Source organism: Mustelus asterias, chromosome 3, assembly GCF_964213995.1.
Source record: "Mustelus asterias chromosome 3, sMusAst1.hap1.1, whole genome shotgun sequence".
Classification (NCBI taxonomy): Eukaryota; Metazoa; Chordata; class Chondrichthyes; order Carcharhiniformes; family Triakidae; genus Mustelus; species Mustelus asterias.
Window position 1 is genome coordinate 116,765,542 of NC_135803.1, and position 72,089 is coordinate 116,837,630.

A 72,089-nucleotide genomic window follows, 5' to 3' on the forward strand; every position below is an offset into this window, starting at 1 on the left:
CTGGCACTGTGGCACTGCCCCAGGGGCAAACTGGCAATGCCCACCGGGCACCTTGGCACTGCCCACCATGCACCAGTGCCAAGGCGGTGGGGCCTACTGGAAGCGGGACATATTGGGGGGGGGTGATCAGTTGGGGGAGACCCACTGCCACTCTGCAATCGGGATTGGTGGGGAAGGGAGAGAAGAGGGCATTCAGGGCTGGCCATCCGTGTTGGGGGAGGTCGGGGCTGCCGTGGGGGAAGATCGGGGCTGGCCGTGGGGGTGGGGGGGCGGGGGGGTAACTGGCCGGGGAAGGTCCGGAAGCCCAGCGATCAAGCTGGCCAGTGAACTGAAGGCCAGTAATGGGGGGCCACTGCACTATGCTGCCCGCCTCTCAGGTGGGAATAGGCCCCGCCCACAGATTTTCAGACTGAATCACCCTGAGGCACTCTGCAGTGCACAGAGTGACAGAGATTCATTCTGGAAATCACGCTAAAAAAAAACCGACGGGATTTATCCCCATTTTCCCGCATGTTGAGAACTTAGAATATTTTTGGAAGAATCCCGACCATCCTCTGGCTGGAGGGTCTTGAACACGGGGTCACAGTCTCAGGATACAGGGTACACCATTTAGGACTGAGATGAAGAGAGGCCTCTTCACTCAGAGGGCGGTGGGCCTGTGGAATTCTCTACCATAGAAAGCTGTGGTGGTCAAGTAACTGAATAGTTAAAGGAGGAAATAGATAGATTTCTAGACTCTAAAGGTGTCAAAGGAAATGGGGAGAGCATGCAAGAATGGCATTGAGATAGAGGATCAACCATAATCATATTGAATGCTGGAGTAAGCTCAAAGGGCTGAATGACCTACTCGTGCTCCTATTTTCTATGTTTCTATGATAAGTTACAGCAATAACTGGGTATAGGATGCTGGTGATAAAGTATAGCTGGGTGTCATCAATGTATATTACAGAATCACAGAATACTACAGTGCAGAAGAGGCCCTTTGGCCCATCGAGTCTGCACCGACGCATGAAAGACCCTGACCTGCCCACCTAATCCCACTTGCCCGCACTTGGCCCATAGCCTTGAATGTTATGGTGTGCCAAGTACTCATCCAGGTATTTTTTAAAGGATGAAAGGCATTCTGCCTCCACCACCCTCTCAGGCAGTGCATTCCAGATCGTCACCATCCTCTGGATAAAACAGTTTTTCCCCCAAAACCTCCCACCCCTCACTTTTAACTTGTGTCCCCTCGTAACTGACCCTTCAGTTAAGGAGAACAGCTGCTCCCTATCTATCCTGTCCATGCCCCTCATAATCTTGAACACCTCAATCAGGTCGCCCCTCAGTCTTCTCTGCTCCAGAGAAAACAACCCAAGCCTATCCAATCTCTCTTTATAACTTAAATGTTCTATCCCAGGCAACATCCTGGTGAATCTCCTCTGCGCCCCCTCCAGTGCGTTCACATCCTTCCTATAATGTGGCGACCAGAACTGCACACAGTACTCCAGCTGTGGCCTCAGCAAAGTTCTAGACAACTCCATCATGACCATGTATATATGCAATCTGATGTCATAATTTTAGATATCATCACTAACGACCAATTGTTTTACATTGCAACTCCACCAGCTACAGTTTTTGACTTACAACTTCATTGTTAACTGTTGGATCAGCAGTAGGGCCATCCATATTAAGAATACAGATGATCCTTCCAGCACAGGACAACTGACACTACAGCTTATGTTTCAGTTGATCCCAGTATGTAAGGTCAGAAACGTTGTACTATGCCAGAAAAACATGAACAAATACCTGTAAAGCCAATAAAAATGAGTACCAAGAAAAGCTGCACGATGGAGTTACAACTGACACTGGAAATAACAGATAGCCACTTATCATTTGATCTTCATGCACAAACCAGCCCATCGTAAATGACTTACGTCATCCGTCAGATGAAATGTCAAACTGTGCTTCTCTCAGGTGGAAGTAAATAAAGTCCTCAGCACTATTTCAAAGAAGATCATTGGAGTTGACCCTGATGTCATGGTTAATATTTAATTCCAAACAAGATCACTAATTATAGATAATTTATCTCATTGCTATTTGTCAGACTTTGCTGTGTGCAATTCAGTTGCCACCTTCCTTACATTATAACAGTAACTAGAGTTCAAAACATTCTTATGACTGGAAAGTGCTTTGGTATGTCTTGAGGTTTTTAGTGGTGCTATGAGTGCAAGTCTTTATTTTCATTTAAACCAGGTAAAAATGGTAATTGACAATTTAATTATATGTGTTGTATGCTTTATCATAATTTGTTATACTTGCTGAATGCTTCTGTATGTATTTTAAATACATTTTTCGTAGTTTCCCTTTCCCTCACTTCCACAATCAAAGGCTGATTATTCAGTTACCCTTATCTCTGGAATTATCTTCCCGAACCATTACTTTTCTACTTCTCTTGCAGTAAACTTGTCAAATACTGACATTGCGGGTAACTTAGAGACTAGGACAGTGTCGGGATCTGCAAAGGCAAGTCAACGGGCATGAGTGGTCCGCAGACAGGCAAGGAGGTACCAGTCCACCAAAAAGTAAGGCATTGGAGGAGTTCCATTGCAGGGGACACAGTTGAGGACTTTAATGGGGTGGCATACAGGAGCACCCTCTTGAACATACACACTAAAATATTTGATTCATTGGCAGTTTTTATCATTTTAAAGTTTTTATTGATGGCTTTTATTGCAGGATTTTGGCCAAAAGGATGCTGTGATGGAATGCTGCAGATAGATTGAAAGTGGAGCAATTGTGAATTGAACAATTGTGGTGAAGAGATGACATCCAAAAGGGAAGGTTGTCAGAGCAGGCACTTACAGCAGCCCATCTAGGGTAAAGGCACCAACACTCCCTGCCAAATCCAGAAACTCATTGCAATTCATCCAAAAGCTCTCCACAGTAGTTCCATCTAAATCACATTGCCTGCAAGCTTTAAAAATAATCATGAATGGGATTTGGGCATTGCTGGCATTTAGGCCCAGGTGTTCCCATGTGTTTGCTGCCTTTGTCTTTCTAGATGGTAGCGGTCATGCAGTTGGAAAATGATGTCAAAGGAGACTTGGTGAATTCCTGCAGTGCATCTTGTAGATGGTACACACAGCTGCTACTGTTCAGCGGTGGTGGAGGGAATTAATGTTTCTGGAAAGGGTAGTAATCAACTGGGCTGCATTGTCTTGGACAGTGCCAAATGTCTTGAGTGTTGTTGGAGTTGCACCCATCAGGCAAGTGAAGAGTACTTCACCACACTCCTAACTTGTGCCTTGTAGATTGTGGATAGGATTTGGGGATGGGGACGGGGGAGGTCAGGAGGTAGTTAGTCGCTGCAGGATTCCTAGCCTCTGAAATATTCTTATAGTCAAATATTTATATGGCGAGCCCAATTCAGTTTCTACTCAATGGTAGCCTGCAGGTATTGATAGTGGGGGATTCAGCCATGGTAATGCCATTGAATGTCAATGTTGGCTGGTTGGTCAACCAAATAGCCCTGGTGTAGCTCTCTCTTGCAACCGAACATGAATGATAGACTGAATGGCCTTCCTTTGAGCTGGATGTTTCTCTAAAGATCTAATGCATTGTAGAAATATATGTTTTTTATAGTTCATACTGCATTCTTAAAGTTACAAAGCTAATGCCCAGAATGGAATGGGGCAGACCAAAATCCATTCCTTGCTTGCTCCAAAAAACAAATTTCAATTGAATCCAATTTGTGGTCCTTACAAGTGAGACAAACAAGATCCAAGTTGATAAGATTAGGCATTGCACCCTATCTTGGGCTTGATCTGATGGTTGGTCTTAGCCAAAAGAGGGGGGTAGGGGGGCGTTGGGAGGGGGTGGGGGGGGGGGGTGGTGGGGGTGGGGGGGGTGCACCATGCAAATGTCCATTGACCTCCGGCAGGGTTCTCCAGTTTTGGGGTGAGCGTGGCCGGAGAATCCCACCCTTGGTTTCATTCCAAAGCAGACAGAATGAGAGGCGACATAAAAAAAAGGCCAAAATTTCCTGGCCGTTCCTGCCGATGGGATCTTCCAGTTCCCCCGACGACATTCCCTGTCATGGGCTCCCTGGCAGCAGAGGGCGAAAACAATGGGAAAACCATAGCAGTTGGAACAGAAGATCCCCGTTGCCAGCCAATGGCGGGCAGGCTGCCTCACACAATGCAGGGGTCAGGGTGGAAAATCTCACTATCATGCACAGGTAAATCAAGTCTTCTGGGTTTCTATTCCTTAGTACTATCCTGGGCAAAGTTTTTAACATATAAGCCGTTGGGAAGGATCTCTAAGGTGACTTTGTGTAAATTAAATTACCACTCTGATATGGTTGTGTCCTACCATGGAGATCTTCAGAGGTGAAACTCTCTGATTTGACAGGAGCACAAACAGGGAAGACCTAACTCGACTGTGCTTGTATTGGTTTCTGTAATGGACCCTATCCCCATTTTTTACAGTGATGACATGGAAATTATTCTCAAAGGAAATCATGCTACCAACATTGTGGCTGTTGCCTAGCTACGTTCATAAAATCATATACTGAAGAAAATGTAAACCATGTCATAACCCATCACTGACCTTTTGCTAAAAATAGATCTCCAGTGCATTTCTTCAAATATAAATCTTAGCGCCACCCCCCCACTGTGACTAATAAAGTAGTGACAACAGCCCATGTTTCACTAAGGCCTCCAGAGGCAAACACGAATATCAAGTTATTTCAGCTACTCCCTGGATATCAGTCACCAACTGCATTAAGTTACTCATGTTTACTGGCTGTGAAGGATATGTGGGATTGTCATTGCCTAACTTAATCTGGACACTGGATGCATACACCATTACTCACATCGAGAAGATATTGCAGAGGAGCACTCAAGCACTTGTTGCATAACTGAGACATTAGTTCGTTTATAATATTAAACCCAAGTAAACCAAAACTGAGCTCACAATTTTTCTCATCAATTTTCTTAAATTTCTATTGGATAATACATTGCGTTGAGTGCGTTGCAAGGTAATAACATGTCAAGGACATTCCTATGATAACTTCAGTCATGAAATTGAAGCTCCAGTGTTTCATTTCTGAAACCTGAGATGGGTTACAGCTTCATCAAGTCTATGTAATTCTGTACAATTTTTATCATACAGCTTTACATCAGTACTCAGTGAAAGAGAGAGCTGTTCTTCTGTTGGGATAGGCTGCACTTAAACAGCAAATCAAATAACTGGGGTAGTGGACAAGAGCTTTAATCTAATAAGGGGATGGATGGGAGATTACAAGCTCAAAGACATCAAGGGAAAACATAGAAACTAGAGGCAGGAGTAGGCCATTCAGCCCTTTGAGCCTGCTCTGCCATTCATTATGATCATGGCTGATCATCAAATTCAATAACCTGATACCCCCTTCCCCGCATATCCATTTAGCTCCAAGAGCTATATCTAATTTCTTCTTGAAATCAGACGACTACTTTCTGTGGTAGTGAATTCCACAGATTCACCACTTCCTGGGTGAAGAGATTTCTCCTCACTCAGTTCTGAAAGGTTTACTCCTTATCCTCAAACTATGACCCTAGTTTTGGACACCCCCACCAATGGGAAGACTCTTTCTGAATCTACCCTGTCTAACCCTGTTAGAATATTATAAGTTTCTATGAGATCCCCTCTCACTCTTCTAAACTCCAGTGAATAATCCTAACCGACATAGTCCCTCCTCAATTGACAGAACTGCCATCCCAGGAATCAGCCTGGTAAACCTTCTCTGTCCTTCCTTTGTAGCTGATGCACATCAATTTAGACACGAGGCTCGAAGCTCAGTAAATGAAGGCTTTTATTTACTATTAATGAAGCTACCAGAACTTATGTACACTATCCCAGACTGAAGGGGTCCCGGCCAGAGCAGGGACTCTTATACCTCTCCCAGGAGGCGGAGCCCGACTGGGATGTGCCACAACACTATCATACAAAGGTGTAACAACCCCACCCTAACCCAACAGCAACAATAGCACAATCCAACAGTAACATATGTACATCCTTGTAGTCCTGGCCAGCCCCTAGCTCAGCACTATCCAGTGGGAACCAACGATGGTTCACCACATTCACCCCTCCTTTGAAAACAATGGCCGGCGGGGTACAAAAACCAGAATAAAATGTCAGCAATCTATAAGTTCAGACGGTCAGGGGGACCGCACCGTCGTTGTGACCTCCTCAATACCGGCGGTGACACCGGAGTAGGCACCTGCGGTGGCGTTCTCCCCAAAGCGGCGTCCAGCTGTTCTTCCACGGACTCACAGGCCGGTTGACCCTGAGGTGACGGTAGTCCAGGGGATCCTGACACGCCCTGCGGTGGCGACCATCTTCTGGGCTCAGGCAAGCTGTACATGGGAGTAAAATGGTTAAGCAATGGTCCCGATGCTGCCAGCGCCGTGTCCGGGGAAGAAATGAGAGATAATGGGTTTGTTACTGGGGGTATGGGAGCGACAGGGGTTGCTACGTCCCCTGCTGGCACCAGGTCTCGGATCGAGACCGTGTCCTCTCGCCCGTCAGGGTATGCCACATAGGCATACTGAGGGTTGGCGTGGAGGAGATGGACCTGTTCAACCAAGGGGTCGGAGTTGCGGGCCCTTACATGTCGCCGCAGGAGGACGGGTCCTGAGTACGTCAACCAAGACGGTAATGAGGTCCCCGAGGAAGACTTCCGAGGGAATGAGAACATCCTCTCGTGGGGAGTAGCATTGGTTGCCGTACACAGGAGGGAGCGAATAGAGTGGAGCGCATCAGGGAAGACCTCCTGCCAACGGGAGACTGGAAGACCTTTGGACTTCAACGCCAGTAAGACAGCCTTCCAGACTGTAGCATTCTCGCGTTCCACCTGTCCATTACCCCTAGGGTTGTAACTCATGGTCCTACTAGAGGCAATCCCGTATGAGAGCAGGAATTGCCTCAAGTCATCGCTCATGAACGACGAGCCCCTGTCGCTATGGATATAGCTGGGGTACCCGAACAGGGTAAAAAAATCACGGAATGCCTCGATCACCGTGGCAGCGGATGTATCCGAGCAGGGAACAACAAACGGGAACCGGGAGTACTCATCGATGATGTTTAGAAAGTACACGTTCCGATCTGTTGAGGGAAGGGGGCCCTTAAAATCAACACTCAGTCTCTCGAAGGGACGAGTGGCCTTGACCAAATGTGCCTGGTCAGGTCGGTAAAAGTGCGGTTTGCATTCCGCGCAAATCCGACAGCTCCTTGTTACCGACCTGACGTCCTCCACCGAGTAAGGCAGGTTGCGGGCTTTTACAAAGTGGTAGAGCCGAGTGACCCCAGGATGGCACAGATCATTATGGAGGGCGTTCAAATGATCCTCCTGAATACTAGCGCATGTTCCACGCGAGAGGGCATCCGAGGGCTCATTGAGTTTCCCTGGACGATACAGGATATCGTAGTTATAGGTGGAGAGTTCAATTCTCCACCGCAAGATCTTGTCATTCTTGATCTTGCCCCTCTGCGTGTTGTTAAACATGAGCGCCACGGACCGCTGGTCCGTGATCAGGGTGAACCGTTTTCCCGCCAAGTAATGGCGCCAGTGTCTGACGGCCTCCACAATGGCCTGGGCCTCCTTTTCCACCGCTGAATGCCGAATTTCAGGGCCTTGGAGGGTGCGGGAAAAAAATGCGACGGGCCTGCCCGCCTGGTTAAGTGTGGCGGCCAGGGCGAAATCAGATGCATCGCTCTCCAGCTGAAAGGGGATGGACTCATCTACCGCGTGCATCGTAGCTTTCGCGATGTCGTCTTTCAATTTCTCGAAGGCCAATTGGGCCTCTGGCGTTAGGGGAAAAGTCGTGGACTTAATAAGCGGACGGGCTTTGTCCGCGTAATTGGGAATCCACTGCGCATAATAAGAGAAGAAGCCTAGGCATCTTCTCAGTGCTTTTGCACTAGCAGGCAAGGGAAGCTCAGCAAGGGGGCGCATACGGTCTGGATCAGGGCCAATGACCCCGTTTTCCACCACGTATCCTAGGATGGCTAAACGGCGCGTATGAAACACACACTTCTCCCTGTTGTAGGTCAAGTTCAGGCGAGATGCAGTGCGTAAGAAGTTCAGGAGGTTTGTGTCGTGGTCCTGCTGGTCATGGCCGCAGATGGTGACATTATCCAGGTACGGGAAGGTAGCCCGCAGCCCGTTCTGGTCCACCATTCGGTCCATAGCACGCTGGAAGACCGAGACCCCATTGGTGACACCAAAGGGAACCCTGAGAAAATGATACAAGCGACCATCCACCTCAAAAGCCGTGTATTGTCGGTCCTCTGGGCGAATGGGGAGTTGGTGGTAGGCAGACTTGAGGTCTATGGTGGAGAACATCCGGTACTGCGCAATCTGATTGACCATATCAGATATGAGCGGGAGAGGATACGCATCCAGCTGCGTATATCGGTTAATGGTTTGACTGTAGTCAATGACAATCCGGGGTTTGTTCCCGCTCTTGACCACCACAACCTGTGCTCTCCACGGACTAACACTGGGTTGTATGATCCCTTCTTTGAGGAGCCGCTGAACCTCAGATCTAATGAAGATCCGATCCTCAGTGCTGTAACGCCTACTTTTAGTCGCGATGGGCTTGCAGCCTGGTACCAGATTCTGAAACAAAGAGGGAGTGGTGATCTTTAGCGTCGAGAGGTTGCAGGCGGGGTGCGTTGGGCAATTTGGAGGCTGCTGCTGTTTTCCCACTGCCAGTGAAGGGAGTGGCCCACCGTACTGTAGGATTACGCTCCTCAAGTGGACCATGAAGTTTAGTCCGAGAAGTATTGGCGCGCAAAGATACGGCAACACAAGGAGCTTGAAGCGCTCGTAAACTGTGCCTTGTACTTTCAAGGTTACCACGCAACTCCTTAGCACGGCAACAGACCGGGACCTTGATGCCATAGAGATTGTCTGTTTGGCAGGTTGAATCTGGAGTCCACACCTCTTCACAGTGTCTGGGTGGATAAAGCTCTCAGTGCTCCCGCTGTCAAACAGACAATAAAGCACATGATTGTTTACCTGGATATTCATCATTGAACGATCGAGTCTATGAGGCTTGGCCTGGTCCAGGATGATCGACGCCACCGTTGGTTCATGATCGCCACTGCAGGCAGCTGAAATCGATGCTGAGGACCCCTGCTGGTCGTTCATGGTCAGTGTCGACCAACATGGCTGCCCCCATGAATCGCACGTGGGTAAGGGCGCCAAACTCCGCGACCCCTGGTGGTCATACTCCTCCGACTCCGTCGACCGTAATGGCGTCGTCCTGGCCTCGCACGTGGATGAACCCCGCGACGACTTCGACGATGATGATGATCCAAGCTCCGAAGAATCGCAGGCCGCACTGCCGTTCCTGGGTTTCAATCGGCACACCTTTGCATAATGCCCTTTTTTACCGCATGCAGTGCACAATACAGCTTTAGCGGGACACTTTTGCCGGGTATGTTTTGCTCCTCCACAGAAGTAGCACCGCGGGCCGCACGGGGCTGCAGCTGTCATCTGGCCCGAATGGGAGCACGCCATTACACAGCATTTCGAATCCGAGGGGCGAGGAGGGATTTGCGACTGCTCCTGCCACGTTGTCTCCACGTGGTCCTCTGGATATAAGACTAAGCTCTTTGAAGCCGACTTGAGTATCTCTGCTAACTCGATGGCCTGGGTAAGATTAAGGTTACCCTTCTCCAACAGTTTAAGTCGAACGTACGACGATCCGACCCCAGCCACAAACACATCTCGGGCGAGGTCATACATGCTCTGCTCAGCCGACACAGCTTTGCAGTCACAGCCCCTGGCTAGCTGTAAGAGCTCATTGGCATAGTCCTCCATCGTTTTGCCCGACTGCCGTCGTCGAGTGGCTAGGAGGTAACGAGCGTGTATCTCGTTAGGTGGTTTTGTATAGCGCTTCTTTAGAAGCTCGAGGGCCTTAGGGTGATTAGTGGCCGCACGGATCGCGAGGTAGACTGTGTCGCTTACCCTCGCATGGAGGACCCGGAGTCTGTCATCATCTGTGGTGACCGCTGTGGAGGCTGCTAGGTAAATCTTCTAAACACTTCAGCCAGTGGTCGAAGGTGTTAGAAGCGCCCACCGCACGTGGATCTAGCGTCAGACGTTCTGGCTTGAGAATTTGCTCCACACTCTCTCTCTTCTTTTTTTCTCCGTCGAGAGTTTAATAATAGTAAATAAAATTGATGCACATCAATTTAGACACGAGGCTCGAAGCTCAGTAAATGAAGGCTTTTATTTACTATTAATGAAGCTATCAGAACTTATGTACACTATCCAAGACTGAAGGGGTCCCGGCCAGAGCAGGGACTCTTATACCTCTCCCAGGAGGCGGAGCCCGACTGGGATGTGCCACAACACTATCATACAAAGGTGTAACAACCCCACCCTAACCCAACAGCAACAATAGCACAATCCAACAGTAACATATGTACATCCTTGTAGTCCTGGCCAGCCCCTGGCTCAGCACTATCCAGTGGGAACCAACGATGGTTCACCACAGTAGCAAGGACGTCCTTCCTCAGACAATGACACTAAAACTGCACACAATACTCCAGGTGTGGCCTCACCAACACCCTATACAATTGCAGTAAAACATCCCCATCCCTCTCACTTGAAGGCCAACATACCATTTGCCTTCTTGACTGCCTACTGTACCTAGACGCTTAGTTTCAGTGACTGATGCCCGAGGGCACCAAGGTCAAGCTGTTTATCCATCTCTTCCAATTTACACCCATTCGAGTAATAATCTGTCTTCCTATTATTGCTACCAAAGTGGATAGCCTCACATTTATCCACATTATACTGCATCTGCCATGCATATGTCCACATACTCAGCCTGTAAAAATCATGTTGGAGCATCTCGGCCTCCTCCTCACAGCTTCCCTCCGACCCAACTTTGTATCATCTGCAAATTCCATAATAATACATTTAGTTCCCTCTTCCAAATCATTAATATATAATGTGAACAGTTGGGGTCCTAACACAGATACCTGTGGTACCCCACTAGTCACTACCCGCCAATCAGAAAAAGACCATTTATGCCAACTCTTTGCTTCCTAGCCACTAACCAGCTTTCTATCCATCTCACGACATCACCGGCAATGTCACAGCTCTAAAGCAAAGGTCAGGAATGAACAGTGAGACTTAGGTATTGGGTATTATGGTGACCTTTCAGGTCAGAATTTTACTCATCCCGAGCAGGCACACTTCTGATCTGGAAGTGCATAAAATATTCTGTGAAATAACTTGTGATAACATTAGGCGCGCATCCCGATGTCACCTCGCTCTCACACAATATCTTTGTCAGTGGGTGCAGGCTAGTGAGACATTACAACAAACTGTAAACATTTCCATAGGTATGTAAATAGGAAGAGATTGGTGAAAGTAAATGGGGGTGCATCAAAGACAGACAAATAGGATTATAATAGGGAATAAGGTAATGGCAGAGACATAAAACAAATATTTTGTAACTATCTTTAATTCTGGAAATAATGGAGAACTAAGGATCTAACAAGAATGAGGAACTTGAAGAAATCAGTACAAGTAGAGAAGTAACACTTGAGGATTTAATGGAACTAATAGATGACAAATTCCCTGGATAATGGTGACTCCAGAGATAGTCGCTACATTGATTTTGACCTTCCAGAATTCCTTAGATTCTAGAACAGTTCCCAAGAGTTGAAATGTAGGAAACATAACTCTGTATTTAGGATAGCAGGAAGAGAGAAAAGAAAGAACTGTAATCCAGTTAACTTATCAATAGTAGGCAAAATGATAGAATCTATTATTATGGATATGGTAACAGGCCATTTGGAAAATCTAAATATAATCAAGCAAAGTAAGTACTGATTTATGAGAGGGAAGTCACATTTCATGAATCTGTTAAGAGTTTTTTTTAGGATGTAATTCATAATATGGATAAGGGTCAACCAGTGCATTTAATGCACATATATTTGGATTTTCAAAAGGCAGTTGATAAGATGATATATAAAAAGTTATTTTACGAAATTAGGGCATGTAGTGTTGTGGGTAGTACATTAACATGGACATGTACATTAGTTAATGGACATAAGTCAGGGAGTAGGTATAAATGGGATATTTTCAGTGTGACAGGCATTAACTAGTGCAGGGCCACAAGGATCTGTAGTTAAACTGCTGCAGGGACATTAAGATGAAACACAGCTTAAAGTAAGGCCTGGTTCTAAGTTTAAAGTGATTTGTCTAATTAGTTAGAGCCAATAGAAGTTCACCCTTACACTTCTTGACAATATTATAGACCAATTAGTAATTTCCAACAATATTGACTAAGGTGGGCCTAAAACATCTTTAGAGTAAAAGAGGTTGCGGGAAACATCTTTATGCATGTCTAGGGTGAAAGAGATCTTTGGGGGTAGTTGAGCATCTTCCTATCAATACAAAAGATTGTTTCCAACTACTTCAGGGGCAGTCAAACTTCCTCTTGTCAGTGTGGAGTTTGAGTGTTAAGTGCTGGGATTTGTTCAGTGATGGTTTCCCTACCAGTAGAAATCCCAGAAAGGTGTAGTGCTTCTTGGAGTCACTGACAGTTTCTCTGTTGGATTGATCACCTAAGAGAAAGCTTGGAATTGGTAGAATTTCATTGATAAATATACTTTTCCTATATTCTTCCTCTATTTGTTAATTGGTAAGTTTTAGTTTATTGAATAAGTTAATATTTATTCTTGAATGTTTGATCAGGACAATCAAACTGTTGTTTAAAATGTACTTACTTATAGTCAATAAGCATTGACATTATTTGCTAATTCAGAGTCTGAGGGCCCTATTTTACCATTTTGATTCTAAGTGCTAAGCGGACTTGAAACTGGGAGTGTTTCAGATCCAACTTTTAGACCCATTCTCAGGTGCCCCCATACGCACTCTGCCTGAAAAAATATCAGCAATTCCGAATCGCGCTGCAGAAGCCTGTGGGCGGGGCTTAATGCGCCCAAAGTCCTGCAGCTCCGATCGGCGCCTCCAACTGCGCATGCGCAGAAAAAAAAGGATAGAATGCAGCTCCCCTGTCACATCGCTCCCGGGCCGGATAATGCCTCCTACTGGCCTCCACAGACATTACCCCACCCCCACAACATTACTGACACCCTTATCCCCCCACCCCCTCCACCACCAATCATGGGCCCCTCCCCCCTTCCCCCTTACTGATCACAAGCAGAGTGGCAGCAGATCCCCCCTTCCCCCTCTCTGATCACAGGCAGAGTGGCAGCGGATCTCCCCTTCCCGCTCACTGACCACAGGCAGAGTGGCAGCGGATCTCCCCTTCCCCCTCTCTGATCACAGGCAGAATGGTAGCGGATCCCTCCTTCCCCCTCACTGATCACAGGCAGAATGGCAGCGGATCCCTCTTCCCCCTCACTGATCACAGGCAGAATGGCAGCAGAGCCCCCCCTTTCCCTTTCACTGATCATAGGCAGAGTGGCAGCAGAGCCCCCCCTTCCCCCTTACTGATCACAGGCAGAGTGGCAGAAGACCCCCCTTTCCTCCTCATTGATCACAGGCAGAGTGGCAACAGACCCCCCCTTCCCCCTCACTGATCACAGGCAAAGTGGCAGCGAACCCCACCCCCTCCTGCCCCCCACCAATCTCAAGCAGAGAGACGTTGGACCCACCTCCCCCCAACCCCCACCGATCTCAAGCAGAGAGCCGTCGGATGCTCGGCACTTACCTCCTCACTGGCTGGAGCGCCCAAATTGGACTTTTGTAGAGCATGTCTGTTTTGCGCTGATTCTGGATGGGCGAAAGCGGTGGTAAAAGGGGAAGTGCCGGTAAGGTTGGGTGTGCAGCCCATTAAATCAATTTAAATGCATGCAAATACATTTAAATGGCCGTCGCGCCCGTTTCAGGCACAGTCCTGATCACAGCCATTTTCAGGCCTTGGTAATGTGGGAACTGGCGCGGAGGCGGACGCGGATCGCGCTATTCACCTCACGCCTGACTTTACCAAGTTTTCATGCCCGAAAACGGGCACAACTTGATGGTAAAATCGGACATTGAATCTTTGCCTGATGGTTATTTCTCTGTTAAATTGGACAGGGATTGGGTATTGGAAGGGGCCTTGTTAGGTCAGGGTTTAATGTGGTCGGGGAGTGGTTGGGGTTTGCAGGGGTATTTGTGGGTGAGCGGGGGTTTGAGTTATGCTGTTAATCATGGAGTTACAACAGAAAGTAAACAGCCTGACAGTTCCAGTGTTAGTATCCAGGTAAGTAATTTATGTGTAGCCAAAGTCTCCAACATTGAAATCAGTGTCAGAGACTTTTGCGTAGTGCCCCAGATGGGAACTAACCCCTCAGAAGTTTAAACTTCGCGGGCAATTGCAGCACCTACGCACCCATCAGGACTTTGCAGGCTCCTGATGCATATCACTAATTTAAGACCAGATTTCACTGCTCTGGATCTTGGAAGATTTGGACTATTGAGTAGACTAGCCCTATTCCCTTGGGGTTTAATAGGAGAAGAGGTGGTCTCATTTAAACTTTTAAAATTCTTAAAGGGTTTGATAGAGTGAATGATGTTTCCCCTGGTTAGGGACAATAGTACCAGGATCACAGTTTTAGAATAAAGGGTCAATCATTTAACTATTTCATCAGTGCCAGTTGTGCCCTCAGCTGCCAACGCATTAAGCTTTGGAATTCCCTCATTGAACTGCCTCCCTAACTTTCCTTCCTCCACTAAGACAGTCCCTAGAACTTTTCACTTCTAAACTATTGGCCATCTGCCCAAATATTGCCTTATGTGACTCAATCCATATTAGGCAATCATACAGGGCTCCTGTTCCTGTTCATTGTGTGTGAATACTGTTGAGAACAGGACCAGGTTTAGCTCTAAACTCCTCCACAGTTTGACTTCCTGCCATCAATCACTATGAAAACTAATATATGGGCTACCTTCACTGATGTACTACATTGTTACCCATGGACTGATAAACGAGAGAGAAAATCAATGCCTTCAGCAGAGAAAGGGAAGGGAGAAAGTTGAAGGATTATATTGGAGAAAACAAAGTTTTCTAGTTGAAAAAAAATCTGAACTTACTTGACTCCATTTCGAATAGCAGCTGAATTGGTAATCTCATTCAAGCAAAGTGGTTGTTATGCAAAATGGAACAGTTGCAGGTATATTTATGTCGATGAGACCATGATGTTTTGTATAACACATGGAGCTCATTTTAATTTACAGGTATTCAGAACAAACTACTACATAACTGATTTACTAAGGAAGTTGGTAGAGTTATCAGGAACCAATCTGTACATTTTCAATTAAGATTGTAATATATAACAGAGCAATGTAAACATGGGCCACAAGAGCAGGAGTAGGCCGTTTGGCCCTTCAAGCCTGCTCCATCACTCAGTAAGATCATGGCTGATTTGGTTGTGGTGTAAACACCACTTTCCTATCTGCCCCACATCCCATAATCCATGACTCCCTTGTCTCTCAAAAATCTATCTAACTCATCATTGACTAGAATAAAAGATCCAGCCTCCTTTACTTTCTGGGGTAGAAAATTCCAGATAAACAGCCCTCAGTAAAGTAATTTCTCATTCTTCTAATCTAAACTCTAATTAAGTACAGGTCCAGTCTGCTCAACTTTCCCTCCTAAACCAAGCCTTTCATCATAGGAATCAGCATTGTGACCTTCTCTGAACTTTTTCCCGATGTAACTATATCCCTCCTATAGTAAGGAAACCAAAAGTGTACACATTAGTCCAGGTGGCTCTATACAGCTGTAGCAAGACCTCTCAATTTTTATACTCAATTCCCCTTGCAAGAAGGACCAAAAACTGCTCAATCCGTCCCAGCATCCTTAATGGACACAGGCTCCTAACATCACATATGCCTGAAGGAAGCTGCATGTGATTGAATTTTCCGCTTTTATTCCAATTACTATTTATTTCTTTACCTCTGTGCATAAGTTGATCCACCTGTCATATGCTTTAAAGATTTTTCACACCAGTACTGACGGTTGTGCCTCTAAGTAAAATGAACAACTGCAAGACCATCTGGACTGGATAACGTTCTGCCCACATACCAAGCCAATGAGCATAGACAGAATAAATACAACATGTGGTGTTTAATGTTTTACAAGTCAGATGGGTTTTCAGCTCAACCTTAGAATCATAGCAGTTGTGTTTTGACATAATTGCACGTTATGTAAAGTGACTTTCAGGCTCCGTGCACATTAGAATTGTAAATTATTCAGTAATCTAATTGCTAAACTTGTACTACACTTCAGTTGGTGAATGCTAATGGTTCTCACCAGTAGTCTATTTTATTTTAATATAACACGGAACACATGTAAATACAATCGAAATATGACAAGATACAGATGTACATATCTAATCCTCTCATGGTGAGATCTTGATCTCAGTCAGATTAACAGACTAAATGTTGGATGGAAGTCAAGATCTTCTTCATAGTTTAGGATAAATACTTGTGTTCAAATTTCCCTATACATCCTAATATTTACAAAGTAACAGAGGCTGGAACTGGGTACTTGTACACCCTCTTAACGAGTTAACTAGCGGGTTATGGAATTGAGAAGGAAACCAGAAAAAAAAATTGTCCTTTGGTTTAGCTGGTTCTGCCTAATCCAATAAGTAGCGTGGTCAGTATAAGTTTCTTTAATCAGCTCACCTATTGTCTTCACTCTGCTCTTCAAGGCATTGGCTTCTTATAGAGCATGATTGCATCAATATTAGTTAACCTTGTCCCACTTAGTAATTGATAATGGAAGATGGGTGTACAATTGAATCCAATGGAATTGTCCTAAATTGATATCAACACACACTTGTGCTTCCAACAGGGGCCAGGTTACTGAATATGACTGCGCACAGGAACCTTGACGTACTTTACTCTTGCAAACGCAGAGCCAGTAAGGCTAGATTTGGGCTTCTTACTACCATCCCAGATGAGATCATCACAAACCTCTGCAATGACACTACAACTCTAGCGTTGGCACTGAATTCTTTCACTAATTATAGCGAAAATGGCCATTGAGATTAATCTTCACATCACCAACCCAGATTTAGAAACAGGTCCCAATTAAGTGGAAACTCTGTGAAGGTCGCCTCTCTTCAATTCCCTTTGAAGTTAGCTCAGGCCATGACATCCAATTTCAACTGCAAGTGTTTTGTGTCAGTGTGAAACTGAATTGTAATCACTTTGCCCCAACATAAACTCAAATGTCAGAATTCCATGTTCCTGGGATAATGGATTGTTTGGCAGTGGAACATTGAGGGAAACTGGACAGAGAGGATTGTCCACTGAAAGGGAGCCCATCCGCTTTGCTGCATACTATTATGGAAACTGTTTGGGTGTTGCTCATGAACCAGTCAGGATTTTCTTTCAGACTATCATTCCAATCACTGAAGTGTTATGATCTTAAATGTATTTTAAACTTATAGTGTGTTTTCCCCAATTATACTTAAACCTTTATACCACAGATAATATTCTGATAAAAAGTTTTATGTAAAATAATATGTTGCTTTCCAAATCAATTGCAGCATTAAAGGAAAGGTTTTCCTATCTCCAAAAGCAATTTTTGATTGTGCAACTTGTCTTTGTAAATAAACAGCAGCTGAGGAGTGACATGGAATATTTTCTGTGAGTGCTGGTAATCTAGAAAATATCACTGTTACAAGTAAATAAAAGGAATATTTTTGTTGGTATATACTGATTTGTCCATAATAGCTTCCATTTGCTCTCATTTTCACTAACAAAAACAAACACTTACATAGTAGGTCAACTATCTGAATATCTGATTAAAATTGTGATAAAATATTTAAAGATTGCTCTTAAATATAAAATGCAGATGCTCTAATGCGTTAGTCTGTCATTTGACTCTCTGCTATTTTAGTAGAGGCATTATCCCATTGAAAATAAATCGGTCATCATTGCTGCTAAAACAGCTGAGAGTGGAGTTGTACATCACTGTGGTAAGCATTTCTATGACAACAGTGTTCTTGGCACTACCTAGTGGAAAGTCATGGTATAGAATTACAATGCTCGGTCAAAAAGGATACAATCAACAAATGTCCTCTTTATTATGATGCTGACAGAGACAGCTAATTGTAATCTTTCTGATAAATCTTATTCATAGTGTGTTTTCATAAATGTACCTGGTGTCAATGCACCAGACATACTGTCAATTTAATTAGTTTAATTTGGTGATGTTTTTGTTGTGTAAAAATCATCTTCAAACCTCTCTACTTTTCCTGGGAAGTTGATGCTATTGGATATTTCCCTTTAAGATGTATAATCATCCATAGCATCAACTTTCCAGGAAAGAATAAAGAGGTTTGATGATGGTATGTTATACAAATGTATTATTTTAACCAGAATATAGGGCAGCACGGTGGCTGCCACTGCTACTTCAAAGCGCCAGGGACCTGGGTTCCATTGCCAGCTTGGATCACTATCTGTGCGAAGTTTGCACGTTCTCCCCACATCTGTTTGGGTTTCATCTGGGTGCTCTGGTTTCTTCCCACAGTCCGAAAGATGCGTTGGTTAGGTACATTGGCCATGCTAAATTCTCCCTCAGTGTACCCAGACAGGCGCTGGAGTGTGGCGACTAGGGTATTTTCACAGTAAATTCATTGCTTGTTAATGTATGCCTACTTGTGACACTAATAAATAAAAATAAATAAGAATATTACCAATAATTTCTGCAACACATGATTATTAATAAGATTTTATTTTAAAATTAATATGACTTTTTATTTAATAAGAGGTAACAAAGATTGAAATCAGAATACAATGGCATAACCAAGTTACGTGATAACTTCACAGATCACAGATTTGTTACAGCGCAGGAGGACATTTGGCCCATTGTGTTTGCAAGAACTCGCCAAATGAGCATCATGACTTAGTGCCATTCCCCTGCCTTTTCCCCATACTCCTGCACAGTGCTTCTACTCAGGTAATCATTTAATGCCTTTTTGAATGTCTCGATTGAACCAGCCCTCGCCACACTTCCAGGCAGTGCATTCCAGACCTGACTTTTTTTCTCACATCACATTTACTTCTTTTGCAAATCATTTAAATCTGTGTCCTTTCGTTCTTGTTCCTCTCAGAAAGGAAAACAGTTTCCCCCTATCTATTCTGTACAGCCCCCTTATGATTTTGGACATTTCTATCAAATGTCCTCTTCGCCTTCTTCTCTCCAAGGAGAACAGTCTCCACCTCTCCAATCTATCCTCATAACTGAAGTTTCTAATCCTGAAACCATTCTTCTAAACCTCTCCAATGCATTCACATCCTTACGATAGTTTGGTGCCCAGAATTGTACACAATATTCCAGTTGAGGTCTGGTCTAACTAGTATTGCAAAGTTGAGTTTGTGAAGTTGGAAAGTGATGTTGATAAAGATGTAAAAAATTATTAAAATGCTAGAAGAAAAAAACATTGCATGGTCCCTTTACGAGCTGGTTTTGTTTCAGTGCTTGGAGGTTTAAAATGCAAAGTACATCCAAAGTCCAAGCTGAAACATTTGTATCGAAAAGTCAAGCAGTAGTCTTGACAAAGACAACCTGTTGTTGTTTGAATTTTGCCCAATCAATTTAAAGCTGGCACTCAGCTACCAAGAACCTATAAGATTTAGATTTGATGATGTTGAAAAAAATCAGACCAATCCCTATTGGAGAAAAACTGATAGGTCATCACAGGTATAAAATAGAGTGCAAGAGGGAAAAAACAGGAGATAGCAACTGCCACCTCTCAAGCCTTGAGGGGGAGAGGACAAATGCCAGTTGCCAAGAGCTAAGAGTTCTCAGCTCTCAACCCTGCCGGCTTTATATATGTCTTAAGAGAACACAGCATCTAACCAGCGAAAGGTACCAAAATCAAAAAGAACTTACAGACAGAGAAATCAACTGAGAAACTCCAAAAGGTTCCGAAAGAATGAAACCGGGTTTTATATTTTTTTGAGAGTGACTGAATTCTATTTTTTTTTGGTTAATGAATGGATCTTGTCTTTATTTGAGCAGCATACCAGTAGAATCTTATTTTATTTGGTATGGTACTTGTTTAATGTTTATTTATTAGTCACAAGTAGGCTTTCATTAACACTGCAATGAAGTTACTGTGAAAATCCCCCTTGTCGTCACACTCTGGTGCCTGTTTAGGTACACTGAGGGAGAATTTAGTATGGCCAATGCACCTAATCAGTACATCTTTCAGACTGTGGGAGGAAACCGGAGCACCCAAAGGAAACCCAAGCAGACACGGGGAGAACATGCAGACTCCGCAGATACAGTGACCCAAGCCGGGAATTGAACCTGGGTCCCTGGCGCTGTGAGGCAGCAGTGCTAACCACTGTGCCACCATGCCACCCATGTTTAGTTAAAGTTCCCTGATGGTTAAATACAATTAAGTGTTATGTGTTCATTTTAAAGTGAGTGTCAGGTATTTCTGTTAGTTAACCACTAAACGTCACTGAAGGACAGTTCACCTTCCCACACATTTTTAACAGATTACGAGGCAAGGTATTCCTCTTTGGGGGATTCGGCATTACTTCTGAAAAGGGGGTCAACCTCTGTGTCGTAACACTAGTGTCTTGAACAAGTTCAAAATCTCCTTGCTCTTGTAGTCTATACTAATATTAACAAAGTACAAAATATTATCTGCTTTATTAACTGCTCTCTCCACCTGCCCTGTCACCTTCAATGATGTATGCATATATACACCCGCGTCCCTCTGCTGTTACATCCCTTGAAGAATTTTACAACTTATTTTATATTGTCTCTCCATGTTTTTCCTACAAAAATGTATTACCTCACACTTTCCCGCTTTGAACTTCATCTGCCACCTATCTGCCCACTCCACCAACATGTCCATGCACTTTTGGAGCTCTACACTGTCTTCTTCACAATTTACAATGCTTCCAAGTTTTGTGTATCTGTAACTTTGAAATTGCCCCCTGCACACCAAGTTCTAAATCATTTATATATATATATGGAAAAGCAAGCGTACCAATAACAAATACAAACCTTCCTCCAGCCCAAAATATATCCATTGGCCATTACTCTCTCCTTCCGATTATTCAACCAATTTTGTATCCACATACTGTTTCTTTGACTGCTAATTCTATACCAAATAATTGTTTCTAGAAGCTTGCCCACAGTTGATGCTAAACAGATTGGACTATAATTACTGGGGCTATCCTTACAATGTTTTTTGAACAAGTGCATAATATTTGCAGTTCTCTGGCCCTCTGGCACCTCCCAAGTCTAGAAAAGACTGGAAGATTATGGCCAGCACCCCTGCAATTACATTTGCACTTCCTTCAATATCCTTGGATACATCTCATTCAGTCCCGGTACCTTGTTAATTTCCTTATCAATTTTGCACCCTTGGTGGAAACTTGGTGCTCCCATGTCAATTCTGTGAATGGAATATAGGACCAAGCATGTTCAATGCTACAGGTTACCTCTGAACACAGCAGGGAGCTGAACAGTGTTCTGTTGGTAACATGTAGTGCAATCAACCTTCTGTTCTCAAAGGCAGTCTCTCCCAAAAATAAATTGCATTGAATAACAAAGGGCTGCCGCTGAATGCATATTGGGAGTGCTGCTGGAGAGCTTAATGCTCCTTTCACAAATGCACACACACACACACACACACACACACACACACACACACACACAAAAAGAACACACACTCTCTCTCACGCACACAAACACACTCACACTCTTTGGCCAGAATATTACCGGAATGTCTGCCCTGGAATCGGGGCGGGCAAAGTTCACAGAACAGCATTCTCCGTTGGCCTTGGGTGGGATCTTACGAGCCCCGGACGGGCATGCCGGTAAAATTCCGGCACACATCTTTATCTTTCTCTCTCAAGGAAACACTCATGCTCCTACATCTCTCTCTCTCTCTCAGAGAAATGCACACACTCCTACATCTCTCTTACACACATCTGCATCTCTCACACACACACACACACACGCCTGCATCTCTCTCTCACACACACACACACACATACACCACACACACACGCATGTCTCTTTCACACATATGCTGATGAGTGTGCCTATCAGAAGCCAACGCAGTGTGAAAACAAGTTCCAATTGGACAAACTGAAATTAAAGCTATCAAACGTAAAACTACCGAACCTACCTGAGAACCCCTGGATAAGTCCCACAGAGCCCCAAGGTTTCATGGAACCCAGTTTGGGAAACACTGGGCTTCAGGAAACATCCTAAAACATAAAATCTTATTGTTTCATCCATTCAGCTATTAAAGGGAAGTTTGAATTCCTTATCAAAAGTTATTGATGTCTATGGGGATTGTAATAAGTCCCACAAGAAGTCTAATAACCTAAGGCAAGTGGTCCGCATCAGGGAATCATCACATGACACCTGCTACCCATCAGACCACCAACCTCTCATGCACCATACCCCCATTACTCACACAGTGAAGATAGTTTGTGCCAGTTCATTAGATAATGATGTTACAAGTTCTGACACCAGCAGGTGAGAACCTGGATGAAGTAACACACAGAATGTTGATGGGCATGCACACCAAGATGCCAGGTGAATTATCTGACCTGCCATACAGCCTCCTGTCACTGGCAAGGAGCAGAGAAGAGCCCAATTCCAACTTGGCAGAGGGCATATTATGCAAAGTTTGTCCTCAGCAGTCTCTGCTACATCAGTTGACCCTGATCCACTGCAATTCTGTCACAATATCCGCTGCAGCTTTTACATAGACAGGTCATCAAATCCTCCGCCCTTCATGTGAGAGTGCAGCAATACTCTCCAGAAGATACAGTCATTATCTAATGAACTGGCACAAACTAGAACCAGAAAATACAGGAACTCACCACAACACCTCCAAGGCACACGAGTACTTTCACTTTACAATAGCAGAGGTTCTTCAGATTGCAAAATGGGTGGCTCGCCCTTTCAGTGATGTGAGCAGCTGAAAGGCTTGATGTTCTGAGAATGACATGCAAATTCAATCGACCTGCTTGATTCAAATTTGGGCAATGTGTGTCACTTCAGCAGGTAAGACTGTGTGATATCTGAGTAGCACCAATTCAGCACCAATTCAGTGTGCCACATGGGCACTCTGCCCAAGATGGCACACTGTGCACGCCATGACAGAAGTGTGTTTTTCAGTGTATTATACAGTTTTACTTGGAGCTGGTGTACTTGGTCATCGCTTTTTTCCCCTCTGACACAACATGCTTGGCCCGTTCCCCATACCAAGGGGAACTGGCCAAGCCAGTTGGCAGCAGGCGCACAGCGGTCTGGATCTCCCGGGAGCTGATGTTCTGCCGCCTGTTGTAATGGGTCAGGCAGGAAGCCTCCCCCACAATGCACTCAAAGATGTCGTTGATGAAGGAGTTCATGGTGCTCTTGACCTTGGAGGAGGTGCTGGTGTTGGGGTGAACCTGCTTCATTACTTTGTAGGTGTAGATGAAGTAACTCTCCTTCCTGGACCTCTTCTTCTTCTTGCTGCTCTTCGTTGGCAGCTTCTTCAGAGCTTTCTTGCCATCCTCCTTAGAAAATTGCTGCTTCTTATCCTCACCCATTATCACCTTCAATTTCAGAGGCTGCCAGCAGAACACCCCCCTCCACTCCCCTCCCCCCAGCAGATCCAATTACACTTCAGAGATGGAATTTGCCCCCAAATACTTTTCTCAAAAACTTCAAGCAGGAAAGACCAACTGGTTCACCTTGTCTGTCCTATACAGCCATATCGCCTCATGCATCAGGACTCAGACACTCTGTACCCATCAAGAACCCTGTATTCTACTGAGGGAAGCAATAATGGGGTTGAAAACCAGGACTAAGCTGAAAGAAAAATGTTGACAGTTCCTTTCTAACCCCCACTAGGGTACTGAAACCAGTTCTGGAGTTCACAGTGATGAGGGCTCTGAGTATCTTGTTTAGTTCAACCTGGGCACAGACCATTACCAAGGTGAAAGGTTAGGGGCAACCTGTTCCTGATACTGCCCTGGAACCGAGTGCGAGGATATATATGACAGTAGGGACTCACGAGCTAATTTTGCTTCCCTTTCTCACATCTTTGATGAAGCAACAAAGCTGAGAGAGACTAATATCTCCTGCACCAAATTAAAAAAACCTAACTAGTTCAATTGGCAGTGTCTTTCGGTGTTTCTGACATTCTCAACTTTGGTCTGACCTAAGCAAACCAGAAAATCATTTCTTCTGTGTAAATCATTTTGTATCTTTATTTGCTAAGGTCGAAAAGCAACTTCTTCGAATTCCTGTACGTGCAATGGTATCCAGTTTTAAAGACAGCTTTAACATGGTGGTTAACAGAGTGGTTAGCACTGCTGTCTCACAGCGCCAGAGACATGGGTTCAATTCCGGCCTCCGTCTGTGTGGAGTTTGCTCGTTCTCCCCGTGTCTGGGTGGGATTCCTCTGGTTTCCTCCCACAGTCCAAAGATGTGCGGGTTAGTTGGATTGGCCGTGCTAAGTTGCCCCTTAGTGTCAGGGGACTAGCAGGGTAAATACATGGGGTTACGGGCTGGGTGGGATTGTTGTTGGTGCAGACTTGATGGGCCAAATGGCTTCCTCCAACACGGTAAGGATTCCATGATATTTTCTACTAATAAACTCCAGCCTCCCATCCATTGACTCTGTCTACACTTCCCGCTGCCTCGGCAAAGCAGCCAGCATAATTAAGGACCCCACACACCCTGGACATTCTCTCTTCCACTCTCTCGCCACACTACCAGAAGGACGTGGAGGCTTTGGAGAGAGTACAGAGGAGGTTTACCAGGATGTTGCCTGGTATGGAGGGGCTTGGTTATGAGGAGAGATTGGGGAAACTGGGGTTGTTCTCCTTGGAAAGACAGAGGATGAGGGGAGACTTAATAGAGGTGTATAAAATTATGAAAGGCATAGATAGGGTGAACGGTGGGAAGCTTTTCCCCGGGTCGGTGGTGACGTTCACGAGGGGTCATAGGTTCAAGGTGAAGGGGGGGAGGTTTAACACAGATATCAGAAGGACATATTTCACACAGAGGGTCGTGGGGGCCTGGAATGTGTTGCCGGGCAAGGTGGTGGAGGCGGACACACTGGGAACGTTTAAGACTTATCTAGACAGCTATATGAACGGAGTGGGAATGGAGGGATACAAAAGAGTGGTCTAGTTTGGACCAGGGAGCGGCGCGGGCTAATTGTTCCTTGTTTCTCGTGGAAGTGGAAATGACTCGGGTTGGGAAGCATTTTCCGATCAGGGCCATTGTGATCTCCTGGACTCGTTTCGATCGCCTCAGGGGGTCGGAGAGGAATTTCCCAGATTTTTTTTTCCCCATATTGGCCCTGGGGTTTTTCACTCTGGGTTTTCGCCTCTCCCTGGAGATCACATGGTCTAAAAGGGGGGGGTGGGGGTGAGTTAATAGGTTGTAATGAACAAAGCATCGTAGCTGTGGGGGACAGCTCGGTGGATAGGATATTGGTATGTAGATAGGCTGGAAAATTGGGCGGGGATCCTGGATTCAGGATTCAATCCTGGACCGGGGAGCGGCGCGGGCTTGGAGGGCCGAAGGGCCTGTTCCTGTGCTGTATTGTTCTTTGTTCTTTGTTCCACCTTCTTCCATCGGGAAAAAGTTACAAGGGTCTGAGGTCATTTACCAATCTACTCAAGAACAGCTTCTTCCCTGCAGCCATTAGACTTTTGAATGGACCTACTTTGCATTAAGTTGATCTATCTCTACACCCTAGCCAAGACTGTAACACTACATTCTGCACTTTCTCATTTCCTTCTCTATGAATGGTATGCTTTGTCTGTATAGTGCGCAAGAAACAATACTTTTCACTGTATGCTAATACATGTGACAATAATAAATCAAATCAAATCAAATCAGGCTTAGTACATTCCTGTCTGTTTGCCATTCAGATAATGCCCGACAGTAAATATTTTGTTCTCCATTATACAACTGCATCTCAGCGGGGGTTACAAGTGGTTGAAGTGCAGTTATGAAGCAGAGCAGAGTGTCATGCCACCTGACTGCTTGGAAGGAACCATCGGAAGTTCAGGGGCACAGTACTTCAAATTCAGCTGCCAGGTTAAAAGTATCCACTGATTCAGCCTCCTGTTATCAGATCTCTTCCCAGTTCGAGCAAATAACCCCAATAAATAACTCTTTGCGTTCTCAACACCTTTATGCCCCATCAGCTCCACTATTAACACTTATAGATAGGCTAATATTTACGTCGTAAATGCTGTGTTCCCATCTGTTTTAGGTTTGGGTCAGGTTGCCAAGCGAATGTTCTCGAAAACCTCCCATGACCTGCCGACTGAAGGGACCCCAGCTGTAGTGAAATGTCAGGGAGTGACTGCTGCAGCTGACAGAAGTTTCTGAAAAGGGAGCTGCTCAGGAGGTTGTAGTGCACAGAAATACTTTGGCACAGGGCTGTGCTGAATATAGATCTCCGGCAGCTAGGGGCTGCTGCATTCCTGCTTCAGGCTGCACTGCGAACACTTTCTCCGGGAGGATCGAGGGACTTCACAAGACAGGGACAGAAAACTCCCAGCTGAAGCCCAAAGTTGCCCAGCGCTCTGTAGCTGCACTCCAGCAAGCACCATGTCAGACTGCAGCCTCCAGTCCGATGATACAGAACCCAACAGTGGGGACGAGGACGAAATCCTCGCCACCCTGTCTCCTGAAGAGTTAAAACAACTGCAAAATGAGATGGAAGATCTGGAGCCTGACCCGCTTGTGCCCTTAGGACAGAGGCAGAAAGATCACACAGACAGAGCGCCCACAGGCTCCTTCGATCACAGGTCCCTGATTGACTACTTGTACTGGGAGAAGGAATCCAGCCGCCTCTTGGAGGAAGAAAGGGTCCCGGCCACTCTGCTCGACAGTGAGGTGAGTTTTGTATGGGCTGGAGATCTGGCACATCCAGGGAAATGTAACCTATTCCCAGTCCTCCCTGGGGACAAGGTAGCAGAGAGTGAATCTGGCTCAGTGAAAGACATGGGGGAAATGGCAAGGCGTTAGAAGCAGGTCAATAAAGGTTTACTAGACTCATCCCAGGAATGGGCCAAGTTAGGTTTGTATCCACTAGAGTTCAGAAGAGTAATTGGCAACTTGATGGAAATCTTTAAAATCCTGAGGGGTGTTGACAGGGTGGATGTGGAGAGATTGTTTCCTCTTGTCGGAGAATTTAAAATTAGAGGTCGCTGTTTAAACATAAAAGTTCACTCGTTGAAGACATAGATGAGAAGAAATCGTTTCTCTCAGAGGGGGGTGAGTCTCTGTAACTCTCTTCCTCAAAAGGCAATGGAAGCAGAGTCTTCGAATATTTTTAAGGCAAAGCTAGATGTGATTCTTGATTAACAAGGAAAGATTATGGAGGAGCGGGGGTAAGCAGGAATGTGGGGTTGAGGTTACAAATAGATGAGCCATGATGGTATTGAACAGGGTCGAGAGGCCGAGTGACCTACTCCTGATCTGTATGTTCGTATGCTTGTATTATAATGATATTATTTCCATTACTCAATATTCACTCTGAGATATTATGACTCTGTCACATAAATGGATCATTTTCCTTTTATTTCTATTTGATGGAGTTTTAGAATGTGATCCATTCTATCGTCCTGTGGAATCTAACCCTGTGCCTGTGAGGTATACAGTTAGATATATAGTAGAAAATCAGCATGTTCATCCTAGTTGTGTGCGTTAGCTGGTTACACCGTGGTACATTATTAATTCATTGCCTCATTCAGCTCCCAAAGGAGTTTACATTGTGCCCTGTGACATGCAACAATGGAAATCTTAGTCAAGTGCTGAGAAAGATTTCTAAATGAACCAATTTGAATCTCTATGGGAGATTTGTCTTAAGTTGTTAGTGACTTTTATACATGAGTTTTATCAGAATTAAGAAACTCTACATTAATAAAAGCAAAAAGAACCCCACAAAACTGAAAATCTCTCTTCTCCACAGCAAACTTTGGCAAGAAAAACTGAAGAAGAAGCACAAGTTGAAAAGGAGTGCGAGAAAGAAAAGAGTAAAAGTGAAACAAGAAACAGAGAGAAGAAAGAAGAAGGAAGCGGCAAACACCTGAATGGAAACGGTCAAAGGACTCAAGAAGTGGAAGATGACAAACCAGAGAGCAAAGAGATCAAGTACAAATCAGAGAAAGAGAAAGAAACGATAGAGGTGATGAAGTCACAGCAAAACAAAGATGTGCCAGTTACTGAACCTGAACCAGAAGCTGAGGGCAGTAACCAGCCAGAGAGAACAGCAGAGAAGAGCCCAGATCAACACATCAAACAGTGGAAGATTGAAGACACCTTTCCCTTGTGCAACAAGAAAAAGCTGGATTCCTCTACTGAAGAGCAGTGTGAAGACAAGGAAAGCAAGAAAAGCAGCGAAGAAGAAATTTCTACACCTCCGAAAGAAAGCCAGGAAATTACAGAGATGAAAACAAGCAATGGAAAGGCAGGAAAGAAGCTAGAATTGGATAGCAGTTTCCTCAAACTGACTGCAAGACCTTCAGGAAACCCAACGCTTTTAGATGAGACGCTGGCGGATATTCGCAAAAACAAATCTGACCTTACAGAGGTCAACCTGAACAATGTAGAAAATATCCCTAAAGATATGCTGAAAAGCTTTGTGGAAGCTTTGAAGAAGAATAAGCACATCACTACATTCAGCATTACTAACACGGGCGCTGATGACGAAATTGCTTTTGCCATAGCCAACATGCTGAGAGAGAACAAGAAAATTGTAACTCTCAATATCGAGTCCAACTTCATCACAGGCAAGGGCATTGTGGCTATCATGAGGTGCTTGCAGTTCAATGAGATTCTCACTGAGTTGAGGTTTCACAACCAGAGGCATATGTTGGGTCACCATGCCGAGATGGAGATCGCCAGACTCCTCAAAGCCAACACTACCCTCCTGAAGTTGGGTTACCACTTCGAGCTGCCAGGCCCCAGGATGGTGGTCACTAACTTACTGACTCGCAATCTCGATCAGCAGAGGCAAAGGAGGCTGGAGCAGCAGAGAAACCAGTTTATGCAAGAACAAGAAATGATGGTGAATGCCTGCCAGAAAATCTCCCCTGACCAGCTGGAGATGTTGGGTGAATATGTGCCCAATCTCTCCACCTACCATGAAGACTCTCGTCTCCCACCAAACGCCTTTCACAATCGTCCAAAAAGCAACATTCAACGAATACAACTCAGAAAACCTCCCAAAAAACAGAGTAAAAATAAAGCTGGTCAAGACAGAACAGATGGGAATGACAAGCCAAACCTCAAGGCAATGATAAGGTCACTAAAGCCAGTTCCCAGGAATCGACAAGAACCTTTAGTTGAAGATACCCCTCGAGACCAGTTGTTAAATGATATTCGTCAGAGCAACGTGGCTTATTTAAAACCTGTGAGTAATATTTCCATAAGCTCCCAAGTGGTCTTTTATACGACCATAGGATCCCCACAGTGCAGGAGGCCATTTGATCCATTGAGTCTGCACCTACTCTGCAAAACAGCATCTTACCCAGGCCCACCCCCACCCCACCCTCCAGTTTCCAGAACCCCGCATGTTTACCATGCCTAATCCACCTAACCTACACATCTTTGGATCACCCTTCTTTCCGAGCAACACCATTCAGCTGCCATCAATCATAACTGGTGTCAATTTTCCTTGTGCATTCAAGATTTTTGGTTAATATCAAATTAATTTTCATAACTTTAAAAACGTCAAACATTCAACTTTAAACATTAAAGGGTGGCATGGTTGCACAATGGTTAGCACAGCTGCCTCACAGTGCCAGGAACCTGGATTAGATTCTGGCCTTGGGAGACTGTCTATGTGGAGTCTGCACATTCTCCCCATGTCTGCATGGGTTTCCTCTGGTGCTCCAGTTTCCTCCCACAGTCCAAAGATGTGCGGGTTAGGTAAATTAGCCATGGTAATTGCGCTGGGTTACAGGGGCAGGGCGGAAGGGTGGGCCTGGGTGGGTGTTCTTTCGGGGAGTCGGTGCAGACCCGATGGGCCAAATGGCCTCTTTCTGCACTGTAGGGATTCTATGGTTAACTTATTTCATTTAACAATCCTAGAAATTTTGAAACAAAATCCTACAGAAACTGGAAACAATCTGAAACAAAAACATCAATACTGGAAAAAATTCAGCAAATCAGACAGCTTTGTAAAGAAAGGAAAATATTAATGTTTTAGCACTGCTCTTTGTTAGAAGTGAAGGATATTGCAGATAATTACTGAGATATGCCTTTATATTTTAGGATTTGTTGAACATTCCTTTTTCCAATCCAACTCTTGTGCCATCCCTCACCTCTTCAAAAAATCTAATAATGTATTTATCTAGTTGGTGCATCATGCAAACTTCATTAGGGCACTGCCTTGCAGTCATTTCCATGTATCCATTATTCTCTACTTTAATTCATAATCGTACTCAGGTATTCATTATTTTGAATCTAAAAATGTAACTCAATATGTCCAATCCAATTTTCTCTGCTATTGGGAAAATTCTTCAAACATATTTCTAACTTCACTTCGGTTATGCTTTCTATTTCACTCATAGTGTAAGTACTGTGTTGCAACATATGTTGTTGAATGTCTTCAGATCTGCATAAATTTAAGATGCATAAATTAAAGTAAAGTAAAAGTTTATTTATTAATCACAAGTAAGGCTTACGTTAATACTGCAATGAAGTTACTGTGAAATTCCCCTAGTCGCCACATTCCGGCACCTGTTCGTGTCAATGCACCTAACCAGCACGTCTTCCAGACTGTGGGAGGAAACCATGATCAGCATTGCCTCACTCATCCCTGACTTGGTACAGATGTGAGAGAACAAAAAAGTATAAACTGCTGCTGAAGTAGACTTGTTCATGATTGCTGATGACCTTATCACAGTGTAAAAATATCACTGACACTAACGGAGGTAACTTGTACCCTTAAACTTGCATCACCAGCAAATTCAAATCAATTCTTGTCCCATGCTGTAATGTTTCATACATGTTAAAATGAACTCTCCCTTCAAAAATACACATTTTGACTCATCCAAAAAAAAAATACAAACCAGAATGAAGTTGATTTGAAAGCGGAATGTTATGAGTGAAAATTTTTCAGACTAGTTGCCATCTGTTCCCCTGGCACAGGCCCTTATTGTAAAGTCATTGTGCACAGTCTGCCATTGTCAGTCTTTTATTACAATAGCTGGAAAATCAAATGCATTGAGGCTGCAGTTTTTCAATTGTTGTGCGTGAGACCCTGTCAGCACCTTGAAAAATCAAATTAAATCTCAGAAAGCACTCCTAACACACTCTAAATCATTGTCCATATTTGAGCAATGAACTCACCAAAAGACAAACACATTGTGTATGGGGACTTAATTTATTGATTTTAATAAATGGTAATGAAGAGAGGTTAAACATAAAAGGTATTCTGCTTAATTATCACCTTATTCTAGATATAAAGGAGATCTCCATATACTTGTCAGAAACTCTTAGTTGCTCCATTAATTTATGCTTTTAAATTATTTGGCGGAGCTCGTATGGAAAGCTCATCCATGATCTCATGTAGCATTCTTTTAGCAATACCTTTTTAAAAGTTTAAGTTTATTTATTAATGTCACAAGTAGGCTTACATTAACACTGCAATGAAGTTACTGTGAAAATCCCCTAGTCACCATACTCTGATGCCTGTTCGGGGACAGTGAGGGAGAATTTAGCATGGCCAATGCTACAGCACGTCTTTTGGACTGTGGGAGGAAACTGGAGGAAACCCACGCAGACACAGGGAGAATGTTCAAACACCACACAGACAGTGACCCAAACCAGGAATCGAACCTGAACAGGGAGATTGGACATCTAGAATCATAGAATCCCTACAGTGTAGAAGGTGGCCATTTGGCCCTTTGAGCCTGCAGCAACAACAATCCCACCAGGCCCCAGGTGATCCCATGTATTTACCCTGCTAATCCACCTGACACTAAGGGGCAATTTAGCATGGCCAATGAACCTAACCTACATATCTTTGGATTGTGGGAGGAAATCAGAGCACCTGGAGAAAACCCACACAGACACGGGGAGAATGTGCAAACTCCACACAGACAGTGACTGAGGCCAGAATTGAACCCGGGTCCCTGGCGCTGTGAAGCAGCAAAGCTAACCACTGTGCCACAGTGCCACCTTCTATCTATTCCCATTCATGATGTTTCTGAAGTTATACCTCATAGGAAAGTTCCACAGAAAATATACATTCTAACCTAGTTGACAGTTTTAAATATGGTTAATTAAGAAAATGAAAAAAACAAAAAAGTTATTTTCCTTTACAACATTGAGGATGAGATGGGAATTCAACAGTATATAGTTCATCTCAATTTGAGAATTTTATCTTTTATTAGGCAACAAAAATTGGGTTATAAGTACCTGAAATTTAAAAAATCTTTCTGGTAGTTATTTTCCTTTCTTGAGGAGATTAATTAATGCTCAGGTAAGCATTGATGGACCGAATAGTTTATCAACCTTCTTTGCAAAAATTGAACTATGTTCTCACATATGCTTGCAAATCTACAATACCTAACTGGAGCGAGCTTTCTAATCTCTGGACAGTAAATGCCAGCATCTCAGCTCACTTCAAATTCTACACAATTTAATTTTCAGTGGGGAATACTGAATAGTGATTGGAGCAGATATCATAAACACAGGAAAGCTATGGTCAATTGTCATACCTGTACTCTTCTCCATGGTGAGATAAGCTAGCCAAACACAGACTGGAACTTTCACAGTCTGGAAGATCAATAGCACTGTAAACCAGGCAATTATGTAATAAGCTACTAGGAATGTAAATCCAAATCGCTAAATTATAAGACTGACTACATAGAATCATATAACAGTGCAGCACAGCAAGAGGCCATTTAGCATCAGCTTTCTCGAAGGGCAATCTAGTTAACCCAATTTCCTCATCCCTTTCCCCATATACCTACAATTTGTTTCCTTCAAGTATTTATCAAAATAGCTTTTGTAAGTCACTATTGAATCTGCTTCCAACACCCTATCAAGCAGTGTATTCTGAATCCTAACTAGTCATCGTATGAAAAGGTTTTCATCATGTTGCCTCTGGTTCTTTTTGTCAATCACCTTATCTCTGTTCCCTCTGATGGTTGGCCTTTCAACCATTGGAAGCAGTTCCTCTATCTAAACACTCCACTATTTTTAACAGCTCTAGTGACTCTCCACTTAGCCTTTCCTCGCTCTAAGAAAACCAATCCCAACATCTCCAGTCTATCTGAGTAACTGTAGTTCCTCATACTTGAAAGCATCTGAACAAATCTCTGCTGTACCCTCTTCACATCTTTCATAAAGTGTGGTGCCCAGAATTGGACACAATACTCCAGCTGGGACTGAACTAGTGTTTTACAAAGGTGCAGCATAACTTGTTAGCTTTTGCAAAAACTACCGTTATTTATAAAGTATTGATCCCGTATGCTTTATTAACTGATTTGTTAACCATTTTCAAAGATTTGTCCACAAGCATCCCCAAGCCTCTCACATCCTGCACCCCCTTTAAAATTGTACTATTTAGTATTGGCTCTCCTTATTCTTCCCAGCAAAATGTGACACATCACACTTTTCTGCATTGAATTTCAGCAGCTCATTCCACCAGCCTTCTTATAACGTATTACTATCATCCTTGCTGTTTACTGCACTTTCATCTGTTTTGTTTCATCTGCAAATTTCAAAATTAAGCCCTGTAGGGGACATGCTAACAGGGTACTTATCGAACATGGTTTTATGAAAGGGATGGCATTATGAAAGGGCCTCTTTCCCCCTAACTTCCCAGCATCGGATTTGGGGGGAGTACCCCAAAGATGCAATGGGGCATCCCTCTCAGAAGTTCCCAGGTAAGGCACTGGGTGGCAATTGTCCAGAAGCACTAATTTCCTCTGGACAATTACGATGTGCTGGTAACCATCCGACAAACCAGCGTTATGCTAATAGTTAAGTGAAAGAGTTAAGTATTAAGAGTCAGCGTAAGTATTTTGAACACCGAGACCGAGCCCTGCATTGGCCTCCCCCCACAATCCGGACCCCCCACTTATCAACCCCAGGGTATTCCCAACACCCCCTCCAAAACCCTTGATCAGACCCCACTCCCAACTCGCCGACCAAATAGGACCCAGACTTGGACAGCCTCCAGAGCAGACTCAGACACGTAATGCCCCCCCCCCCTCCCCCCACCGCTCTGGTCTTCGGGGACTCTTCACTGCAAATTCCAACAGCTCCAACCAGCGGAAGTTTGAAGAAAGTTTCTTAAAGCTGGCAAGTGCGCGTTAAACTTTTGTAATTCCAGCGGGCCATCACTTTACGCTGCTGGGTGGAAGTTATGGTCTTGCGTGCAGGAGATGCAACACCTACCCTTTCACCGCCTCTCTCTCCTCACTGTCCTTACACTTTTTCCAGGCTTAACAACAATACAGGTGCACTTCTTTCAACTTAATATAGCATATTGTTGCTCACAATGCAGTTGTGCTGTAGATTAGGGACATCAAATGCAGACTGGGTGACCACTTTGAGAAACAGCTCAGTTCAGCCACAAACATGACTCGGAACCTATCCTTGACCTCACACCGATCTCTCAATCCATGGCCACCTGCAATGTCTCAATGAACCTCAACATAAAACTCATTTTTTGGTCAGACATTTTACAGACTTCTGGACTTCACATTGAGATTAATATTTCAAACTGCAACCTCTGCCCCCATTTTGTTTCCTTTGTTTCTTGCAGATTTTGCCTTTTCTCTTGTTTTGGCACTTCAAACAATGTGCAAAAGTTCAAAAACTGCTTCTTTTCCCAAGTAGTGACCTGTGTGGAGATATGTTATTGGCACTAATGAACTGAATTAAATCCTGTTTTTTTTTGCAGTGTTAATGTAAGTCTTACTTGTGACTAATAAATAAACTTTTACTTTATTTTTTTTGCAGCCTGTCCTAATAGCCTTTGAACTGAATGACCAAAGGCTGTATTTTTGAAAATATATTCAGGAAAATTTACAACCCTGAAAGAACCTAATTCGGAATTTTAGCAAGTATGAATCCAGAGAATAGGATTTCACTATGCGATTGCAAAAAAAAGTGGTACTCACAATCTGCCTTTCATGATGATAGTTTAATGCTTCTTACATGTCTACAATAATATAAAATACCGTTGATGCCATAGATCGCATCAGTATGTGTGGAAAATGCTCCCTCTAGTGTTGCAGCATCAATAAATGATATCCAATTTCCTGTTTCTGATGCAAGGTCACCATTCTGAAATGTTAGCTGTTTCTCTCTCCACCGGCTCCTCCTGACCTGCTGCATTGCCATAATTTTGCATCTTTTATGAAAAGAAAATGTTTTACAGATCTATTGAAGTTTTTTGATAGCGTACCAATAGATGTAGCATACTTGAATTTTCTAAAGCCATTCAATAAGCCGCAACACCCGACATTGTTACAGAAGATTAGAGTTCATAGGATTGGGACGATTATATTAGCATGGGTCGGGGATTGGTTGATAGACTGAAGGGAAGAACAAATAGGTCATTTTTGGGTTGGTAGCTGTAACTAATGGAGTGCCACAAGGATCAGTTATTTACAATCTATATCAATTATTTAGATGAGGGCACCGAGTGTAATGTATCCAAGTTGGCTGAAAAAAAAAGTAAGGTGGATAGGTAAGCTGTAAGGAGGATGCAAAAAGGCCGAAAATGATTCGGCAAGAAGGTGGCGGATGGAATATACTGTGGGGAAATTTGAAATGACCCAATTCGAGAAAAAAAAATTTGAAAGAAATATGAGAGATCATAGATTAGAATCATACAGTGCAGAAGGAGGCCATTCGGCCCATCGAGTCTGCACCAACCACAATCCCACCCAGACCCTATCCCCACAACCCCATGCACTTACTCTAGCTAGTCCCCCTGACATTAAGGGGCAATTTAGCCCAGCCAATCCACCTAACTCGCATATCTTTGGACTGTGGGAGGAAACCGGAGCATCCAGAGGAAACCCACGCAGACATAGGGAGAACGTGCAAACTTCACACAGACAGCGACCCAAGCCGGGAATCGAACCCGGGTCCCTGGCACTATGAGACAGCAGTGCTAACCACTGTGCCACCATGCCACCCTATCCACCTTGATGAGTTGGTATTCTCAGGAACTTGGGTATTTATGTATACAGTCACAGAAAAGTAATATGCAGATACCGCACGTAATTAGCTAGGCAAATGTTTTGTTAACCTTTCTGATAAGGGGGCTAGACTATAAGAGCAAGGAAGTCGTGCTGTAATAATATGGGACTAACTCCACATCTTTAGTGCTGGTACAAATTTGGTCTCCTAACTGAAGGGAGGATATATAAAATTAATTCGCGGTTTGACTGAGGTAGTGTCAAGGTACTGTTTCTCCCTGACTGAAGAGTATAGTCTCAAGCCCAACATGCTCTCCCATTTAGGACTGAGATGATAAATGTCAGAAGGTTGTGAAGTTTAGGAATTCTATGCCAGAGGGCGGTGTATGCTCAGCTGTTGATTATTTTTGTTCTCAATGAATCTATGCTGGTTCTCCTTTATTCGACCATACTTGACTAAGTGACTGTTAATTTTATTCCAAATTGTTTGTAAAAGCTTTCCCACCACAACTGTAGTTGCCAGGTTTATTATTCTCGCCTTATTTTGACAAAGTGTATCACATTTTCCAACTCCAGTCCTCTGGTACTGCCCATATTTTAGGAAGATTGAATTGTAGCCAGCCAGCATTTTCATTATTTCGACCCTTACTGGCCTCAGGATGAATTATCAACTGTGCCCTTCCAACCTTTCTAGTTCCTCCTTACTTGCTTTTTGTTTTACCCAATTCAATCTTACCAGAGCTATTCAAAATTTTTACTGCAACAATGAAGGAGATGAATGCTGTTATTTTCTGCCACATTGTAAAACCTAGAATTTAATAGTTACTGGCAGTACAAAACACATTTTAGTAGCTGTTAATTCATTTAAATTCTCAAAAACAAAAATATTAAAATGCATTTAAAGTTTTCAATTAATATCACTAATAAGTTACTTAAGGAATAACCTAATGACGATGGTGTCTAATGAAAAGTTGCATTTGTTTCCTGTGTCAATTCAACTTCGAACACAGATGTAAGAAATGGATGACCAGACACATTCCACCTCCTGCCCCAACACATTACATTGGCAAATTTACTCAAATATCTGGACCCAAAGGTTTGGAGAACTGACACCAACATATCAAACCCCAACTAATGATATAATGTAACCCAAATCCTAATTATTAATAAATTTTTCAAGCTATGTTACTCAGTATTAGGAATTGTATCCCTCCACTTCAACTCTCTATTGCTAAGAAATATTTGAAAATGATCACTGTGCTATCCCTTGTCTTGCCATTTTTTTTCCTTCTTGCCCTCCTGAAGGTATTGACTCGTGGCTGGAATACTGAGCAGCCCCTAATCTCTCAGCCAAGCAGTCACTCACCACAAGCTACCTTAGATGATGCACAGCAGTAGATTGTTCAAACCAAGTTCAGGCACTAAGAAACCAGCAGGACATGCCTTTCTTTCCTTTTCATTCTTTTGACATTTTGAAGTGCAATAAATCTTAGTCAACATTCCTTCTGTGACCACCACCAGCCAAAACAGATTAACTGATCTTTCATCTAGATTGTTCTTTGTCGAATCAGTCTGTGCATGGATTGGCTGTTGTAGTTGCTTACAGAATACTGATTGCACTTCAACCATAATTCATTGGGTGATGTACACCATTCTGGGATGTCACAAGGTCATGATCAGACAATACACACATCTCAAGGGGATATATTGTCTTTGTGCAATTTGTAATTAATTCACCCAAATGCTGAAATTTACACTTTCTTTCTCGTCTTGTTCACAGGTTCCACTTCCAAAGCTGTTGGGTTAGTCTTGTAAAACGTGGAAAGCCAGTATGCCAGCTGTTTAGCAAAAAATTCAGAATTGTGCAACAATAGGGATGGAGTGTCACAGTAACACGTGGACTGTTCCCTACTGTTAGCATATCTGTGTGGGAACAATTACAGAAGTTAAGGTTCTTTGTTTGCATTAAACAAACTATGTGCATTAAAAGCCTATTGTCTTAGAAAGTTATTCACTTTGATTTGTATCTGGAATGTATTATAAAATAAAACGATTGAAACATTAGTTCCACCTTTATTTTCCATTTGGTTATGTTTTCCCCTCCACATTTTAACATTGCTGAACTCACTACAAATTAATGCCCAATTGACCAGCCACAATCCCCGTAAACATTATGAGTCTCTAACAGACCTATAGTTTAATGCCCTAGTCAAAGAAGCAGCTTTGCTTCCTTGGTCCATCAGTGAAAGACCACTTGGACAGTGAGCTCTATTCTAGGTATTTATTCAAATCTGACCTTTTCACCATTTCTATAAAATCATGTTTGAGATGTGCAAAAATCTCAAGTTTTTGCTATTCAGCTAAATTGGATGTCATGCAAATGACAAAAGCATTACAGAGTTTATTGGAGCAGGGAGTCAAGAAGATAAAGGGTACTGCTATACTACAGGTACCACAATCAGACCCAAGTTACAGTGCCTGTTGGTATCACATTTCACCCAGTGACACACTATGTCTGCTTATTAGCAGTTATGTTCATTAAAAAGGAGCACTTGCATTGACTGTCTGATCAAAAATAAAGTTCAAAAAATTCCATGGTTATCTGACTTTGTATGGACCCATGGTTAAACATGGCATAAGAGACTACCTCCTGTGGGTGTTCCAATATCTCGGTTACAGTACATTCAAGTTAGATCATCCACAATTTGATATATCACTGCTAGTGGAACAAGCTTACACAATACTTTAGTCGGTAAGTAGGTAACATGGAACTGAATTAACAATGTTTACCTTAGAGACTTAATGTGCTACAAAATCATTAAATCAACTTACAATTCTGTGTAAAAAGGTCAAACATCGATTTTGCGATTTATTGCATTAATTGTAGTGTCCAAAAAGAGACATTGATGTCTGAATTTGTTTGTTTCATAAATTAAAGCAATTTTTAAAATTGTGAGAAATAATGAGCATTAGCTGGTGTGAAATCGAGGTCAGTCCTCAAATGACCAGATTTATTGAATTTATCACAACTTGCAACCTTGTTCCTTTTGAGTGTATCCATATTCTGATCAAATCATTAATAGTCAAAGGGCAGAACAGACATATTCCTATATATTCACCAAATATGAATGACTACTGAAATTCATTGGGCAGTCCACTGACTGGCTGTGACCATTTTAAACTTCTCCCCTATCTCAGTTACACTGCAATCAACACAAAAGCAAAATAGAGAGCTGATCTTCTGCACCGTGTCTCATTAGGCTTTTCTAGTCGACAGCTGATTCAAAGCCAAAACAGCTTTTTCAAAATCACAAGCCAGGAGATTGACCAGGCCAATTCTGACAAGGAAGCTCTAAAACAAGCAACTAATAAAAAAAAATGCTCATACCAGAAAACCTAGCTTCCTTTTATTCATTTTGCTCATTAACTCAGCAGAATGCATTGATACAGGAAAAAAAATGGATCAAATAGATGAGTCATTATGTCAACCTACAGACAAGTTCAAGAACCTGCCAGATATTTCTGGACATTAATTGGACAGAAATGGAGGTGATAAAGTTATTAATTGAAAAGGGAGAGATTTGTGGACTTCTGTGCAGAAAAATTAAAATTTAGAGCATATTTGGCATGTTAATTTTCACTCATTGTTTGGGAGAAATGGGGTGAAAAACAAATTAATTCCACAATGGGGCACATTTGTGAATATACAAGCGAGTTTGATTCAATATAACAGGATATAATGCAAATTGTTTATTTGTACCATATTCTTTAAGTATTTGGATAACCTTTTTAAAACTTATATGACATTACAACTTCAGGATGCTGTAAATGTTTTACAGCCAATCAGGACTTGAGATATAAGAGTTCTGAATGTGAATATAGGAATTAGAGCCAAATTGTGCACAGCAAGGACCCACACCCAATGAGAATAATCAGATGCGTGTTGATTGAGGGTTAAATGTTAGCAGGGATACATTGGAGGTTTCCACTATTCTTCAAATTAGCATCATTCCATCTTTTGGTCAGATATTGCCTCAGTTTAACATTTCATCTGAAAGTCAATATCTCCAGTACAGAAGGGGGGGGGGTGGCACTAAAAAAACCTGCAAGTCTTTAGAGTGGGACTTGAATCACAACATTCTTCACGATGAATCAAGCCCAAAACCAGGGACTTCAACCCTATGTAGTGGGTAAATACACCTCCAGTATGGTAAAACCTTACAGCATCAAATTTTCAAAACGCAATCACTGGAAGATGCAAAAGATGACCAGTATACCAAGCTATTGGGATCATTTACACCCTAGCTAATCTACCTCTTATCTGAAATAAATTTTTGGCCAATAAAAGATCAAAATGAAGAGACCAAGTCTGAAAGCAAATAGGAGCTATTTTGAACTTTACCAATAATTGAGATTCCACTATTACTAATCTAACTAATGTTATTTCGCAAATGGGAGTACTCCCTGTGGCTATGGGTGCCATTTTAAATTTCACTGAGCCACATGAAATGTTCACAGGTAGCCCCTGCACAATATGTTGATGTCACTCCCGCTACAATAACTTGCATTTATATTGCACCTTTTACATTGTAAAACAGCTTCTCAGGAGCATTAACAGACAAAATATGACACCGAGGTGCAGTGGGATCACATTTGGCTGGGTGGGTGACTAAAGTTTAGTCAAGCATGCAAGTTTCAAGGCTCACCTTAAAAAGGGAGGGGACAATAAGCTCAGGAAAGGAATTCAAAAGCTTCAGTCACTGAGATACCTGTACACAGTTCCAATTAGTCATGAATAAACTGGTTAGTGAACAATATTAAAATCTTCCAAATGCACAATTTAAAGTAGCTTTTATTGCATGCATGAGATGTTGCATATCTTTGGACCTGCAGTTAAATGTCAAACAATTGTTTGTCAAGCATCCTAGCAGCTGTTTTGAAATGGAATTGCAATCATTTCATTAATAAATGTGCTGAAAATCCCAAGGACATAATTTTTAAACTCACTTTTCCAGAGCTTTTAGGTTTGGTAAGAAGTGAAAATGGATGGTTGAGACTGCAAGTTTTTCAAATCCTACCTGGGGAGTGTGACTTCTGCTTTTTCTAATGTAGGATTTAATTAGTTTGGCAATGATTTCTGTGATCGTAAGAATGTAAGAACTGATGCTTTGTTCACATTTTACTGAACCTTTCAAGCCTAATTTCACAGAATATTAATCCCTTTTCACCTGGATCTCCTCAAAAGTCAACTGGGTACACATTAAATATAAATTGATCATTATTTCCCCATATAGTTATAATCAAAAATCAATACAAAAAGTGTTTCATTCATATTCTTGGGCAAAACAAATCACACAATACAAGAATATGAAACTTTCTACATTTGAAACTGCAATTGGAAACAAGATTGTGGAAATGTCAAACTGTTTTTATGTAACACCAAAGATCCAGATCCATGTATTTTAATTCTTGCATATCCATGAATCAAAATGCAACATTGTATCCTTAAACCCAAAAACAAAAGCTGAACCAATTTACAGAATTAAATTTAACACCACAAAAAGTGCTCAAGTATACACATCATCCAGGTAAACTATGGCAATATCAGCATGTTAGCTAGCAGCTATTTTAACAAAACTTCCTCAAAATACATAAAGCCAAGAAAAGCATAGCCTGGCACTATATCAAGCTGTTTGTTTTCTACAATACATTTTTACTCTGCAAGAAACCATCCACTTGTGCTTTGGAATACTTGACAATGGAGCATCACTATCAGGTTGTATGTGGATCGCAAAATATTACTCCAGGAATACAGCACAACATAAGTTAACAGTACAAAGTTAGTTGATAAGTTCCTCATTAGTCTTTGTTTTGAGCTGCCAACATATCAGCAAATTTAGAGACGTGTTCCTGTTCTTGACCAAGTGCATTCAGAAAGATTCCCATGGGGGTCTTCTTCAGTCCAACCTCTTCCATCTTGTTTTCAAGCTTGTTCTTCAAGTTACGAAGCCGCAGAGAAGCATGTACAAACATCACTGAAATAATGTTGTTAAAGGTTAAACTCGAGTCTACAATTTAAGTTAGTTTTTAAACTTACATTAAAAAGTGCTTTACATATTAAACATCTTACATCCAGGCAAAGAGCTCACTAAGTGAATTCTAGATAGGAACCCAGCTGCTACCTGCTCCATATAAGATTTCACCTAAATATTACAGCAGGCAAGATTTAGCAAAGCCATTTCTGAATTCTATTGGGCCAATAGACACTATAATATTCAGTTTTCTAAAGAGATGTACATTGAAATATCAATATTCTACTAATTAGAAATCATAGAAATCATAGAAACACTACAGTGCAGAAGGAGGCCATTTGGCCCATCGAGTCTGCACCGACCACAATCCCACCCAGGCCCTACCCAAACATATCCACATATTTACCCGCTAATCCCTCTAACCTACGCATCTCAGGACTCTAAGGGGCAATTTTTTACCTGGCCAATCAACCTAACCCGCACATCTTTGGACTGTGGGAGGAAACTGGAGCACCCGGAGGAAACCCACGCAGACACGAGGAGAATGTGCAAATTCCACACAGACAGTGACCCGAGCCGGGAATCGAACCCAGGTCCCTGGAGCTGTGAAGCAGCAGTGCTAACCACTGTGCTACCGTGCCACAATTAGTGATTGTATATCACTGGAATGGACCAAGGACATGAAGTAGTACTACATTAATTCATTTTCTGACAAACCTACCCAATTTAGAAATAGATTATTCTTATTACATTTGCTCTTTCAGTCATTTGGATTGTCAGAAAGGGAGGAAAATAAGACAAAAAGTCATAGTCAAGTCCTATATCCTTTCTTCATCCAAGAATGAACAATGATGATTAATGGGGTTCCTGTTTCTGACTGCTGTCCATTAAATTTGTGTTAACACTTCTGCTGAAGCTCAAGATCAGCTGACTCAGCACTGAGCATAAAGCAACATCATCCTGGTTCACAGCGAGTAGTGGCATATACTAACAAACCTATTAGGGGCTGCAGTCTATATATTTTTTTGCACACGGATGTGTTTTGGCCTGTGTTTAATCATTTACACATTTGATGGAAACATTACTTACAAAGTAAGGGTAAAGTGATTCCAAACAAGAAAACCATCACTCCACCAATGATGGAAATTAAAAAGTAGCTCATCAGCAAGATGGTGAAGACAAACATAACTGGGTAACGACGCTTGAAATGACCGACAGCCGCCTTATTTTCAGAAGCCCACATGGAACCCATGAACATCAGTACCACCACTGCTCCACCTAGGATGATCTCCAGGGGACTCATAAACCTGTCAACAAAAGAAAAAAGTTAATCAGCAAGGTAGGTTGGCAGCAGTTCAAAGTTCAATTCTGCACAGGAAATTCAAGCTACCCAGGGAATTTCAAAAAAAGAGAACAAGAATACCCTTTGTAAAAGTGAATATTTCAGTTCAAGAGATGAAATTGGAGGTTTAAGTGTATATTAATATTTCTTGGATATCCATAATTCAGAAGCAATTCTCAGCTTTATGTTTGCAAAATTCAAAATAATAGTTTATCCTAAAAGTGCTTTGGTCAGAGCAGCAGAGTAGGAGGGAGAGGAAAAGGAAACAGATGCAGTTAGTAAAAGGAAGCTTAGGAGAAGAGAAAGATAATGGCTTTGGTAATATATTACAGTAGTTGACAAATGCAACATAGGATTCCCAAGATAAGCAGCTTCAATTATAGAAGTTATTAAATCACATGTTCCATAGCTACATAACATTTTGCACAGAACATGCTACAAACAGGCAGAACAAGGATTAAAATCTAGAATTTTGCAGTTAAATATTCTGTATTCATCCATGTGATGGATGTTGGCCAGAGTCAGGTACACAGACCAGCTGCTAATAATGCCAAAACATAGCCAAGCGGATATAAACACCCATTTCAACACTGAATAAACCAACCTCCTCTTTCAAAGCTTCATCTAATTACTTTGAGTACATCAAATACTTTGGTGCATCTCTTCATCATTAACCAGCATGCACATAAATAGCTAGCTCGCTAATTATACTCTGGCAAGACAGAGCTGCTCGTCCCCATCAAGAACAACTGTGAAATAGTTGGAGGACTTAAAATTAGACTGCCCATTTATTAGGCAAATTCTACTTTTCTCCCTGAATTGTGTACATCAAAGCTAAGGTAGGGACATGGCCTGTTTACTCTGCACAATGACATTTTCTCATCTCTTTGATATAGGAAAGTATTAGATCTCTTCCCCCATTTTATAAACATGGTCTCCCAGGCATTGATATCCAAAGCACTAGGGAGAATGAGGAGCTGAAGGGAATTAGTACAAGAAAGATTATAATGGTGAAATTAATGGGTCTGAAAGTTGATGAAGTCCAAGGGCTGATATTATGCATACTGGAGTGTTGAAAGAGGTTGCTATAGAGATAGTGGATGCATTGGTGATGAGAAAATACTAGAATGGTTCCTGAAGATTGGAAGGAAGCAAATGTCACCCCACTATTTGAGGGAAGAAGAAAACGGAACTACAAACCTGTTAGCCTTACATTAGTAGGGAAAATACTAGAATCAATTATAAAAGGATATGATAAATGGACTCTTGGATAATCATGTGGGCATAGTCAGCATAGATTTATGAATGGGAAATCATGTATGACAGTTTTTTTGAGGATGTTACTAGCAAAACTGTCAAAGGAGATGTGATAGACATATTTGGATTTCCAGAAGGCTTTTGATAAAGCCCCCCATAGGAGGTTGATTAGCAAAATGAAAGCACATTGGTAGGAGGTAATATACTGGCATAGTTTAAGGATTGGCAAACCGGCAGAAAAAAGTAGGAATAAATGGGTCACTTATGTTGGAAGACTGTACCTAGAGGGGGTATTGCAGGAATCAGTATTTGGGGCCCGAGCTGTTTGCAATTTTATCAATAATTTGGATGTGGGGCTCGAATGTAATCTCCAAGTTCATGGATGATACAAAGCTAAGTGGGAACATGCAAAGGAAGATTTGGACAGACGTAGTGAGTGGGCTAGAACATGGCAGATGGAATACGAGTAATCCACTTTGTAGAAGGAACAGATGTGCAGAGTATTTCCTAAATAGTAAGAAATTAGAAAGTGTAGATGTACAAAGGGATTTGTGTATCCTTGTCCATAAGTCACTGAAGGCTAGCTGCAAGTGCAGCAAGCTATTAGAAGGCTAATGGAACGGTAGCCTTTAATCACATGATGATTTGAGTAAAGGAGTAGTGAAGTCTTGCTTCAATTGTATAGAAGCTTGGTTAGACTGTACCTGGAGAACTGTTTGCAGTTTTGATCCCCTTACCTCAAAGGATATTACCATAGAGGGAGTGCAACAAAGGCTCACCAAACTTGTTTTGGGGATGGTGGGACTATTTTATGAAGAGAGATTGGACAAACTGAGTCGATATTCTTTAGAGTTTTTGAAGAATGAAATGTGACCTCATTGAAAGCTACAAAAAAAAAACACTTAATAGACAGGGTAGATGCAGGCGAGATGTTTCCCTTGGTTGGGGAGTCTAGAACCAAGAGGCACAATTTCAAAATATAGGAAGAAACCACTGAGGAGGAAAGATTGAGAATCTTTGGAGTTCTCTATCCCAGAGGGCTGTGGAAACTCAGTAAAAACACAAAGTTGCCATCGATGACCAAAGGCCATTCTCCCTTTTGAAGGGGGAGCTGACTGGTTGTGATTTAACCTGCTAATGGAAACAACTTCCCTACGTCCATCCTATCTAAGCCGTTCATTATCTTGTAAGTTTCTATTAGATCTCCCCTCAACCTCCTAAACTCCAATGAATACAATCCCACGATTCAGGGCCAAGAAATTGCCTATTCTCCATATTTGAAATAAAAAAGGCAAGGACTGTTGTTGCCATGTGACACCAAGAATGCAATGTGCTTCTACTTCCAAGAAAACTTCCATAAGAACATGTTCCCAAGAACTGGGTGGAAGTTGAACAGTTTTCATGTGTACGCTGATGACATCCAACTCTACCTTACTTCTCCATCACCCCTTTTGACTCATCCACTGCACATACTGAGAGACAGCTTGATCAACAAATCTTGGATGAGCCACAATTTCCCTGCAAGCTAAACATTTAAGAAAGTGGTCATTGGTATTAACAGAATTCAAGCCAGTCGTCAAGTCAAAACCAAGGCAGAGCTTTTCTTCACTGATAAATTGTTGGCTGCGTTCAGTCTCATTTCCTCCCTCATACCTGGTATCCCAGATGTCCCTATTCAAACTTTAAATTAAAATGAAAATCAATTAGTTAAACCATGAGCAAGTGACAACCCCTGTAAAACAAAACTTTAAAAAAGGAAACCAAATACAATTTCTGGGGGAAATAGTTCACAGCAGCGCCCACCTGAAGCATACTGGTGGACACACCTCTTCAAGGCCACCCAACCATAAACAGTCACAGTAGAGGGGCAGACAGTTGGATGAGACGACCCCCTCTCAACTGCTTGCTGCCTTGACCTGTTGATGGCCACCTTGGCCAGGCCATGGCTTATGAGGAGATTCTCCTCCCTCTCCATCCCCATTTGCACTGGGTGACCAAAGATCAAGAGTGTGGGGCTTAAGTGCATCCAGGCATTAAGGGGCAGCCCCTTCAAGTAGCTAAAAAGCAACTGAAACCTTGGACAATCTGCACATATATGAGAGCACAGAATCCCCTATTTATACTCTTAAAAAAACAAATTAGACAAAAATGACAGGGGTAACAAGCACAGTAATTAAAACAAATGTCAAGAGAAAACCAAAATGCCATTCCCGGGGAGATGTACCCCAGCCCCCACGGAGTCCACCAGTCGCAGAAGGTCTGAACACCACATCCTCCCTCTAAGACTAGTCTTGGAATCGCCTTTTTTTTAAAAAACCATTTTGGGGGTTAAACCAACTAAACAAACTGACGGACAAAGTAAAGGAGGGGATTATCCCTTTAATGGGCTGCTATTTATATGTGCATCTTTGCGTTATATTTAGCTTTCAGTTCACATCTGTATCCTAGCTACCAAATCCATTCCCAATCTCAAGTTGAACAATTATCCTACACCCCATTGAACAATGGACATATACAATGTTCCAAAGCTCCAAACCTATGTCACAAAGACTACCCACTTTTACCTTAACCTTGCCAATGTCCTTCTGGCCCAGTTTTGAACACTCAAATTCTTCATATCAAAAACTCTGCTTCCTGCATCTTATCCAAAGTAGCATTTTCCCTTCACCCCATTCTCATTGATATACAATTTCCTAATGTTTCACATCTTAAAAATGATTTTCTCTAACATTTGTGCACTATCCTTCCATTCACCTTATTAATGGTGGTTCCACAGTATATAGGTATGCCTTTGAGTTCCTTCCCTAAACCCTTCTACCCAAGGTCTACTGCAGAAGGAAAGGATACAGTAAATGGTAGAGCCCTTAGAAATATTAGCATACAGAGGGATCTAGGCGTGCAGATCCACAGTTCCCTGAAGGTGGCAACTCAGGTGGACATGGTGGTCAAGAAGGCACATGCTGGCTTTCATCGGTTGGGACGTTGAGTATAGGAATTGGAAAATCATGTTCCAGCTGTACAAGACTTTGGTTAAGCCACATTTGGAGTATTGTGTACAATTCTGGTTGCCACACTACCGGAAGGTTGCTGATGCATTGCAAAGGGTGCAGAAGAGATTTATCAGGATGTTGCCTGGTTTGAAAGGTATTGACTATGAAGAAAGGTTGAACAAATTTGGATCGTCTTCATTGGGGCATTGGAGGATGAGGGGGGACCTGATAGAGGTTTACAAGATTATGACAAGCTTGGATAGAGTGGATAGTCAAGAGTCTTTTTCCCAGGGTCGAAGGGTCAATTACTTGGGGGCATAAACTTCCCCCTCTCGCTTTCAAGTTAAGTGTTGTAAAGGAGCAAGTTTTTCCAGAGGGTGGTGAATGCCTTGAATGTGCTGCTGGAGGAGGTGGAAGCCGATTTTATAACATTCACGAGGCATCTGGATAGTTACATGAATAGGCAGAGAATAGAGGGATATGGACCACAGAGGCAAAAATATATTAGATTAGAGGGGTATTTGTCAGCACAGATTTGGTGGGCCAAAGGGCCTGTTCCTGTGCTGTGCTCTGTTCTCTGTTCGCTTCTCAGGAAGCGGATACAGTAGTGACTTTTAAGGGATGTCTTGACAAGTACGTGAATGAGATGGGAATAGAGGGATATGGTCCCCAGAAGCATTGGGGGTTTTAGTTAAGTCAGGCAGCATGGTCAGTGCAGGCTTGGAGGGCCGAAGGGCCTGTTCCTGTGCTGTAATTTTCATTGTTCTTCAAGAGGCTCCTTAAAAGGCCCCTCTTTTGACTTGACATCTTTTTTTTAAAAACAAAGATGCCACGATGAAATGAGATATTTTGCCACATTTTAAAAGGTGCTAAATTAAGCATTTGGAGTGACTTGATAACCATCTTCTTTCCATTCTTTCCCCTAATTGTGGAATTCGCTTTCAGAAGTCGGATCAAAAACTGATGAGACACAGGTTACTCCGATACCTTCGTTATTGCATCAGAGGAGAGATCGCTAGACCATGCACAAGAATGGGTTCATGAGTCTCTGTCTGGCTTACAAAACAGTTTTCAGTTATACATGACGGAGATACATCCACATACTTCTGTTAGCCAATAAGGGCATAGCTGTATTGTTACATTTTGATTAGATTACTTTCAAGAACAAAAGGCCAATCCCTCTGAAGCCAGAACCACAATTACCTGTTAGCAGTTTCTTTAACGTGATTAGTTTCGCTGGGCCTTGTCGCCCTCGCCTCAGGCCCTTTCCAAAACCAGTTTATCCCTCAACCGATTTCTAGTTACGCATCCCAATTTTAACCCTTTCCTCTTCGCAATCTACCTTATACACATTCCCATAATTACACTTGGAAAACAATTTCCAAGAACACATCCTCTGGTCTGCAAAAAATATATATTTCCAGTACATCAAGGACACAATGGCCCTATTTTGCCATTACAAGGTGCAGTTTTACACATTTTTGTTGCAGTCAGTTCTCAGCATAAGAGTTTGTAGACGAGGTTAAAATTAATGGAGGTGAAATCCAGAGGTATGCTTCTTACAAAAGAGCATTACTTGGCTGCACGATCCCTTATAAATACTCCGTAAATCATCTCTGCATTTTAAATGTTTTGTAGCTGCAACAAACTTCAGCCACAAATTGGTGATGATAACTGCATCATTGGGAGTCAGTGCCAAAATGTGCCACAGCTATCAGCCAGGTACTACAGCAGCACAGTAACGAGGGGGGCGGGGGGACAAAATACTAATTAAAACAAAGGATGATACCAAACCATGTGCACAACCTGCAAGTTGGACTCAAAAATGCACCCTACATCCCATCTTCCAAATGTCAATTTACATCAAGTATCTTCAATATTTCTTCAGAATATGTCCAGACTTATATTGGATGAAAATGAGCAAATAACTGGGGCCCAAGGAAATTGCTTCATGGATGTCATTAAACATGACAAAAAAAACGAATTTAACCAGTGGAATACTACTCCAAAATCCAGCTCCTAGCAGCAAATTACTGTTGCCATGTTCCTATTGTATTCCCTCAAGCCAGTGTTGTATGAGTAACAACATTTTTTTAAAAATGCATAGTTTCCTCATGATACCAGTTTTCCATGGTGCATAAGGACAGGAAACATGAACTCAGCCAATGAAAATGCTTACCCCCATGTGAAGCAAACTGGTCGACTAATGACAGCGCCAGTCATTCCACAGCACTGAACTCATCATCTATCTTCTGCTTTCAAATTCACTGGAAACAATGAGGTGTGCCTGGTTTACTACAGCCAAGCATTAATTATCCTTATTATTCATAACATTTAGAAACGTCAGCTCCAATTTTACAGGCTGCAATATTACACAACCTACATGTAGTCAAAATTACTTGCAAAATTAATGGTTAAGCATCATAAGACTATGCCAAACTGCATTGGAAGTACAAATGCTTCAAGGAAATAGTAAGGGCATGTACTGATAGTTAGGCACACCTCCTCCTTTTCTACTGTGCAATATGAAGTCACTTAAACCATTTCAGTTTCATTTCAATCATTCAAGCAATACCCATTAGAGCTACCACTTAATGTAATAAAACAGTCAAAAATATATTCTTGATTGAAGCCAAAATTGTCTAAGCCCAATGCTTCAAAGTTACAGAATGTTACATAGAAATGGGCCCAGCTAATTACCATATCTGCACCAGCACACCTTTCCACAAGCCAGCTAGCCCAAATCCTCTCTCCATAACGTTTGGAACTCCTCGTATTCAAGCAATCATCTAACTCTTCAAAAAGATGAACTCTGCATCAATAACAGTTTATGGTCGATTGTTAACATTATCCATATCCTCAAAAATTCTATCCTTCCCTGGCTGAAATCTTTTACAGACATTTGTGGCCTTTGGTTACTGACTCTGACTGGTAGGACTAATCTAATTGATCATAATTTTGAAGACCTCCCAATTTATCATTTCTTGATCTTCTCACATCTGCCCTCAAGTTGGGATATTTTATCAGATCTGCCCTCATCACTTGTACTATCCCAGTGAATTCAAGCCACATGACATTCCTTTTTCTATCCTTAAACTATAATGCCTAGAATTTTATATATAACCCCAACTACGGTCAGATACAGTTTTATACAGGTTCAATATTACCACCACTCCACCCCACACCCCCATCTTTATCCCCTTTTAAACCTCCAGACAAAACCAAGGATTCAATTTACTTATTTTACAGTTATATTTTTCAGCGCCAAACTCCTTGATCAACCTCCATTTAAAAGAGATACAATGGAAGATATATTTACTTTTTGAAGTGTATTCTTCAGTTTTGTTTTCCAACTGTGAATTATCTACCACCACCTGTCCACTCAAAGTCTATCACAATTTTAAATACCTCACTGATACTATTATATAGAGTGTATGTGTTAATCCCCAAATCCAGACCAATATACAATATAAATACAAGAAATAAGAGTAATAGTAAATTAGAGTAGTCCCATGCATAATCCCCTCATTACATCAAAATGATTTTGAATTGTTTTTTACCATTACCTTTCACTTTTTGCCATCCGTAATTTCATGTTACCTTTGTCAAAAGTCTCCCAGCTGGTCCCATATCAAATGTATTTTTTTTAAAAACCATTCAACTGTCAGCTACTGCATTTCCCTCATCTCTCCCACTTCAAAGGATCATATAATTGTGGCCAAGCATGACCTCAGAAATACATGTTGACTCCGTGTACTGAGCAATTCTATCTCACGTTGTAGATTCTGGCAGCTCAAAAATCTGAAGCAACAACAGGCTCAATCTCCTGGTTAAGTCCAGCCTCCTTTTGTAAAGATAGTCATCATGTTTGCCACTCTATGATTTCTCTTTCGAAGAACTCTGAAAAGTTATCAGGTCCTTGATCATTTTGTCCCTAGATGGACAGCTAAAGATCAAGAGAAGTATCAAATCCCAGTTTGGGATGTGTCTACCATAAGCTCAATTAACTTTAGTTTTCTTCTTTAGAATAATAGTTGTTCTACACACCCTATTTCACTTACATATGCAGGAAGTTCAATATATCATATTAGTCTATTTATGTTATGCCCAGTAATTAGTTCCAAAGTATTTCAAACATTTGAATTAGTGATGATATTCTAGCTTTGCTTATTGGAGGTGGCATTAGGTTAAGTGTGTTTCTGATCGTGATATCTAAAATTTACCCAAAGAAATCTGCTTTTGTAATGGGCTACACCATTTTAGTAGACTACCAATAAAGATGATCCTTCATTAGATTAAGTGGCAACTGGTTTGATAGAGTGGAACTGAACCATACAATGCAGTAAAGTTCCAGATTCAATACTCAAGTATGCGGAATTATTAGTCTCAGCTGGGTCAGCAATAAGGGTGGAACAATTGGTTCAATTAGCCTTAGATTTACGGATAAAACCACCAAATTGATTGCTATCTTGTACCTCTGTTACACAAGTCCACATGACCATCAGGTGAGAACAGGCCAGTACTTTGTTGCGAAACACTCCTATCTAGGACCACATGAAACATTCCCTTGTGGGTAGAGTACTGAAGAGCAGGGAGCAGATTTCCAGCTCGTTAAAAAAAGCACCACTTCTGGCTAAAATACAAAGCTCTATTTCTTATTTGGCATAAGTACCCCAGGATCTTTTTTTAAAAAAAAAAATCAATAAACATCAAGCAGAGTTCAGTAAAATAAAATTTGGAGCAAGAGCAATGCAGTAATTTAAATCAGAACCAATAAGTTAGGCTGTGCCAGTTATTGTAATGGACTATTTAACCAATAATTGGTGATAACGTTTCCAATTATGTGAAATGATTTTTCCAAGTGGCCTCTGGATCATTTCAAGAATGCCCTCTTTTTAGGAAACACAGTAAGAGTCACTAAGATATTACAATATCAGCCAATACACTAATGAAAACTATTCCATCACTTTATTGTTTGATCAAATGAAAACATGTAGATCTTCTATGTAGTGCCCAAGAAAACTCCCAGAAACATTATAAACCAAAATATGGCACTATATACTACAGGTAGGTTTTGAGTATCTTAAAAGATGAAAGGAAGGTGGACAGGCTAAAAGGCATCAGGAGTGTATACCAGAGCTTAGGGCATAGGCAACTGAAGGTACAGCCACCAATGGTGGAGCAATTAAAGCAGGCATGCTGAAGAGACCAAAATCAGGAGGAGATTACAGAGATAAACAGCAGAGCCAGAGGAATTTGAAATTAAAGGATTGACTTAAAATTTCTATGTCTTCCTCAACCAAGTAGACCAGTGAACCGAGGATGATACAGGAATAGGAGATGGAGTTCAGACTCTGAATACCATTCCATGGTTGTTTGAAAAATGTTTAAGGAATAGACTTAAAGCTTGTATAATCAGTTCTGATCATTTTTAAATGAGTAAAACGAAAGAAAATGTTAGTTTATAATTCATTTCAATAAAAGTGTTATGTAATTGATGGGGGGGGGGGGAGAAGAAAGAGAAAGAAAAGAGGGGTTAGGGTTTTCTACTAAGCGTTCCCAGATTTGTAGCACAGTAACACAATGGTCAACACTGCTGTCTCAGTGCCAGGTACCTTTGGGAGACTGTTTGGAGTTTCCCCCTCTCCCCCCATGTGTGCATTTCCCCTCCGGGTGCTCCAGTTTTCTCCCACTGTCCAAAGATGTGCAGGTTAGGTGGATTGGCTGTGCTAAATTGCCCCTTAGTGTCCCAATATGTGATGGTTTGGGGGATTAGCCAAGGTAAATGCTTGGCGTTAAGAGGATGGTGCAAGCCTGGGTAAGATGCTCTGAAGGAGAGTCAGTGCGGGCGTGATGGGCCAAGTGGCCTCCTTCTGCATTGTAGGGATTCTATGATTTCCATGGGTTGTCTGATACATAACTTAAAAAAAAGGAAAGCCAGCAAACGTTACACTTCTCTCCAAACAGAAATACTCGGTCAAAGCAAGCTTGGCTGTGTCCCATCTACGAGTCCACTGACTCATAGTTGAAGATAAAATGAATACACTGCTGGCAGCAGAATGCACTCATTGCTGAAGGAGCGGGGTGTCTGCGAACTAATTCACCAACTAACTCAGGCAGGGACATCAAGCTAATGCATGCAATTAACTCAAAAACAACGTAGCATAAATCGGTACAACATGAAATTACCCGGCTTCCAACTTAAATACTAAAAGCTGCTGATTCAAGCATTATAAAACGTCGTGCCAAGCCACTGCGATATTAAAAGAAATGCGACTGTGTTTACATGTGAGAAATGGCACCTTGCCGAATTAATTTAAACAAAAGGAGCCAGCATCAATCTAAAGGAAGCAGCTGCTCCAAATACACTGTCCCCCTTTACAACTTTGAAACAAGGCGGCTGCGGGCCCAGGCACAAGAGCTCCTTTACCCGATCAGTATAAAGATGCACACAGCCATGACCAAGTAGTTACTCTGGTAATACAGCAGGTTGCTGATCACTCGGTTGTTCCATTTGACCAAATCTCGAAAATCCGGCTGGGCGAAACGCGCCGAACCCAAAATAAAATCATCCCAAGGTCTTAAGGGAGCGAATTGCACTTCCATGGTGGCCAGCTGCCGCACTGAATGTGAAACCGAGAGAGATGACAAGCAGCTTAAAGAGGCGTCACTGGACTCCACCCGAGGCAGCCAGTGACATGGAATCAGCTGCAGCCTCACTCGGAGATTCGTGCAGCGGTTCAGAGGCCGTGTGATCCCTTATTCCCGGGATCATGTGCAGGCTTTAACCGGGATTTCTTTTGATACCAACCAAGTAGTTCTTTCGGGTAGCTCTTTCGGCACCAATCAAGTAAACGAACTCAAATTAACTTAGGGACAAATTAAAAGGGGCGGCTCCCCAAAAGGAAGGGCTTTAACCGGGAGCTCATACAGCCACACAACTCTGCCTTTCCCAGTAGGCAATAAGAAGACACTGAGTTGCTCCCCCAGTTCATCAAAAACATGTTCCTCTTCACCTTGACCACTAATAAAGAACAAAATCTTTTTTTTAAAAAAGAGATAGGACCTGGGTAAGATACTCGTGTCAGAGAGGCCGTGCAGACTCAATGGGCTGAATGGTCTCATCTGCACTGTAGGGATTTTGTGATGACTAAATGCATCTACATCTACAATCGTCTCATTAGCACCCAATAATTGTGGATTTCTCCAAAGCGATTATCATATGAGAGTCTAAATTCTATTCCAGAAAGAGGCTTTAAAATCTTTGGCGGCACTGCTGCCTCACAGCGCCAAGGACCCGGGTTCAATTCCAGCCCTGGGTGACTCTCTGTGAAGTTTGTACGTTCTCTCCATGTCTGCGTGGGTTTCCTCCGGGTGCTCTGGTTTCCTCCCACCCTCCAAAGTTGCACATGTTGGGTTATTTGGCCATGGTAAATTGCCCCTTATTGTCAGGGATTGGCAAGGTAAATACATGGGGTTATGAGGATAGGGCTTGGGTGGGATTGTTGTCAGTGCAGGCACAATGGGCTAACGGCCTCCTTCTACATTGGAGGGATACCATTCTATAAACTGAAATAATATTTAGAGTACCCCTGACCCTCTCGTGCCCACTGGTCACAGAGGTCTATTGTAGTGGTTCTCAAACTGGGGGTCCATTGACTGCTGGGGGTCTGCAGAGACTTGACAGGCGTCCACAAAATAACGTGAAAATGCTTTGCGAGCAATAGTTGGCCTAACAGGTGGACAGGGCTGCTGTGGTCAATAGTAAGTAAGACAGCTGGAGGTAAGCTTGGTGCAAGCCAGGAGACAGGAATAGAGTGCAGCTGCCAAATGTGCAGCCAAGTGAGCTGGCTGGCCTATCTAGGAGGGGAACGTGCAAGGAGGAGCCCTGGGAGCACCACACAAATTGTCAGGTAGACCCACAGTTACCAAGATTGGCAGTGGGCACCAGCTCAGCTTTGTACGAGAGAGGGAGGGTTTTAAAATATCAAATTACTACATTTTGAAATTTTTAAAAAGTCACCAAAATACAAGTATGTCCAAGGCATCATTTTCCTTAAAGCAGGGAAGACAAAGTACAGGGCTCATCTAGAAGTAGAGAATGATTTATGGATCTCACTGGCAAACATTGCGCAACAGATGGACTCTACAATGAGAAGCAGGCACACTGATAGGTGTTTTCTTGGAAATGTTATTAAAACACTCTTTATATGCAACACTTTCATTTAGATAAGGAAGTCTAGCCTTTAGGGTGGTACAGTGGCAAGCACTGCTGCTTCACAGCTCCAGGGACCTGGGGTTCGATTCCTGGCTTGGGTCATGTCTGTGTGGAGTTTGCATGTTCTCCCCGTGTCTGCGTGGGTTTCCTCCGGATGCTCTGGTTTCCTCCCACAGTTCAAAGATGTGCCGGTTAGGTTGATTGGCTATGCTAAATTGACCCTTAGTCTCCCGGCATGTGTAAATTAGAGGGATTAGCAGGATTAATATGTGGGGTTTCGGGTGGGGTTGGTGTCGGTACAGGCCTTATAGGCCAAATGGCCTCCTTCTGCACTGAAGGGTTCCTATGATTCTTTAAGATCAAGCATAGGATCAACTGTAAGATCAGGTGTCATGCCTGTTCTCTTATCAGCTTGGATTTAGTCTGTCTTGTTTGTGGGGATCATGAATTGCATTCGATTTGAATTTGAATTGGTTTTTGGAGCAAACGAGGAGATGGATTAGGGGCTTGCCCTTTTAACTCTGAAAAAAGAATAAAATTTTAAAATAAAAAAAGAGGTTTGTGATTACTAATCCATTTCAAATGGAGTCATAGAACATAGAACATAGAAAGCCACAGCACAAACAGGCCCTTCGGCCCACAAGTTGCGCCGATCACATCCCCACCTCTAGGCCTATCTATAGCCCTCAATCCCATTAAATCCCATGTACTCATCCAGAAGTCTCTTAAAAGACCCCAACGAGTTTGCCTCCACCACCACCGACGTCAGCCGATTCCACTCACCCACCACCCTCTGAGTGAAAAACTTACCCCTGACATCCCCCCTGTACCTACCCCCCAGCACCTTAAACCTGTGTCCTCTCGTAGCAACCATTTCAGCCCTTGGAAATAGCCTCTGAGAGTCCACCCTATCCAGACCCCTCAACATCTTGTAAACCTCTATCAGGTCACCTCTCATCCTTCGTCTCTCCAGGGAGAAGAGACCAAGCTCCCTCAACCTATCCTCATAAGGCATACCCCCCAATCCAGGCAACATCCTTGTAAATCTCCTCTGCACCCTTTCAATGGCTTCAACATCTTTCCTGTAATGAGGTGACCAGAACTGCGCGCAGTACTCCAAGTGGGGTCTAACCAGGGTCCTATAAAGCTGCAGCATTATCTCCCGACTCCTAAACTCAATCCCTCGATTAATGAAGGCTAGTACGCCATACGCCTTCTTGACCGCATCCTCCACCTGCGAGGCCGATTTAAGAGTCCTATGGACCCGGACCCCAAGGTCCTTCTGATCCTCTACACTGCTAAGAATGGTACCCTTCATTTTATACTGCTGCTTCATCCCATTGGATCTGCCAAAATGGATCACTACACACTTATCCGGGTTGAAGTCCATCTGCCACTTCTCCGCCCAGTCTTGCATTCTATCTATGTCTCGCTGCAACTTCTGACATCCCTCCAAACTATCCACAACACCACCTACCTTGGTGTCGTCAGCAAACTTACCAACCCATCCCTCCACTTCCTCATCCAGGTCATTTATGAAAATGACAAACAGCAAGGGTCATTCAATTAAAAAAGTTTGCAAACCACTCACTTAACCTCCTTCAGGTGCCTTCCAGCACACTCTAAATAGTGATAGTTACTAGTCAGACCAGGGAAGAAGAAATGAAACAAAATAGACAGTGGCAATTTCTCAAGCATTCATTCATTCTGAATCATAGATTGAAGAATTTTTTTAAATTACTTTTTAAAAGTTCATTCTCAAAATGTGGACACTGCTGGCAACGCCAGCATTTAATGCTCATCCCTAACTGCCCTTCACCACACTGGTGGTGAGCTTAATTCTTGAGCTGCTGCAGTCCGTGCGTTGAGGTACATGAACAGTGCTGTTAGGTAGGCAGAGGTAGATTTTCAGGTCATGGGGCCCCGTGATCAGCTTTATTTTACCCCCAACCTCCCCCACATCTGACGGCCAAAGCCAATCCCTCGCACACAGTCTCTCTGCCCCCAAACCTCTCACATCTCTTTATATGCAACACTTTCATTTAGATAAGGAAGTCTAGGCCTTTAGGGTGGTACAGTGGCAAGCACTGCTGCCTCACAGCTCCAGGGACCTGGGTTTGATTCCTGGCTTGGATCACTCTCTTTTCCCCCACCCCCTCACAAGCTCTCCTCCCCTGCCTTAACCACCACCACTGGTGTAGTGGGAAACTTTGAGGTTCAGGAACTCTAAGAAAATGTGTTGGTCATATAATTTCTCAATATTCTATTACATTGTTTTCCTATGTATTAATCATTTGAGTCTCCAAAAGTCAGTAAAACTGTGTTTTTTAAGTGAAAACTATTATTTATTTATTTTTATTAGTGTCATGTAGGCTTACGCTAACACTGCAATGAAGTTATTGTGAAAATCCCCTAGTCACCACACTCCAGCGCCTGTACGGATACACAGAGAGAATTTAGCATAGCCAATGCACCTAACAAGCACATCAGTGTTGGTTGGCATTTTGTTTCAAACTTTGAATGATTGAATCATTAGTCTTTAGCATGGCTAGAAATTCATTATGCAACAGTTTAATCATGTAATTCAAACCTATTAAAGCATGAAATATAGAGCTTTACTATCAAGGTAAGGAACAAAACTGGGTAGAGTTAAGGTACCGATCAGACATTTCTTTCGACACCAACCAAGTAAACGAACTCAAATTAACTTAGGGTCAAATTAAAAGGGGCAGCTCCCCAAAAGAAAGGGGGAACAACCCGAACCAAAAACAAAGTCGAAAGGAAACTTAAAACATCAAACCAAAAGGTGATTATCAGGGTCCGATCAGACATAATAGCAGAACAAGCTCAAAGGGCTGGATGGCGTACTCTTATTCCTGTGTTCTTACTGAGATATTTATGGAAGGAGCTCGACACATGTGTGCAATCATTCAATCAAGCTCGCTCTTAATTTAATTCAAATTAATCCAGATCTCAAAGTACTATTAGCTAAATTAATGGCTCGTATCTTACCTCTCTGATTTTCTACGGCATTCTCATGTCCAGCAATTGATCAATCTTCAGTACCTCAAACCAAGCGAAGGCCATTTATGCATTTACATTCTAGAAGTCAATATCAAATGCATTTATCGCTGTATTTTCTTCAATAGTGAAAATGAATCCAAAACATATATATTTACATTTCAGCCATACCCTCCTCCTCAATCCCAACCACGATGCCAAATTTTTTAAAGGACCAATGTGGCTTTTCTGGCCATGAACAGAACTTATAAAGCTCTACCATGGGAACATCCCATCAATAAGTCCAGGCAGCGGGCGATCGACGGGGCCGTCCATCCCGACTGTCTGCCCCTCTACCGCGGCTACATTCGCGGCCAGGTGTCTCTGGAGAGGGAGCATGCGGTGTCCACGGGCGCGGTTGACGCCTTCCGCGGCCGCTGGGCGCCGCAGGGGCTGGGGTGTATTATCGACCCCGATAATCACCTTTTGGTTTGACGTTTTAAGTTTCCTTTCGACTTTGACTTTGGTTCGGGCTGTTCCCCCCCTTCCTTTTGGGGAGCCGCCCCTTTTACTTTGTCCCTAAGTTAATTTGAGTTCGTTTACTTGATTGGTGCCGAAAGAGCTACCATAGAAAATCATAGAAAATCATAGAAACCCTACAGTGCAGAAGGAGGCCATTCGGCCCATCGAGTCTGCACCGACCACAATCCCACCCAGGCCCTACCCCCACATATTTACCCGCTAATCCCTCTAACCTACGCATCTCAGGGGCAATTTTAACCTGGCCAATCAACCTAACCCGCACATCTTTGGACTGTGGGAGGAAACCGGAGCACCCGGAGGAAACCCACGCAAACACGAGGAGAATGTGCAAACTCCACACAGACAGTGACCCGAGCCGGGAATCGAACCCGGGACCCTGGAGCTGTGAAGCAGCAGTGCTAACCACTGTGCTACCGTGCCGCCCCTACCATGGGAACATCCCATCAATAAGTCCAGGCAGCGGGCGATCGACGGGGCCGTCCATCCCGACTGTCTGCCCCTCTACCGCGGCTACATTCGCGGCCAGGTGTCTCTGGAGAGGGAGCATGCGGTGTTCACGGGCGCGGTTGACGCCTTCCGCGACCGCTGGGCGCCGCAGGGGCTGGGGTGTATTATCGACCCCGATAATCATCTTTTGGTCTGACGTTTTAAGTTTCCTTTCGACTTTGTTTTTGGTTCGGGCTGTTCCCCCCTTCCTTTTGGGGAGCTGCCCCTTTTACTTTGTCCCTAAGTTAATTTGAGTTTGTTTACTTGATTGGTATCAAAAGAAATACTTGTAACCTTAGCAATGTTTCATACTTGTTTCATGAATATGTGAAATATTTATTTTTGAGGCTACATTCAGACTATTTATGTAAATAACTTTATTTTTCTTCTTTGTAACTTATTTTCATCAACCACCACGGGGGAGGGGAGGGGAGGGGAGGGGAGGGGCAGGGGGTTGAGGGGAGGGGCAGGGGGTGAGGGGAGGGCGGGGGGAGGGCAGGGGGTGAGGGGAGGGGTGGGGGGAAGGGAGGGGGGAGGGGCGGGGGGAGGGGTGGGGTGGAGGGGAGGGGCGGGGTTAGGGGAGGGGCGGGGTTAGGGGAGGGGCGGGGGGAGGGGAGGGGCGGGGCGGTAGGGCAGGGGCAGGTGGGAGGGGTGGGGGAGGGAGAGGAGGGGCGCGGGAGGAAGGGGAGACGCGGAGAGGGAGGGGAAGGGCGGGGAAGGGCGGGGAAGGGAGGGTAGGGGCGGGGGGGAGGGGCCGGAAGGGAGGGGCGGGGTGTGAGGGGCAGGGGGACGGCACGGGTGGGGAGGGAGGGGGGGAGAGGAGGGGGGGAGGGGAGGGGGTGGAGGGGATGGGAGGCGGTGGAGGGGAGGGGACATGGTGGAGGGGAGGGGATGGGGTGGAGGGGAGGGGGGAGTGGAGGGTAAGGGAGGGGGGAGGGGAGGGGGGTGGAGGGGAGGGGAGGGAGTGGAGGGGGTGGAGGGGAGGGGAGGGGTGGAGGGGTGTGGGTGGGGTAGGGGAGAGGGTGGGGATAGGGGAGAGGGTGGTGGGTAGGGGAGAGGGTGGGGGGTAGGGGACAGGGTGGGGGGGAGAGGAGAGGGTGGGAGGGAGGGGAGAGGGTGGGAGGGAGGGAGGGGAGAGGGTGGGAGGGAGGGGAGAGGGTGGGAGGGAGGGGAGAGGGTGGGGGGGAGGGGAGAGGGTGGGGGGGAGGGGAGAGGGTGGGGGGGAGGGGAGAGGGTGGGGGGGAGGGGAGAGGGTGGGCGGTAGTGGAGAGTAGGGGGTTGGAGGTAGGGGGGGTAGGAGTTGGGGGGAGGGGGGAGGGGTGGGGAGGGGTTGGGGGGAGGGGGTGGGTGAGGGGAGGGGGTGGGGGGCAGGGGAGGAGTGGGGGAGGGGGAGGGTGGATGGGAGGGGGTGGGGGGAAGGGGAAGAAATGGGGGAGGGGGAGGGGGAATGGGATGAGGTGGGGGGGAGGGGAGGGGACGGGAGGGGAAGGGAGGGGGAAGGGGAGCTGGTGGGGGAGGGGAGGGGTGGGGGGAAGGGAGGGGGAGGGGAAGGGGTGGTGGGAGGGGAGTGGGAGGGGTGAAGTGGAGGGGAGGGTATGGGCGAGGTGGAGTGGAAGAGAGGGGAGGGGGTGGAGAGGAGGGAAGAGGAGGGGATGGAGGGTGTTGGAGGAGAGGGGAGGGGGGGTGAGATGGAGGTTAGGGGAGGGGAGGTGTGAGGTGGAGGGGATGGGAGGGGTGAGGTGAAGTGGAGGAGGGGAGAGGAGGTGGAGAGGAGGGGATGGAGGGGGGTGAAGGGGAAGGGAGGGGGGGCGGTGGAGGGGAGCTGAGAGGGTGAGGGGGGAGGGGAGAGGGTGGGGGAGGGGAGAGGGTGGGGGGAGGGGAGAGGGTGGGGGGGAGGGGAGAGGGTGGGGGGGAGGGGAGAGGGTGGGGGGAGGGGAGGGAAGGGAAGTGGGTGAGGGGAGGGGTGGGAAGAGGGTGCGGCTGAGGTGGAAATTAGGGGAGGGAAGAGGTGAGGGGGAGGGGTGAGGGGGAGGGGAGGGAGTGGAGAGGAGGGGAGGAGGTGGTGGGGTGGGGAGGGGAGGGGAGGAGGTGGAGGGGTGAGGAGGGGAGGGAGGGGAGGGGTGGTGGGGAGGGGTGGGGTGGGGTGGTGGGGAGGGGTGGGGTGGAGGGGAGGGGAGGGGTGGGGTGGGGTGGAGGGGAGGAAAGGAGGTGGAGAAGAGGGGGAGGGGGTGGACGGGAGGGGAGGGGGTGGAGGGGCGAGGAGGGGAGGGGGTGGAGGGGAGTGGAGGGGGTGGAGGGGAGGGGATGGAGGAGAGGGGAGGGGAGGGGTGCAGGAGAGGCGGTGCAGGGGAGGGGGTGAGGGGAGGGTTGTGGGGTGAGTGGGAGGGAAGGGTGGGGGGAGGGGTAGGGGAGGGGGTGGGAGAGGGTAGGGGTTGAGAAGGAGGAGAGGATGGGGGACGAGCAGGATGTGTGGAGGTCGATGGGGTGGGGAGTGGGCGGGGAGTAGTTGGGGTGGGCGTGGGGAGTGGGTGGGGCAGGAAGTGTGCGAGGGAGGGGGCGGGGAGGGGTTTGGGCAGGGAGGGGAGTGGGCAGGGAGGGGAGTGGGTGGGGGCGGGGGAGGGGTTGTGGGAGGGAGAGGGGGTGCGGAGGGGGTGGGGAGGGAGAGGGAGTGGGGGATGGGGAGGGAGAGAGGGTCGGGGTGGGGATGGGAAGGGGAGGGGGCAGGGGAGGGAATGACGGGGAGACGGAAGGGAGGGGGAAGGGGAGAGGGAGAAGTGGGGCGGGGGATGGGGGCAATGGTTACAACATATTTGTGCTAACCTAGTATATAAACACAGAATAATCAATTCCTCCAGATCAGGTGGATTTAGATATCATGTACCTTTTTATCTATTGCTTTTAACATATGCCAGTCTGTGTGGAGTGGGGTCAGATTTGGAAATAACTGCTGCACAAGGATATTTTAAGTCTTTGAATTGTCAGCACTTTTGTTTGTCTAAACATGGGAGCTGTGCTTTACAACGTCTTAATTTTTAATCAAGAAATTCCATTGGGAATGCTCATCATATAGACTCCTATAAAATACAGTGAAGCATGACCTTCGGAATTCCGAGTGGGAGACCAGATGGCACATGCCCTCCCACGGACAAATTGCTCACTAAGCCAACTGCTCAGTACATAGGGCCAGCTTATAGGGGGAGCATAGTCAAGCAAAAGAGAAATGTGTGTGAAAAATGAGAGAAGGATAATCATGGTACCTACAGACTGCTCAGTATCACTTCAATGGTGAGGAAATTACTAGACACCGTTTTCAAGGACAAAATTAATTTTCATTTGGATAAACATGGACAGCCAGCACTGATTTGTTAAAGGCGAATCTAGTCTGACTAACGTGATTTCAGTCCTTTGACGTAGTAACAGAGAGGATTGCCAAAAATGTGCCATTAGATGTTGTATGTATAGACTGTCAAGCAGCATCTGGTGAAGTACTTCAAGGTAGAATATTCAGAAAATAGCAGCACAGCACTAAAGGGACGAATGTAACTTGGGTGCAAAATTGGCAATGGGATAGGAGCAAAAAGTAGGGGTGAACAGATATTTTTCTGACTGGAGAGATATATGTAGTCGGGTGTTCCACCCTCCCCTTAAGGTTTCAGTATTAGGACAATTGCTTTTATTATATTATGTGTAATATCATATGTAAATAACCTGAACAGGGTATAAAGAGTACAATTTAGATACATACAGAGGATACAAAACTTGGCAATGTAACAAATAATGAGCATGATATTAGCAGAATTCAGGAGCACTAGCGATTGGTAAAATGGGTAGACACATGGCAGACGCAATTTAATGTGAACAATTGTGAAATAATGAACAAAGAAATGACACAGAGAGGCAGTATAATCTAAATGGTAATATTTTGGGAGGGACGGGGAGAAAACTCAAGCCTCAGAGGGACCTGGGGGTTCATATTCATAAATCGTTGACATTGGCAGGATAAGTTGATAAAATTGGCTAGGAAAACACATGGGATATTGGCTTTATAAACACGGCATTAAATACAAAAATGAGGAAGTCATACTAAACCTTTACAAATCACTAATTAAGTACTGGTGTCACAAGTAGGCTTACGTTAACACTGCAATGAAGTTACTGTGAAAATCTCCTAGCTGCCACACTCCAGTGCCTATTCAGGTACACTGAGGGAGAATTTAGCATGGTCAATGCACCTAACCAGCATGTCTTTCAGACTGTGGGAGGAAACCAGAGCACCGGGAGGAAACTCACGCAGCCACAAGGAGAAGGTGAAGACTCCGCACAGTCAGTGACCCAAGCCAGGAATTGAAGCCAGGAATTGAACCCAGGTCCCTGGAGCTCTGAGGCAGCAGTGCTAACCACTGTGCCACCATGCCACCCATGGCTTCAGCTTTAATATAATACACAACATTCAGCACCACATTTTAAGACATATTTCAAGGCTCTGAATAGGATCTAGAGGACTTTTATCAGGATGATAGCAGGGATGAGGGAGATCAGTTATATGGAGAAATTGGAGAAGCTGAAATTATTCTCCTTTGGGCAGAGAAGTTTTATCTTGTGTGATGTTAACAAATAACGTTAACAAATGCGAGGTTATTCACTTTGGAAGAAATAATAGCAAATTGGATTATTATCTAAATGGAAAGAAATTACAACATGCTGCTGTGCAGAGGGACCTGGGGGTCCTTGTGCATGAGACACAAAAACCCAGTCTGCAGGTGCAACAGGTGATCAAGAAGGCAAATGGGATGTTGGCCTATATCGCAAGGGGGATAGAATATAAAAGCAGAGATGTCTTGCTGCATCTGTACAGAGCATTGGTGAGGCCGCAGCTGGAATACTGTGTGCAGTATTGGTCCCCTTATTTGCGGAAGGATATATTGGCCTTGGAGGGAGTGCAGAGAAGGTTCACCAGGTTGATACCAGAGATGAGGGGTATTGATTATGAGGAAAGACTGAGCAGATTGGGTTTGTATTCGTTGGAATTTAGAAGGCTGAGAGGGGATCTTATAGAGACCTATAAGGTAATGAAGGGGCTGGATAGGGTAGAGATGGAGAGATTCTTTCCACTTAGAAAGGAAACTAGAACTAGAGGGCAGAGCCTCAAAATAAAGGGGGGTCGGTTTAGGACAGAGTTGAGGAGGAACTTCTTCTCTCAGAGGGTGGTGAATCTCTGGAATTCTCGGCCCACTGAAGTGGTGGAGGCTACCTCGTTGAATATGTTTAAATCACGGATAGATGGATTCCTGATCGGTCAGGGAATTAGGGGTTATAGAGATCAGGCGGGTAAGTGGAACTGATCCACTTCAGATCAGCCATGATCTTATTGAATGGCAGGGCAGGCTCGAGGGGCGAGATGGCCTACTCCTGCTCCTATTTCTTATGTTCTTATGTTCTTATGATGTCTGTGACTGGTGGGCACTGCAGGTCTTGCCTGCATTGTTAATATCATCCTGACTTAGTGGGAAATTTGTTTTTGGTGGCATTCAATGTTTATTTCTAGTTGATGACATCATCCAATATTCGTAGCACCCTACAGGGGGCACATGTGGTTATTTGTGTTTGCTGATCCTGGGGCAACATAGTGTCCATCTTATATAATGGCAAAATACTACGGATGCTGGAATCTGAAACAGAAAACAGAAACTGCTGGAAAATCTCAGCACGTCTGACAGCATCTGTGGAGAGAGAATAGAGCCAACATTTTGAGTCAGGGTGACCCTTCACCAAAGCTGTCAATTTTATTGGCTCATTAAGACAAGTCAAGAGTGGTAGGTGCATGGGAACATCACCATCTGCAAGTTCCCGTCCAAGCCACTCACCATCCTGATTTGGAAATATATCGCCATTCCTTTACTGTCATTGGGTCAAAATCTTTCCCTTAGCTTTATTCTTTCAAGGGATGTGGGCATTTATTGTCCATTGCTAATTGGCCTCCAAAGATATGCGGGTTAGGTCGATTGGTCATGGTAAATTGCCCCTGTCAGGGGGCTAGCAGAGTAAATATATGGGGTTATGGGGATAGGGCCAGGTTGGGATTGTGGTCAGTGCAGGCTTGATGGGCCGAATGGCCTCCTTCTACACTATAGTGATTCTATGATTCTATGAAGAAGTTGGTACTCCCTCCCTAATAGGGATTGACCACATGGACATGTGGATAAACATGGGTTAACGGAACAGCCAGCACAGATTTGTGAAAGGCAAATCTTGTCTGATTATGGACACATGGACTGCAGCAGTTCAAGTTGACAGGGCAATTAGCAACAGACAATAAATGCCCACATCCCTTGGATTTAAAAAAAATTCATTTGTGGGACATGGGTGTCGCTGGCTGGCCAGCATTTATTGCCCATCCCTAGTTGCCCTTGAGAAGCTGGTGGTAAGCTGCCTTCCTGAAATGCTGCAGTAGTGATTGATACAACTGAGTGGTTTGCTAGGCCATTTCAGAGGGCAGTTGAGAGTTAACCACATTGCTGTGGCTCTGGAGTCACACATAGGCCAGACAAGGACAGCAGATTTCCTTCCGGAAAGGACATTAGTGAATCAGATGTCTTTTTTTTCGACAATTGACAATGGTTTCATGGTCGTCAGTAGGTTCTATATGAGTTTATAGAATCCCTACAGTGCAAAAGAAAACCATTTGGCCCATCTAGCCTGCACCAACTACAATCCCATGCAGACCCTATTTCTGCAACCCCACACATTTACCCTGCTAATCCCGCTGACACTAAGGGACATTTTGCATGGCCAATCAACCTAACCTGCACATCTTTGGATTTTTTAAATTTATTGATCCTTTTTACTACACTCAAATTCCACCATCTTGCCACGGCAAGGTTTCAAACCCAGGTCCCCAAAACATTAGCTGAACTTCTGGATTAATAGTCCAGCCATAATACCGCCAGGCCATCGCCTCCCCTGTTCAGAGGAAAGACAGCCACCTCCATCACCTGGAGGCAGCTCAGAGGCAACTGGTGACATCACAGAGAGGCGCCGGAGAGCCACCCCGACCGCGCGGCATTGTGGGAAGCTCTGATTGGTCAACAGTGGCGGCGGCCTCCCTCTCTCCCTCCCCCGGGGGTATGGTGAGCCTGATGGATTATGGGAGGAGGAAAATATGGCGGATGTCGCGGAGCCGTGAGTATCCCCGAGTGAACTCCGGCCGGTCAGGCCTCTTTCACATTGACTTCTGCTCGTACTTCTCTTGGGTGAGCACGTCTGAACCTTCTTTTATTCTCTCTTTTTTTTAGGGAGAAGAAAAGAAGGAAAGTAGAAGAGCACACTGACAAGTTAGTGTTGAATGAACGTAGCGGCCCTGGTTTTCTGCCTGTGTAAGGCTCTTGAGGCTGTGGGCTTGTTATAATAAGCTGCAGCCCCGAGCAGCGAGATCAATCCGGCCTCAACCTGCATCCTTATTCGTCCTAAACCCAGGAGTTAATGGCTTGGAGGGATAGGAATTTATTTTTAAAAGAGAGCAAATCTGGGCAATTGATTGGAATGCCAAATGCACTTTCATGCAGGATGTAAACATTTTGCAATAAACGTTGAAACATTAAGTGGCGTTATTAAGCACTTATTCAGTGGTTTGAATTTAATATCACGCGAGGCAAATTGTCAACTAAATTCACAATTAAGTTTGCGCAATTTCTATAGGAACGTTGGGACAAATCTGGATTCAAATGTTTTGCTGCAACTCTCTAAAATTGCCGTGGTTTAAATTTATATATTTCCATTTTAAAATTGCTTCATGTGGTTTGGTTTAAGCGCCAGATAACTTCCTCTTTAAGTGGAAAGTCTGTATTCCCCTCCTATTTTAAAAAAAAATCTGTCCCATGTATTATCCCTGAAATGGGAAAGTCAGTAGGAGACCTCACAAATGCCTGCTAATAGTGCTGTGAAATGTTCAAGGTAACAATCCTTCATGTTTAAATCTTTGAGCTAATAAAGCTGCATCCTGCATGATAGAGAAGATCAGCACCTTAATTTGTCCTGCTCCTTTATGTTGTGTTGGAGTCCAATGATAATGTGTTGCTTGGTTATGATATTTTATACTACTGAACTATCTGTAGAGTTACAATCAATTGATTTTTAAAAATTTCCTTTTCCCCCGCCTATTCTGCAGCACATCAGAACTATTCTTGGTTGAATGGGAAGAATTGCAAATTGTGTAAAATTGACACTTTTGTTTGGCTGGTGTCAGTGTTGCTTATAAAATTTAATGATCATTCCAAGAAAAGGTTCTGTTTTCACTTTGTTTTAGTCCTAGATGAGATTGTTGAAAACTCCCCAATTGAGAGATACTTCAATTTTGTATAATTTGAGAGTGACTTTTTGGGTCTGGTCTTCTAATTTAAAAGTTAAAAAATGTAGCTTTTGGTGTCATTTAATCTTATCTACTTTTTTAAAAATATTGTTGAAAATACCTAAGGCATAGTTGTTTTCATTCATATTTCTAATAATTATGCTGTGTTGTGAAAACTAAAATTCTAGTTGAGTTTATTGTGTTCTATGCAGAATGGCTGTTGATGGTGGGTATGGGGACACTGGAGACTGGGAAGGTCGCTGGAATCACGTGAAGAAGTTCCTTGAGCGTTCAGGACCATTCACACATCCTGACTTTGAACCAAGTACTGAAGTGAGAAACATTATAAATCAAGTTTGGTGTTGGATTGCAGCTTTTTTTGTTTTGCTGAATGTTCTTGTATATCACAATGGGAGCTAACCAAATCAAACACCAGTGACTTATGCAATAGCTGATTAAATTGGGAAAACTATCTCTGCTGTAAAACCTCAAGCTTCTGTAATTGAAACAGTCAATTTTGCTGTTTTTATTTATTTACTTGATTAACTCAACACAGTAATTTAGTTCACTCCTGAAGTTTGCATCCTGTGGCTATATTTCCTCCTTTTTTGTGACCGGAATTAAAATGGATTAGTCTGATTCAGTCAAATTCTTGCCAGTAGGTTAAATTGCCCTCTTTGTAACTGCATTCACTTTCTGTCTACAAAATCTTACTTTGTCAGATTTTAGCCTACTCCTCCCATTTATAAATGTGAATGCATTAATTTATATTCGCGTAATTAGGATATGGAAGTTGCTACTATGTGAGAGTAGTTGAGACAAACATTGATGCATTAAAGCAGAAAGTAGATTTGAAAAAGAGAGAAAGCAATATAATCTATCCATGTTACTGCACTGAAGATGTGGTGCATTAGTGTGGATGGAGGCTCGTGTGGAACATTAACACTGACATAGACCTGTTGGACTGAGTTGCATATTTCTGCGCTGTGAATGCTTTAAAATCGTGAAACTGTCCATATAAATTTGTCTGGCTGCATTTTCAATTTCTCGTTAGTGATAACATTGTAGAGTCTTGATATTATGCTCCACCTCAACTGCAGAGAAACTTGTAAGCTCCTGTACTTTGGGGATTCCCAAATTCTCAGGTTTTGGTATTTAATTAGAAATATATTAACAAAGAATCACACAGAGGTAGTGATTGAATGTTTGATTTAAATGGGGCACGTATATTACAACTGCCTGCTCTAATCCCCTTATCCAACAGTCTTTAATCTTTGTTTTATTTGTAAACTATACTTGGTCTTGACTGCCAGTCAATGGTATAGGAGATCAACTGATAGACTCCCACATTCTGTGACCACAACTGTCCATTTATTATTTTATAAATAACTTCCTATACACACTATCTCATTTCATTTGGTACTGTGTGCCTTCATCTTATCAATGAGCTGTCCACGTGGCAAATTATCAAAAGCCTTTTAAAATCTATATAACACGAGATCGTCTATATTTCCTTTATCAATAAACTGTGAAATCTTTGTCACCGCTGCTTGTAATTGGCTGTTGAGGCATGCACGAGTCATACAGATTTACTCGGCCTCTTAGTTCCCATCTTTGTGGGGAAGTAACTCATGACTAACTGGCAATGAATCATTATCAGTTAGTGAAATATCAAGAACATGTAATTTAGTCCCTGAATTATGCTTTGCCCTGTTGCATACAGGATTTGACTTTGAATCAGTTGCAGACTGATGGGATTAAGGTCTCTTCTATCAGCAATGAAATGTTATGAGGAAAGCATAACCTAGATCTTGAGGACATAGATTCACAATGTGAAAAAAGTGCACATAACTGACATTTGGCTTTGTATTTACCCTGATAATGCAATTGTCTCCTTGGTGCAGCATTGAGGACTCTGCCCAAGTAAACTTACATCACAGAACATTTAATCTATATTGCATATAACCAAATTTTAGGGTGCTAAAATTTGGAATGTATGCTATTCCCCAGCATAAATAAACAAAGAACAATATAGCACAGGAACAGGCCCTTCGGCCCTCCAAGCCCGCGCCGCTCCCTGGTCCAAACTAGACCATTCTTTTGTATCCCTCCATTCCCACTCTGTTCATGTGGCTATCGAGATATGTCTTAAACGTTCCCAGTGTCCCCGCCTCCACCACTTTGCCCAGCAGCGCATTCCAGGCCCCCACCACCCTCTGTGTAAAAAAAAAACGTCCTTCTGATATCCGTGTTTAAACCCCCCCAACCTTGAACCTATGACCCCTCGTGAACGTCACCACCGACCTGGGGAAAAGCTTCCCACCGTTCACCCTATCTATGCCTTTCATAATTTTATACACCTCTATTAGGTCACCCCCTCATCCTCCGTCTTTCCAGTGAGAACAACCCCAGTTTACTCAATCTCTCCTCCTAACTAAGCCCTTCTATACCAGGCAACATCCTGGTAAACCTCCTCTGCACTCCCTCTAAAGCCTCCACGTCCTTCCGGTAGTGTGGCGACCAGAACTGGGCGCAGTATTCCAAATGCGGCCGAACCAACGTTTTATACAACTGCAACATCAGACCCCAACTTTTATACTCTATGCCCCGTCCTATAAAGGCAAGCATGCCATATGCCTTCTTCACTACCTTCTCCACCTGTGACGTCATCTTCAACGATCTGTGGACTTGCACACCCAGGTCCTTCTGTGTATCTACACCCTTTATGGTTCTGCCATTTATCGTATAGCTCCCCCACTACGTTAGTTCTACCAAAATGCATCACTTCGCATTTATCTGGATTGAACTCCATCTCCCATTTCTTTGCCCAAATTTCCAGCCTATCTATAACCTCCTGTAGCCTCTGACAATGTTCCTCACTATCTGCAAGTCCAGCCATTTTTGTGTCGTCCGCAAACTTACTGATCACCCCAGTTACACCTTCTTCCAGATCGTTTATATAAATCACAAACAGCAGAGATCCCAATACAGAGCCCTGCGGAACACCACTAGTCACAGGCCTCCAGCCGGAAAAAGACCCTTCCACCACCACCCTCTGTCTTCTGTGACCAAGCCAGTTCTCCACCCATCTAGCCACCTCCCCTTTTATCCCATGAGATCCAACCTTTTGCACCAACCTACCATGAGGGACTTTGTCAAACGCTTTACTAAAGTCCATATAGACGACATCCACGGCCCTTCCCTCGTCAACCATTCTAGTCACTTCTTCAAAAAACTCCACCAGGTTAGTGAGGCATGACCTCCCTCTCACAAAACCATGCTATCGTTAATGAGTTTATTCCTTTCTAAATGCGCATACATCCTATCTCTAAGAATCCTCTCCAACAACTTCCCTACCACGGACGTCAAGCTCACCGGCCTATAATTTCCCGGGTTATCCTTCCTACCCTTCTTAAATAACGGGACCACATTAGCTATCCTCCAATCCTCTGGGACCTCACCTGCGTCCAGTGACATGACAAAGATTTGCGTCAGAGCCCAGCGATTTCATCTCTCGTCTCCCTGAGCAGCCTGGGATAGATTCCATCAGGCCGTGGGGATTTGTCAGTCTTTATATTCCCTAAAAAACCTAACACTTCCTCCCTTGTAATGGAGATTTTCTCTGACGGGTCAACACTCCCCTCCGAGACACTCCCAGTCAACACATCCCTCTCCTTTGTGAATACC

At 43.7% G+C, this 72,089-nt stretch overlaps 4 protein-coding genes across 6 annotated transcripts in view; 2 read left to right on the forward strand and 2 right to left on the reverse strand.

Moving 5' to 3' along the window:
- Positions 1–23,191: 23,191 nt before the first annotated feature.
- Positions 23,192–23,593, reverse strand: LOC144491860 (histone H2B type 1-H-like). The gene has a single exon (XM_078210150.1). It carries the CDS (start codon positions 23,591–23,593, stop codon positions 23,192–23,194), a length of 402 nt encoding a protein of 133 aa, XP_078066276.1.
- Positions 23,594–26,028: 2,435 nt separating this feature from the next.
- Positions 26,029–38,254, forward strand: lmod3 (leiomodin 3 (fetal)). The gene is made up of 3 exons (XM_078209473.1): positions 26,029–26,909; positions 27,988–29,430; positions 37,971–38,254. The coding sequence occupies exons 1-3, from the start codon at positions 26,622–26,624 to the stop codon at positions 37,995–37,997; spliced, it is 1,758 nt and encodes a 585-aa protein (XP_078065599.1). The 5' UTR covers positions 26,029–26,621; the 3' UTR covers positions 37,998–38,254.
- Positions 38,255–39,034: 780 nt separating this feature from the next.
- On the reverse strand, positions 39,035–54,480 carry LOC144491538 (PRA1 family protein 3-like). The gene is made up of 3 exons (XM_078209474.1): positions 54,242–54,480; positions 43,312–43,529; positions 39,035–42,225 (listed from the first exon to the last, which is right to left on the reverse strand). The coding sequence occupies exons 1-3, from the start codon at positions 54,415–54,417 to the stop codon at positions 42,050–42,052; spliced, it is 570 nt and encodes a 189-aa protein (XP_078065600.1). The 5' UTR covers positions 54,418–54,480; the 3' UTR covers positions 39,035–42,049.
- A 12,642-nt stretch (positions 54,481–67,122) lies between these two features.
- Positions 67,123–72,089, forward strand: part of uba3 (ubiquitin-like modifier activating enzyme 3) — a 35,296-nt gene continuing 30,329 nt past the window's right edge. Inside the window, exons 1-3 of one of the 3 annotated variants that reach the window (XM_078209470.1) lie at positions 67,123–67,237; positions 67,351–67,389; positions 68,615–68,735. In XM_078209470.1, the coding sequence (XP_078065596.1) occupies positions 67,218–67,237; positions 67,351–67,389; positions 68,615–68,735 (180 nt within the window). In that variant the 5' untranslated portion in view covers positions 67,123–67,217. Of the gene's footprint in view, positions 67,309–67,350; positions 67,390–68,614; positions 68,736–72,089 lie in introns of all 3 variants that reach the window. The other 2 variants (XM_078209472.1, XM_078209471.1) reach the window with 2 other exon arrangements.

Bases quoted from the DNA above. Each gene is read 5' to 3' on its own strand.
- lmod3 (XM_078209473.1), top strand. From the start codon at position 26,622: ATGTCAGACTGCAGCCTCCAGTCCGATGATACAGAACCCAACAGTGGG. The intron at 26,910-27,987 runs GTGAGTTTTGTA...TCTTCTCCACAG, and splicing joins CCACTCTGCTCGACAGTGAG to CAAACTTTGGCAAGAAAAAC. The intron at 29,431-37,970 runs GTGAGTAATATT...TCTTGTTCACAG, and splicing joins ACGTGGCTTATTTAAAACCT to GTTCCACTTCCAAAGCTGTT.
- LOC144491860 (XM_078210150.1), bottom strand. From the start codon at position 23,593: ATGGGTGAGGATAAGAAGCAGCAATTTTCTAAGGAGGATGGCAAGAAA.
- LOC144491538 (XM_078209474.1), bottom strand. From the start codon at position 54,417: ATGGAAGTGCAATTCGCTCCCTTAAGACCTTGGGATGATTTTATTTTG. The intron at 43,530-54,241 runs GTAAAGGAGCTC...TTTTGTTGACAG, and splicing joins TGCATCTTTATACTGATCGG to GTTTATGAGTCCCCTGGAGA. The intron at 42,226-43,311 runs GTAAGTAATGTT...ACATTATTTCAG, and splicing joins AATCACTTTACCCTTACTTT to TGATGTTTGTACATGCTTCT.